Below are 72,089 nucleotides of genomic sequence, written 5' to 3'. Positions count from 1 at the left end.
ACCATTGTTAAAGTGGCCCTGCATGGTCAGGTCAAGGGCCTCTGGGATGTCAGCAAAAGTTGCCAGTCCTTGGATTGGAGGGTACTGAAGGCAGTTTATCCAGCTCTCCTGCAATTTTCTCACCTGACTTTGGGCATGGATGTTGTCATTCGGACAGAAAATACCACTGCCCTGTCACTTTCTAGTATCTTTCTAAGGGCATTGGGAATGTTCACTATCCCAGAAGAAAGGCCAGTCTTCAAATTCTTCAGTCTGACTTGCCACCATAAAGGGTTCCCTGGAGTCCTACTCCTTTCCAAACCATTCCTATAATTGCTTGGTTGTCAACCTCCACGTTCCCCATGGTAGGCCGACATTGCTGTTGGTTCTGCAGGCTTAGGAAGTGTTGATGATGTGCTCTGTTGTGGTTTGCTGGTGTAGGATTAGGAGCTTTGTGTGTTTTCAGGGTGATCCATGGTAAGGGTGATCCATGGTGAGTAGAAGACACAGGTAAGTGATCTAAACATATGGATTGGTAATTGAGGGCATATCCTAGCCCATTATTTTCTTTCAGCATTGAGGTGTATGGTTTTCACACAAAGTGAATAGTTATTACACATTCTAAAGAGCGTATTCTGTATGTATGTATGTTATCAACTGCAGCTATTAAATCAGCACATTTCACAAAGTTCCACCAGATGTTTAGTCAGACAATTTTTTGGTCCACTTCTTTTTTAATTGTGATCTAAAATCTAAACCTAAGAAAAGGTAAGTTGTCACAATCATGAACTGCTCCAAATCACACATTGGTTAATAAATGTGGACATCACCCATTGCGGAATTAGCATCTCAGCTCGACAATCTTAATTGTGAAGAAGCATTTATGAAATACAAATCAATTTTTCATGAATTCCAACTCAAAACCAAAGCTTGCCAACCTAAACTGCAGTGGCGGCTGCCATGGCTTGCAGGTGGCGAGGCGGGCAAGCGGTGGGGTGTGCGGGGGGTGCTAAATGTAAAAAAAACACTTACCTTGCAGTTGGGCCCGCGTCTCTGCTCCTGCTCTCCTCATCAGACTCAAGGAACAGGAAGCACAGCCAGGCTCCCCTGACCAATCAAAACGCTGCAATGCAGCATTGTGATTGGTCTGAGCGTCCTGGTTTGATGTTCAGCCAGGGAATGGGGGACTGGTCATGTTCTTCACGCAGGCTGTAATGCAGCCTGCATGGAGAACAGGGAAAGTGTGCATGACTGTTTTGGCCGGCCAAACAGTCATATGGATTTAGGAGTGGGCAAACGACTTCTCCCCTGCCCTGCTCCGAGAGCCGAGCAGCCTCGCCCCCCCCCTACGGAAACCAGGACTGACGGAAACATAAAATGATAATAACTCAAAGTTATTAATGTTTTATGTTTCCTTTACTTTGCACTGCTGAGCCGCCACTGCTAAACTCTCTGTTCCAGAATGACCTCTACCTCAGTCCGTGTGCCGCACTCCTTTTAACCAGTTCTAAGATAAAATTACCAAAATATGGGATGGATAGCTATGACTCTCATTCCGATAGCCCTGTCAAATGAGTTTTCAAATGTGTTGCCAGCAGATACTGTCTAGTTGGAGCCAAGATTATGCATTCAAGCTATTCAGCAGACCCAGCATTAGGTGGGCTTCTCTCCCAGAAACAAATGTGAGCCCTGTACTTATTTGTTAAAGTTTTAGCACTCGGCCCTCAACTCAAGTTGCCCCTAGAAATATTTGTCGAGCCATCAGTGTCCATGCTGACATGGCTTTAACTGGCCAGATGACAACTGTAGTCAAAATTGTATTTTTCTAGCTACAGAGATGTCTCTGAATCCTCTCTCTGCTGTCTAAAAACACAGAGAACTGGTCGTGGGTGCAGTCATAAAGTGAAGCTTTGATTATTGGAGTGCCTCTGTGCTGGCCTGTCTGCATACTCAAATCATGGACTGCTTTCTTTGTCGCATTGGCTGCCTGTTCAGCCAAGAGCTATCTTTTAAGTTATAATGGTCAATCTTGAAATGTCTGGACCGAATAGACCCAGCATATTTCACTGACGAAATACTACTCTAATTATAAGCGAGACGACAAGTTTAGGAGTTCTGGTGAAATTCTATTGTCCCGGCCTTCCCACCTGATAAGCCGACCCTCCAAGGGGGAAGCGTTTCTCTGTTGCGCCATCGAAGCACGGAGAAGCACTCCTCGAGTCGAAACCCGAGTTCAAAAAACTCTCCAATATAGTTCCAAAACACGGGAAAACGACAGATTTATACTGTTTTCTGATTAGAACCGGCCTTGCATTGAGCTTCAGGTACAACGACCACCAACTTGCGCACTTACAACATTAGGTACTATAGAAATGAACACAGTAGTAATAGTAATAGCAGTAGTCATAGCGCCTACTCTATCCTCTACTGCGGGTTTGGAAAGTCACGTCCAACACTCTCCGGGCACGAGGGCAGGCACCTGGCGACAGCTTGCGCACTTTCTTCTCCCGAGTATCGCCTCTGACGTGGTCTGGAATACGTACGTTGTTTATTTGTAATATTTCCGGAATGCGTATCGCACCGGAGCACGACCACAGTGGACAGCGTCTCGCGCGCGTGTTCCCTCATCACTGTAGGATGCACTTAAAGACACAGAGCAACGCGCTGTTCTTTCTTCTTCCTGAACAAAACATTGGCTGCAATATCAGAGCGGAGAGGTTTGTCTCTCTTCCGAAGTGTTTCCTCAGACTCCTTGTCTGGCGTGGACCAGCGCATGACACAGCGATGAAGTACTCTGCCAGATGTGCACACCGAGCCCAAAGTGTACGCACTATTCGCATCATCTGTCAGTGGAGGAAAGCCACAGGGGACTGAAATGGCTAACTGGTTTCTGAAGAACGGGGACTCCTTGCACCGGGTAGAAAAGCTACAATTCGTATATGAGCATCATCAGTGACGGACGATGAAGAGTAAACATTAAATAAATCATTAATGTTCCCTCGTCATCGTCCGTCAGGATTTTAGTTTACATGTTTAAGCCTTAGATGCACTGGATCCACAGCAAATAATTTGCACTAATAGAGAAATAGCGGTAGTTCGATACACCAGAAACTATGGGTCATATTAGCAAGAAACTGGGAAAACTATCGCAGAGCGCGCATAGCGCGAACATTTTCATCGCCAGCTATCGCGGGAATATATCGCCATGCTAACGCTGTATTAGCAACAATTAGTGCTATGGTGATATATATTCCAGCGATAGCGGGAGGGAAGGGCCAACATCGCGACAAAACCAGCGATGTTGCATGGGGAAGGAGGAAAACCTTGCTGATATGACCCTGTGGTCGTATCAGCATAATCCACCCCCCCCCCCCCATGTTAGGTATTGCTAAATCATGAAATTAGCAGGTGTTAAAAAACCGGCGATTACCCCGGTTAGCGTGACTCTTTACGCCGCTAACCGGGGACAGGGCCTCCTTGCTAATAGGCGATAGGCCTGTTAGCGGCTGTTTATCAGGTCTGTTGGCCGGGAACGCCTACTTTGCATGTCATTAGCGATAAATATCGCTGACATGCAAAGCGGCACCCAAACCGGTCGCTCTCATCAGAAAGCTGTCGCTAACTGCTGTTAGCGACAGCTTGCTGATAGGGCGATAAAAAAATTGCCGCTTTGGCGGAAAAAAAAGCCGCTAAAGTGGCGATAGGGCCCTTGGTAATATGCCCCTATGTGTTGTAATTTTTTCTATTAGGGAGCACGAGAGAAAGAATGTGACAGTGAAACAATGGTATATCAGTTCAGCATAGTACATAAGGTTGGTTGAAACATGGTGGATACATCTGTATGCTGACGGGAGGGAGGTGTTGGAGGGGGGAAACGGGGAAACGGGGTGGGAGGTAGAGGGAGGTAGAGGAGAGGGTGGGAGGTCGTATGACTTATACAGCTAGGAACATCTTCAATATCAACAGTGTAATAACTCAGAGCATGTGATAAGTGGTGGTGTTCGTCTGGGATCAAACAACAAAAGAGGAGAGAGCCGGTCAAAATGCAAAGAAACTGGGAGCCAAAGAGAAGAAGACAGATTCAGCCCACTAAATTGAGAAAAATCCCATCAGCCCACCGTTTTGGCAGAACATAATCATCTGGCAGTAAGGTGGATCAACTCATTGCAGTGCACCCTATTTCAGGGCAACCATCACTGTGTATATGCAATGAGTTTGCAGTCTTCCAGAGAAAAAGTCTCAAAACATAGTGGTACTGAGAAAGATGTGAGATGCAGTGCAAAACAGAAGAGAAGTGTATTAAAAATCGCTACCTGATAACACCACCCAACTTTATTCGGTGTCAAAAAAAGTGCCAAGATTAAAAAAGCAAGTGAAAAAATGTTAGTTTTGAAAAAATAACTATCTTATAGCAATAGAGGTCGACATGTTTCAGCCAAAAGGTTACAGTTACCTGGCTTTCGTCAGGACCATGTATGGTAAAATGCTACTGCAGAAATATGTGTTTACAAAGATACTTTGATAAGAACGTCACCGTGAAAATACCCTACCAAAATCAAACAATCATTGATTTGTCCAGTAGTTTAAGGGATGTCAGAGTGTTCCTGAAAAGAAGAAAAATATGTGTTTACAATTTATGAAACACAAATAATTGACTCTCAGTTTCAGTACAGCACTTTGCCTACAAAGTACAAAGGCTAATAAGTCCATGAATTTTGGATCCTTAAATATTAATTAGGAAAATGAATGTACTCACCCAGCATTATATGGGAGTACGCCTCACCTCACCCGGCAACTGCTCAGTGTACTGAGGCCCGCTCTGTATTAAGTGTAAGAAAACACATCCTTAAAAATGTATATGTGATCCTTCTTGCGAAAATTAGAATAAAACTTCCTTGTTGGCCTTGAAGACAGACCACTGGCCTAAAAAAACAGATACTCCATTCAATGCAGATTACTTGACCTCAAGGTTTCAAACAAATAGTATTTGAAAATCAGAATTGAATATATCAGTCTATAGAAATATTTTTGAAAAAACCACTCACAAGCAAGCTTGTGAAATAGTATACCTGCCATGCATCAAACAAAAGGGAGAACATGGTAAAATAAGTCTCTTACTGAGCATTTTGAGGTACAAAGTTCTAAACATAAAGAATGGAAGCTCACCTATCCGTCGGTACCCCTCTCCTTGTCCAAGCCGAAGGGGAGGTACCGATGCATCTGTCAGTGTCCCTTAAATAGTGTAGCTAATTGGTTGAATTGTAGCACATGACAGGGGACTAACTGCAAATAGACATGCTCAAGAGAGTAGTGTCACGAAAGACTACTATTCTATTGGTACCGGTTAGTCACATGTCTTGCATGGAGAAGAGACTCACGTATTGGTTGAATTGTGGCACCTGACAGGGGACTAACTACAAATAGACATGCTCAAGAGAGTAGTGTCATGGAAGACTACTGTTCTATTGGTACCAGCTAGTCACATGTCTAGGGTGGTAGAAGGACTAGCATATTGGTTAGATGGTAGCACCTGACAGGGGACTGTCTACAAATAGACATGCTTAGAAGAGTAGTGTCTAGGGAGACTGCTGTTCTAATAATACCAGCTAGTCACATGTCTATGATGGTAAAGAGACTAACGTGTTGGTTAAATAGTAGCACAGGACAAAGGACCAACTACAAATAGACATGCTCAAGAGAGTAGAAGACTACTGTTCTATTGGTACCAGCTAGTCACAAGTCTAAAATGGTAGAGAGACTAGTGTCTTAGAAGAAGAGAGTAGTGTCATAGAGAACTACCATTCTATTGGTACCAGCTAGTCACGTGTTTAGGGTGTTGGTTGATTTGTGACACCTGATAGGGGACTGACTCCAAAGAGACATGCTCAAGAGAGTAGTGTCATAGAAAACTACTGTTCTATTGGTACCAGCTAGTCACATGTCTAGGGTGGTAGAAAGACTAGCGTATTAGTTGAATTGTAGCACTTGATAAGGGACTAACTGCAAATAGACATGCTCAAAAGAGTAGTGTCCAGAAGAACTACTGTTCTATTGGTACCAGTAAGTCACATGTCTAGGGTGGTAGAGAGACTAGCGTATTGGTTAAATTATAACACATTGACAGGGGACTAACTGCAAATAAACATGCTCAGAAGAGTAGTGTCATAGAGGACTACTATTCTATTGGTCCCAGTCAGTCATATGTCTTGGATGGTAGAAAGACTAGAGTCATAGAAGAAGGGATTAGTGTCACAGGAGACTACTGTTCTATCACTACCACTTTAAATCAATGCCTAAAAGATAGTGCATCCTTACAGATTTATCTAAAAATTACACTCCGCTTACAGATATGTTTGGTGGCCAAACAGGATTGAAACATTGATAATCAGATGTAGCAGCTGGTAGTTATGTTTGATACTATTTTCTTAAAAAACACTACTCATAGTGATGCATGCATAAAGATGTTATGAGTTCGCAAATATGATGAATCATAGATGAAAAGGATGAAAAATGTATCAAGTACCTTTATAGCGAGATCCATGGTATCTCATCATTGAGGCCATTCACATCGCATTTCAAGCGAAAAACCCATTTCTGTTCCTTGATGAAAAGGAATTTGGCTACATCAGTGATGTGTGAAGGTATGAATGGTCGTTCAAGAACTACCCACCGCATTTCTTCTGCTTTGTGTCTCAGATTTAAAAAATGGTTAGTGAGACCAGTTGACTGTTACAACGTATAGTGCTCTTATGCTCACTTATCCTCAGTTTTATTTTACGTGTGGTGTAGCCAATGTACCTTAGTGAGCATGGACAAGTAATCATATAGATCACCTTGTCTGTATTGCAATTAGTGTGTGTCTTGAGAATCCACGGGCGAGTTGTGCCTATATCTACTGCAGTCGTTTTTTTGGTTTGGGGACAGGCATTGCAACAACCACAGGGATGATGTCCTTGAACCTGAGGAAGGTCCCATAACGTATTGGTGTTCTCAGCAATCATGTTGCCACTCTTAGGTCTAGTGTGAACTAAACTATCACGCAGACTTGGACCCCTCTTGAAGGAAAAAAGCGGTAGTGGTAGTTTATCAGTGGCTACGTTAAGTATCTTCCAATGCCTCCTTACAGTTTTTTGTACTTGATTGGACAGTGTACTGAAAGTGGTCACAAAGGTAAGTCTGTCACTTTGGTCTTTTTCACAACGAGGGCTCAATAGTGCATCTTAATTGTTGTTTGCAGCTCGTTTCCAAGCTTGCTTTACCAGACGTCTCGGGTAGTCTCGTTCTTTGAGTTGTTCTGACAAAATTGTTGCATGTTTGTCAAACAGGGATTTTTCAGAACAGTTCCTACGCAATCTTAGGAACTGTCCTACTGGTAAGTTCTCACGAAGGGCTTTGGGATGATGGCCATGAAACGCCAACAGAGAGTTTTTTGCCATTGGTTTCTTATACAGCTCACAACCCAGTTTGCCATCCTTAGGAAATATACTAATATCCAAAAACGATAGTTGAAGGTGACTGTGCTCTACTGTAAATTTCAAGAAACGATTTTGTCCGTTAAGCCATTCATGAAATGCCTTAAGTTCATCCGGGGTACCACGCCATACTACCAAAATGTCATCTATATATCTCTTCCACAGCACCACATGATGTAAAAAGGGGTTGCTGTGGTCGAGAACATGTTGTTCCTCAAATAGATGTACATACAAATTGGCCAGGCTCGGAGCAAAAATACTCCCCATGGAAGTCCCGGAGATCTGGAGGAAAATTTGATCCTCAAACTTGAAAAAGTTTTCCCTCATAGCCAACCGGGCACATTCCATAATGAAATTGACTGGAGTGATGCTGTCCAGATCTCGTATATCCAGAAGACCTCTGATAGATTGTAAAGTTTCTTCCTGGGGTATACAGGTGTATAGTGACTCAACATCAAAACTGACCAGAAGGTCAGTGGTGATGTTAAAGTCTCTTGAGCATGTCTATTTGTAGTTGGTGCTTTGTCCTGTGCTACTATTTAACCAACACGCTAGTCTCTTTACCATCATAGACATGTGACTAGCTGGTATTAATAGAACAGCAGTCTCCCTAGACACTACTCTTCTAAGCATGTCTATTTGTAGACAGTTCCCTGTCAGGTGCTACCATCTAACCAATATGCTAGTCCTTCTACCACCCTAGACATGTGACTAGCTAGTACCAATAGAACAGTAGTCTTCCATAACACTACTTAGTCCCCTGTCAGGTGCCACAATTCAACCAATACGTGAGTCTCTTCACCATGCGAGACATGTGACTAACCGGTACCAATAGAACAGTAGTCTTTCGTGACACTACTCTCTTAAGCATGTCTATTTGCAGTTAGTCCCCTGTCATGTGCTACAATTCAACCAATTAGCTACACTATTTAAGGGACACTGACAGATGCATCGGTACCTCCCCTTCGGCTTGGACAAGGAGAGGGGCACCGACGGATAGGTGAGCTTCCTTTCTTTATGCTTAGAACTTTGTACCTCGAAATGCTCAGTAGAAGACTTATTTCACCATGTTCTCCCTTTTATTTGATGCATGGCAGGTATACTATTTCACAAGCTTGCTTGTGAGTGGTTTTTTCAAAAATATTTCTACAGACTGATATATTCAATTCTGATTTTCAAATACTATTTGTTTGAAACCTTGAGGTCAAGTAATCTGCATTGAATGGAGTCTCTGTTTTTTAAGGATGTGTTTTCTAACACTTAATACAGAGCGGGGCCTCAGTACACTGAGCAGTTGCCGGGTGAGGCGAGGCGTACTCCCACATAATGCTGGGTGAGTACATTCATTTTCCTAATTAATGTTTAAGGATCCAAAATTCATGGACTTATTAGCCTTTGTACTTTGTAGGCAAAGTGCTGTACTGAAACTGAGAGTCAATTATTTGTGTTTCATAAATTGTAAACACATATTTTTCTTCTTTTCAGGAACACTCTGACATCCCTTAAACTACTGGACAAATCAATGACTGTTTGATTTTGGTAGGGTATTGTCACGGTGATGTTCTTATCAAAGTATCTTTGCAAACACATATTTCTGCAGTAGCATTTTACCATACATGGTCCTGACGAAAGCCAGGTAACTGTAACCTTTTGGCTGACACATGTCGACCTCTATTGCTAACAGATAGTTATTTTTTCAAAACTATCAGTTTTTCACTTGCTTTTTTAATCTTGGCACTTTTTTTGACACCGAATAAAGTTGGGTGGTGTTATCAGGTAGCCATTTTTAATACACTTCTCTTCTGTTTTGCACTGCATCTCACATCTTTCTCAGTACCACTATGTTTTGAGACTTTTTCTCTGGAAGACTGCAAACTCATTGTATATACACAGTGATGGTTCCCCTGAAATAGTGTGCAATGCAATGAGTTGATCCACCTTACTCCCAGATGATTATGTTCTGCCAAAACGGTGGGCTGATGGGATGAAAGTGCAAGCACAACATACAAAGGTACCCAACCATGTTACAACTGCAACAATTGTAACAGCATTATTCAAGGATCCTTCACCACACATCCACGGAAAGGACACAAAATTAAACTACATGTTACAGCCACCTGTGACACAACCAACGTGATCTACCTATTAAAATGTCCATGTGGCCTAGTCTATATTGGAAAAACTGAACGAAAAATCAAAACAAGATTTAACGAACATAAATCCAACATCCGCACCCGCAACATCAAATCCAGCATGGCTACTCACTTCAACGAAAATCACCACAACATCAGTCAACTAAAATTCTTAATTTTGGAAACTGTGACAAGAAAAGAAGGCAGAGACAACAATAAACACTTATTACAACGCGAGAACTTCTGGATCAAGAAAATGGATTCACAAAAACCATACGATCTTAATGACCGTATGGAATACCAATGCTATTTAGACCGTATGGAATACCAATGCTATTTATAGAGACAAACAACGTATCTGTATATTGAATTCATTATGATTTCTTACTTCTAAAAGTGCTTACATGTCAACATATCAAAGCTATTCACAGAGACAAACAATGTATCTAGATGTTGAATCCTCCATGACTGTTCAAACCCCATTGTTTATACGTTATTTTGATATTGATACATCATCTTGTGTTTAATTGTTGACTTTTGTCATACTTGTCTATCTTATCTCACATGGTTGATATATAATTTCCTTAATAGCACTTGACTAACAGTAGCAGGTATTCATAAATGTATTTATATACATCACAAACATCATAAACATAGCCGTAACCCAATGAGCCAATAATGCCATATAACGCAACATTGTTCGGAATCAAAACATGAACGTAGATTAATTCCCTTCACTCATGTTCTTAACACAACATGGCCACCAACAGATTTTGTTATACAGGAGTTACGCTACATACATTGGCTTTTTCCAAGCGCATTAACTTAGTTTAACCACCAACAGATTAAATTACCATATGACAATAACACTCTATATTTTTTTTAAGTGTATTCTCAATTTAGTTCATTATACAAACACTATCCACGTTTAAATCCAACATGGCCGCCAAAACACCCCTTTACATATTCAAGTAACGCTCCATCTTTTGTTTCGATTATACGCACCAACAGATTAGTCGGTTATTTATGGCTAGCTCCAAACAAACGCCATTCAACCACATCAAGACAAGAAGAAACACACACCAGTTCATCACGAACTTGAAGTAAGTGATCCTCTTATAGCTTGTTTAGCTTCGCTTAGTTATCAAACAAACGCGCGAACATCCTTAGACATCTTAGAAGTTTGTCACGAAATTTGACATACATTGTGAATCTCGTGTTTAAACAAACGCGCAAACACTTGTCGACATCTTAGAAGTTCTCATGTAATTTGGCACACATCGTGAATATCGAGCTCACAAACACAACGCATACTATTTTCTTAACCTTAACACTTCTCTAAAAATCACACATATGATAACCCATGTCCTTCCTTCTATACGTAATGATTGAAACATCGACACATCGAAAATACTAAGTTTTTCCCCCATACCCAAATGTATAACAACTAAAGCCTTGTTCATATCGATAAAACATTTGTTAGTACCTTGATAACCATTCATCATGTATTAGAGATTTACTAGCCTCCTCATTATGATTGCTTTGTAGATGTGTCCCTGACGAAGGGTTCAAGGAACCCGAAATGCATTGGACAAGAAATAAACATCTGAGTCACGAGATGTCTCACACAATTTGAAGTAGTGATTGAACTAAAGTACAAATGAACAAATAATTATTGAGAAACGCAATGAATACAATTGCTAAAACTATACACAACGTGTAATTGAATCTGTTTTCAAAATTTGACGTCTCTAAAAGGAGATCTACCAGTGTGCCCAAGGGGACACATTCAAGCATGATTGTGCTGTCATCCTTCTGATGGGATTTGTCTCAATTTAGTGGGCTGAATCTGTCTTCTTCTCTTTGGCTCCCAGTTTCTTTACATTTTGACCGGCTCTCTCCTCTTTTGTTGTTTGTGTAGTTGTTGGGGGTTTGGAGTTTGCCTGGTTGTTAAAGATTATTCCCCTTAGACCCTCCATGAGTGTTTTTTGTTGTTAGTTCGTCTGGGATCTTCATAAATGGTGTCTTGGGCGTTGTGACGGTCAGCGCACCAGCGTTTACCACTGGTGCGCGCTAACCCAGGTCCGCCCTTGCGCTCACGCTGGCGGGTGTGAGCCCGCATATAAAATAAAAATGGGCAGAGCTGCGAGGCAGTCCGCGCCACACAGTGATACCGAGTGTGTGCCAGTTATTTCACGCGGTGCGCTAATTAGGCGCAGTGCGAACCTTGGTATCTGGAGGGAGGCCCCCCCGATCATAACATTGACGACGAGAGCGGGGAGCAACACACGCTGCTCCTGCCCGGCCCCAGAGGGCTGCACAAGCTGTCTTCAGAAGGCAACAGGCCCACACCCTGTTTCGCCTCAGCCCCTCACAGGCAGCCCTCCCTGGCCACAGATTCAAACACGGCTGCTCCCCTGCCAAGCGACACCTGCCACAGAGGCCCAGAAGTCCTCGGAAATCTCCGGCCCCACACCATGAGAGGGCGAATTGCAGACATACGGGGTGAGCTAAAGGACAGTACTGGCCCACGCCAGACCGGTGAGTGGCATACCACTGGAAGCGCGCAAGCCATCACGACTCCCATGTCGTGCGCCAACGCCTACGTGCCAAGGCCCACCACAAGGCATCAGCATCCTCGGCAAGACACTTCCCTGCACCTACATCTGGTACAATGGGAGATCAGGATAACGCCACCCCGGCCCCTGCGCTGTCAGTTCCCCACCACCTGCCCTCAGGAGTCCAGCCTCCATTCAGCGAGTCGGCAGACCTCTCCACGGCTGCGCCACGGTGGCAAACCTGGCTAGATCGCCTGGAGAATTACTTTATCGCCACAAGGGAAAAGGATGGCGTAGTGAAACGCTCATTGCTACTTCACTACGCAGGGGAAGAAATCTACCTTTTGTTCAAGCACCTACCGAACACAGGACCCCCTGACGACTACGCAGCAGCTGTCACCGCCCTAATGCCCACTTCGACCCGCAAATGAACCCGGACTTTAAACACTTTAAGCTCAGGCAAGCCAAGCAGAGAGAGGGCGAGTCAGTAGACTCTTTTCAAGCACAACTCCGGGAACTAGCCGCCACCCACATTGCGGGAGACAGGGCCGCAGAGGAGATCAGAGCCCAGCTGATCCTTGGAATTCGCAGCAAAGTGCTATGTCGCCTCATACTCAGGCAAACAAACATCCTGATGAATGACACCCTAGTACTGGCGCGATCTCACGATCTGTCGGCGGCGCAAGCAGAAGAAATGGACATGGTGCTAGTGCGAGTGGCGGAGAAAGGCGTCACAGTCAAAACAGAGAAAGCCGACGCGGTCAAGACACGAGACAGGACCTGCAGACCTCGTGATCGCCAACCACAACCCCCAAAGAATCAATGTGGGTACTGTGGATACGAAGACCACCCCGCACATGCATGCCCGGCACAAGGAAAGACCTGCACCAACTGCGGCATCGCAAACCACTTCGCGCCAGTATGCAGAAAGAAAACGCAGCGCAGAGAGGGGAAAAGACCAAAGCACATGAGGAAGATGGTCAGGCATCTATCACAGGTTTCGCTTGCATCACACCCCAGAGGGAGGAAGAAAGAACCACCAACCTACCAACAAGATGAGTCCACATGAGAGGATAATGGAGAAACCTACCTGATCTCGTTCACCCGAGCCCTAAAGAGCCGGAGGCGACCCCAACCTCGCTGCACAGTACAGGTTGCTGGGACAGACGTCAACGCGGTAATCGACATCGGTGCCTCAGTAACGGTAATGGGAATCCAGCAATACAACAAGTTAAGACCCAAGCCAGAGCTGAGACCGAAGGCGCAGATCTTTGCATATGGAAGCGACTCACCACTACCCCTAGGAGGTAAAATGACCGTGCCAGTGCGGTCAGAAGACGTCGAGATCACCATTGACATTCACGTCATTAACCAGGAGGTGGACACGCTCCTCAGCAGACATGCAGCTGAAGACCTAGGTCTGGTAACGTTTGCTAAAAGGATACAAACAGACCAAACGGAAGAACTACTGAGCCAGTTCAAAGACCTGTTCAAAGGACATGGGAAGATAAAGAGAGCCCCCATATGCCTGCACATAGAACCTACTGTCCCGCCAACAGCCCTACGACACCGAAGGATCCCGTTCCACCTACGACAGCTGGTAGAGTAAGAATTGCAGAAACTTCAACACCAAGGGGTCATAGAGAAATTATCCGGGCCCACACCGTGAGTATCACCCATGGTGATTGCCGAAAAGCCTCGCCAACCAGGGAAGATCAGACTCTGCATTGACATGCGCCTTCCCAACAAGGCCATTCGGTGGGAACGCCATATCACGCCGACCATGGACGACATCGTAGCCGACCTGAATGGATCCCGGTGGTTTTCGAAGCTGGACCTGAACGCGGGCTATCACCAACTAGCCCTTGCCAAAGACAGCCGGTACATCACCACGTTCAGCACGCACCTCTGTCTCCGGAGGTACAAACAACTGAATTTCGAAATATCCTCTGCTGTGTAAATATTCCAGAATGCTGTCAAAGAGATCCTGGTAGGGCTACCTGGTGTCTTCAACGTAAGTGATGACATACTCATCCACTCCAAGATAGCGGAAGAACACTACCGGCACGTGAGAGCTACCCTCAAGAGACTCCTGGATCACGGCGTCACCCTCAACAGAGAGAAGTGTCTGCTGTTCCAACAAAAGATCGAATGGGGTGGTATCCCCATATAGGGGGTCTGGGCCTTCACCACAGTTGAGGAGTAATCTTTCTGTTGTCATCCACTGAGGGAGTACTGCATCTCCGGGAGCAAATAGGCAAGCTAGAAGAGGTGCAGGGCTAAGGTATAGTGTTCTACAGATGGAAAGCCCAAGCCAAAACAGGAGCGGCGGGCCATGAGCTTTGACGCGGCTAATATGGGGCTGGGGGAGCCCCAGACAAAGGCCCATATTCGTGCATCGATGAGGCATAGAGTAGTTAAGGGTACCATTATGGGCAGCATTCCCAATGTGTAGGTGAAGCGCAGCAGCGTGACCATTCTTACTGCCTGAACTCTACCCCACATGGAGAATCCCAGTAGGGATCAATTATTGAAATCTGATTTAATGTGCGCTATGAGGGGCGATAGGTTATCCATCGCCATTCCTTCCGGGTCTTTGTTGACCAGTACCCCAAGGTATTTAAGCAGTGAGGATTTTCACTGTTGAAGGCAACCTTGAATTGCAGCTCTTGTGGTGCCTAAGGAAAGGGGAAGAGCTTCACTTTTATCCCAATTTACCTTGTAACCTGATAGGGTCGCAAATTCTTCTTTTATTTCTAGTAGCGCCGGTAGGGAATATGGTAGGTCTCTAAGGGTGAGTAGGATATCGTCGGCATATAAGTATATTTTAGAGAGGCCGCTCGCAATCGATATGCCTGTTGCCACGTGGTATCTGTCAAATTACAGTGGCCAAGGGTTCTATGGCTAGTAGAAATAATAGTGGGAGAGTGGGCAGCCCTGTGGATTTTGAAGGTATCGACAGAAACCCTCCACATTTGACCTGAGCCACTGGGCAGACATACAGTAAGCGAAACTTGGAGATGAACTGGTTGCCCAGCTCGAAGCGTTTCATAGTGGGGAAAAGGTATCCCCAGACTATGCGGTCAATCGCCTTTTCTGCATTGAGAGAGAGGGCTACCGCATCCTCTGGCATGTCCATTGTGATCCATAAGGTTGGGCTAGGGTGCGGTGATGGTTTCTAGAGGAACGACCCAGAACAAAGCCAACCTGTGTGTGGTAGATGAGAGAAGGTATGATATTTCTCAGGTGTGCAGCCAGGATGCTGGCCAATATTTTAATATCCCCATTCTGGAGAGAGATGGGATGATAACTGCCACATAGTAGCGGGTCCCTCTCTGGTTTGGGTAATACTACAATCACTGCCCTATTAGAGAGAGGGCCCAAGGAGGCTGTCCTTTCGGCCTCCTGCAGCAAGTAGGGTGTCAATTGCTTCTTCTCCGGACCATTTTTATTATTCTGCAGGGAATCCGTCCTCGCCCGGCGCCTTGTGGTAGGGCAGTTTAGCAATGGCTGCCGTTATATCTTCCTTACTAATATCCCCCGCCAGCAGTTCTCTGCCATTATCTGTCAGGCGAGGGATATAAATGCCCTCAAGATACGTGGATATCTGTTCCACGTTGGCCAGTGCTTCCTGTGTGTAAAGACGTGCGTAGATAGAGGCAAACTCTTGACTATGTCTTGGGGTCTAGTAAGGATCTCCCCAGTCTCAGATTGGATGGCGGGGATGGTCATTGCAGCTTCTCGTTGTTGTAGATGCGCCACCAGCAATCGGCCTGCCTTTTCCTCCAAGTCGTAGTGTCTTCCTTTTAGGCATTTGAGGGAGTGTTCGGCTTTGGAGGTGAAAAGGTTGTTGAGGGCCATCCTTGCCAACTTAAAGTGGAGACGATTAGGCACCTAAGTTTGGTTGGAGTAAAGATGAGTGAGAGAGGCAATCTGGGCTTCCAGCTTGGTGGACGAGGGGCTGTTTACTGTGGGCATAGGCTTATGGGCTGTGGCAAGCCGGGGGGGGGGGGGGGGGGCGTTTTGGCGGCAACAACAGGTGTGAAGCATTCCATCCGGTCGGTACATTCGTGGTTGGAGATGAGATCGCGACCACGTGTACAGGGAGAACGGAGGGCTCTTAAGGTCCGCATGGTGGTAGAGGTGTAGTTGTGGTGTACAGCTGGTCGCACAGTAAAAAGTTGGAGAAAGGAAGATGCGTTCAGTAGGGTGGACAGTAATCTGAGGGGGCGATCTTGAGGTTGTGAGCTTTGAACTCTCTTATGTGGGTGTCCGATGTCCATGCCGGTGCAACACGGTTGGGGAGGAAGAGCTACAGTGGGAGGGGGGTGGGAGCGGGATCCCCTCCTTAGTGTGAGGGACATAGTAATTGGTAGGTATAGTCGGGTCTTGTTGGGCCCGATTGTGAGGTGCTGGGTGGGTAAGGGTTTGGGTGACGGAGAAGTCCAAGATGTAGCCAGGGTTCACGCAAGACTGGGAGTAGATGTTATGGCTACACCTTTAGGATCATAAGTGGAGTCAGGTAATTAGGGAAGGGAGGCACTCCTCCCGCGGCACCTAAACCTGGGGAACATAGCAGTGATGATGTGCGGATTATGCTTGCTGGCAGTATCTAGGAAGAAGGGGAAGATATTCGCTGAATTGCAGAGGATGTTGTTGTGGGGAGGGATAAAGTAACAAGATTACGGAGCAGGTCTGGTCGCTAGGGTCTTAGTGCTGCACACTCATCCCTATTGTGTACGAGAGGTAACATCCAGTGTGGGTAGAGGAGGTCGGGGAGCCCCCGAGGTCAGGTAGGCTGTAGCGTATGGGGTACAAAACTAACAACAACTAAGATGCATGCACATGGCAACTAAGCATTAAAAGGAGAAAGCATTAAAGCATGTAATGAAAAGTCTATGAGTAAATAAGCTGGTAATCAGCCATCTGGTCCTCCGGCCGGTTCCCAGCATAACAGTCCTTGTGCAGCAGGCCTTCAGCAAGAGGCAGGGTATGACATGTTCAGGACGCCTTCCCCTTGGCAGATGTGGGCTTCAGAGAGGAGTGTGGTTTGCCCCTGAGTTAGTTCGGCCACCGCCTGAAGAACTTGTCTCCCAAAGAGCGGGCAGTTCTTTCAGGGTCACTTCCCCTGTTCTGGAGCGTCCTGAGGTCTGTCGGGGTCCCCTGGAAGGTGTGGGAAGGGTTGGCGATGGCAGTGTGGAATTGTCTCTAGGAGCAGAAGTGTGAGTGGCCATGTCCATGGGGATGAGGCCGTCTGGGAAGTGGCAAAGGTTTTCTGGGTTGAAGAATTCCTTTGAGACGCCATCCCTGGTGATGCGAAGGTGTACCGGTTCAAACAAGCCATATTTAATGCCCATTTGTTGGGGAATGGGTCTCAGGGAGAGGGAGGCTTTACGTCATTCATTGGTTTCTTCGTAGAAATCCGCTGCTATTCAGATCTCATGTCCCTCGAACATGGCTGCAGATATAAGTTGTCGTGCTTGTTCATGGCATAGTAAACAGGCAATAAATGGGCATGGATGGGTGGATGCTCCTGGCCGAGGTGGTCCAATACGATCGGCCCTCTGCATCTTCAAAGGGGGGTCGAAGGTCGGACCTGCGAGTTTCAGAAGCATGGCCCCCAGGAAGGATTTGTTGTCAGAGCCTTCCACATTTTCCAGGAACCTGCAAAAGCGGATGTTGTCTCGCCGGCTTCTGTCTTCCAAGTCTATGACTTTACTGCGAAGAAACAGGAGTTCATGGTCTCCCTCTGGTACATAGTTGAGGCGATCTTCCATTGCAGAAACAGGTTGGGTCAAAACCTGCACTCAGGTTTGGAATCCTGCTCTGTCCGTCTTAATGGATTTGGTCTCAGTGGCAAATGCAGAGATAGTCGTCCCCATGCCCTCTAGTCTGCGGCCGATGACTGAGATTTCTTGTAGTATTCGCTCCATGGTGGCGTCATGGCGGGGAAGGAGGGGCCGGGTTCCGAGGGGGTAGTATTCTGGGTGCTGTTCAATAAGAGGCCCTGGTTAGGTGCTTCCATGAAGAGGAGCTTACGTCCTGGCTTTCCAGTTGCTTTGCCGGGAGTCATCCCCAGATTACCTCCGAGGTCTGTGGATCAGATAGGTGCATCCCAGGTACTGCATCCACTCTTCTGGTGCCGGTGAGGGTACAGAGCATGGTCTGAGATGTATAAGTAGGTGAGTCTACCTGATGCACATGTAATTTGTGGTCCAGGAATGACCCCCACAGTCCAGTCTGTGAGATGGGTAGGGGCAGAACCTGTAGCAGGGGGCGCGTATGGTATGGAAAGATTTTTTCTTGCTGGGTAGGCCTCATCTGCATGCAGGTCACAGGTGTTCTGTATCCTGTGCTGTGTTAGGCCCCAGGAGTAAGCACAGGCCTTCAGCATATAGTGTGCCCAATAGCGGTTCTTAGAGCTCCTGTCGGGGGCCCCACAATCTCTTGCAGGTAGGAGCGGTGGGGACCAGAGTGGTGAGAGTCCTGTGACCCTACAGGGTAAGAGGGAGCGATTGAGGGAGAGGTGCCTCTTCGGCCCCTCTGGTATTGTATCTAGGTAGTAGCACCGTCAGATGGTGTGGCGATGGGGCCGGGTACTCAACCCATGGTACGGCTGCACTGGCAGCGTATGCGAGGGTTAGTGTCAGTCACAAGGCTACTGTAGGACTCCGGCAGAGAAATACTGTGGCTACGGCTCGTAGGCGCACCATCCATCCAGGGGCGTGATTAGCTGTATGGTGCGCCTTCCATTTAGAATGCGGCCCGCAACACGCTTATCGGCTGCCCCCCTTTAAAGAGCTGACACTTGGAGGGTAGACACATAGACCACCACGGCGCGGGGGATGTCATGCTAGCGGAGGAAGGAGAGGAGGAGGGCGGTGACCTTGTTGCCCCCCCGGGTAGCTGAGACGGTAGTGGTAGGAGGAAGCACTCATTGCCAGGTGGCCTGGGCCTAGCACCGGCTCTCGCTGCGGGCTGCCGCTTCCTGCATTGTCATGGGCCTTCCTCACTGCCCTACATGCAGGGATCGCAGTAGGGTTCCACCTTGGCTCCTGGGTGTGGTCCGTCCAAGGATGGAATGAGCCAGACAGCATGCCTCGTGGCCGCACCCGTGTGCCTCCTGCACTGCAGTCCGGTCATCTTGTAGTTTGGCCGGTAGCTAGTGCCGCTCCAGGCCACGCCAGGTGGCGGTTCCATGCGGTGGAGGGCCGGTTTGCAGAGGATGCAGTTTTTAGCTCCTGCAAAGCAGACTAGCAGAAAAGGGGGGGGGGGAGCAGAGGTCGTTTGACCCCGCATGGCTCGCTAATAACAAGGTGGTGGTAGGAGCCGCCGAGTGTTCCAGGTGAGCGCTGTCCCTTGCTGTAGGCCCTGCTCACGGTCTGCTGCATGGGGATCTCATCAATGGTGCTCCTTGTCTCACGGGTACCGGTGTTCTGGCCTGCGGGAGTGCTGTTACTCTAGGGGTCCATTCATGAAATCCTCGCAGCAGTGAGGATGTCGCTGCCACCGTCGGGGCCCATCCTGTGTCAGAGCTCTGGGATTAAGCGGCCATCACTGTTCGTTGCCAGACCACCCCCCAATACACCATAAACTAGTTGTTTTCTACAATGTCCACTCCTGCGATTCCCCTGAAACGATAGACATAAAAAATGAAGTCCATGGAGTTGATTCACAATTTAAGATGACAAAAAGTAGTATTACAGGAATACTCTATTATGTCCTCTGACATACCTTTTTGAAGTGACACCAAAATGTCCAACTCCCAGTAAAAGTGCAAAGAGGCACAGCCTTTTCTATTTATGCTAATTGTATACGAATATTCCATGAATATTCACATTTTTTTGAGGGGCGGGGGGGCTAATTCACAAAGTCATGTAAAAATACTGCTGTGCATTCTCCATAATGTCTCGCTGAATAAGCCCATATATGACTTCTGTTCCAGTGTAGTCCAATGTCCTTGTTTACCAGTATCCAAGGCTGCTTGCGTCTTTGTCTTCCAGTCTCATTGTCTTCTAGTGAATGATTTACTCCTTGATTGCTTGGGGGTGTTGAGCCTTTTTTAAATATTTGATGCAAAAAACATATTGTATCAAATCTGTACCCAGGGTGGACAAAAAGACTGTCTAGATGGTTCAGGGGTTGGCTGCCCCCCCCCCTCCCCCTTCTTTTTTACGCCTTTTTTTGCTGGTGGCTTGTGGGCTTTCTGCCCCTCACAGGAGGACAGATTGGGAGTAAACTACCTTGATATGCCCCTGGAGGGGCAGAAAGAGTGTTAGGCCCATCCTGGGGTCGGGGCACGGACTGATGCCACAGTCTTCTTCTTAAACTTTATTCAGTTAATTTAAAATATTCATAAAAGTACAATTAAATAAAATAGTAATCCCAATAAAATTACATCATTCTAAAATCGATCATTTAAATCCATACAAAAGACAATTTAAAATCAAAGGCAATTTAATACGAAAGGTATTTTCCTTACATAGCTGGCATTCAGAATAAAAAGGGCCACATTGAATCCACTGTCGTTTTTCTTGTACTTATTCTCTGGTGTCTAGTGAGCTTTTTGCCTTTTGCCATGGAGGACAGACTGGATAAATCGAACAATCAACTCATCAGGGGGACAGAAAGACTATAGAGGGAATTTTGGGACTGGGAAATGGCTCAATTGCGCGGTGGGCTAAACTCTTCCAATTTTATTAACATGTTTTGCTTCTCTGGTGGCTGGTGGACTTTCTATTCCCCTGCAGTATTGGGTGAATGGGGTGAAACCTCTTGTCACCCACTTAGAGGGGCAGAAAGGCAGCATTCATATTTTAATTTGGGAAGAAGTTGTCCATGCCCAAGGGACTGCTCCCGCTTCCTGGCGTTTAGTGGATTGATTCCTGCTCAGGGCTGCAGTGACACCCAAGCAGAGATGCACTAGAGAGAGTGAGAGAGATCATTGGAAAGTTTCCAAGGATACTTCTGGGAAAACTGTTGCTTGGGAGGCTGAGATATGCCCTAGAGGACGGACTGAAGTGAAAGTAAAATGAGCACATTGTCTCATTTTACTTTCACTTTTCTTTAATGATGTCAAAACACTGTATCATGCTGCTGGGGAAACTCTTCCATTAGCAACCCCTTCTGGATAAAAGAAAAGGAAATCCCTCTCGTGCCAGCATCAGAGGGATTTTCTGCCTGAGGTGTTTGAACGTGGCCTTCACGTCGATAGCACCCGAAGTGTTATGCTGTGGACTTCACCTCAATATCACCGAATTGTTAATTAGTCCCAGTTTTTGCTGGTGAGCACTACCGCCACATATTTTAACCCCTTGCATACCCTTGACGGAACCACTCCGTCATGAGCCACGGGCGCCGTGTGCTCATGACGGAGTGGTTCCGTCATGCTGCGGCCGTTGGCGGCCGCTCCGCCCACGCGGCGCTAATTCCCCGCCTGTGCGGGCAATTAGCGCAAGTGGGTGGAGTTATGAAGGAACCACGCCGTCATGAGCACAGCTCACCCGTGACTCATGACGGCGTGGTTCCGTCATGAGCATAGCGGCGCCGCAAACCCCCCAAACCCCCCCAGCGCTGCGGTGGAATTCGTGCCGCAGCGAAGGGGTTAAGGGACCCAGGCTGTTTGCTACCTCTTGCACTGTCCTGATCCCCATCTGAGCAGGAGTAAACAGCTGATTAGTTATTCAGTTCTAATGAACTTAGAAATAGAAGAAAGTTAGCTAACTCAGGGATCTATCCCCAGTGGTATTCCTAGATTTGTTTTGCTTTGAGTGGAACCTTCATGGCAGTACTTTCTGCAATGCAAATGTACTACTTTTCCACCATTTCTTAACATACTCAGGTAATTTGGAACCTTCCCCAAAATAATAGTAAAATAGTAACTAAGCCTCCTGAAATATTTTGAGGAAAGTTGTACTTTTCCCAAATGAACTAGAGTTCGACTAGTAAAGAACCACTTTTCTATTTCTGTAAACCACAATCAAAATGAAAGTAGGGTTATTGTTAACTCGCCACGCTAGTGTGCATTCGGCTTACCCACAAGGCTCACAGTACAGGTGAGAGGCGGGATGCTGACAGAGGTGGAGACGTCTCTTGATGGCAGTGGCATTCCAGATAAGGTCTGTCTTACAGTTTTGGGGACCGGCATTTTTTTAAACAAACTATGCACTGCCTCTAGTGTCCTTGTCTCCCAGTGCCCATATCTACCTCTGTCTCGTTTCTCTGTGGAAGCAAAGCGAGTGATTGTTCCAAGGGCTAAGAAAGCCAATTGGGGTGGCAGGAGTTTCATTGTAGGTGCCACGAATGCCCGGAACAAGCTTCCAATGCATCTTAGGAACTCCATGGATCTCCTTTTGTTCAGGAGGGGACTGAAAACGTGGTTGTTCATAGAATAAACTCAGGTGCAGAGGGACTCCAGTGAGACAGTGCTCAGCGCCAGGACACCCTTGGGTAATAGAGCGCTTTAAAAGCCTAAATAACATAACATAACTCTGTAGTCCAAGTCTCCCAGAGTCCAAGTGTCCCTGTGTCACTGACTTGCAGTGTGAACTTCTTCTGCTGTCTATGTGTTCCTATGTCAATGCTTCCAAGTGTTCTTGACTGCTGGTATTTCTCATTTTTGAAATGTCTCTGTGATAGTGTTACCTAGTGACTCCTAAGGTTTTGTCTTGATAGGCCTACTTTGCCTCCCAGACTCAGTTGTTGCCTGTGTCTCACAGGTGCTTTTGTGTCTAAGTGTCCCTGTCTATAAGTGTCATTATTACAAACTGTCCGTGTCTTTCAGCATCACTGTCTTCCAGCGCCCCTCTTTCCCCAATCCCAGACTCCATATTCCTGTGTCAGTGTCTCAAAGTGTCATGGCTTCTAATGTCCATTATTGTTGGTATAGCTCAGTACTAATATCTCATGGTGAACTTTAGTATAGATTTAGGTGGAGAAGTGTGGCTCAATGATTAGAGCGGCAGACCCTGATGCAGAGGTCTAGCCCGGGACCAGTGTTCAATTCCCCACCTCAGTGGGTCTTGGGCTCAAAAATTCCACGGACCTGATAATTCTCGCCTCGGTGCCATTCCAATCATGGAGTCCCACTCTGCAACTCTGGGCAATAGCTTGCTTAATCTCCACAACGGCCCCCACAACACCAAGGATGCCTGGCCTCCACCTTGGGGGTGCCCAGGAGTGGACGCCTCACAGGGAAAGCCAGGATGGGTTCCACAGCGGTATTCGTACAAGCGCCTTGAGACCCTTGCGGGTGAGTAGTGCGCTATACAAGTATCAATTTACATTTTTTCACGCGTTCCTTTTTTTCAGTGTCTGAGTTTACCTGAGCCAGAGAAACGGCAAAGACAAAGGGATAAAGGTAGAGACAGAGTAGGGAGAAAACGAGGGAGTGAAGAGAAGGTGGAGCCGGAAAGAAACATGTTAAAGGGGGAGACAAAGAGACAGACATTGGAAGAAAATTAGATAGAGGGAGAGAGAAAAATGGAGGGAGGGAGCATGAGAAAGACAAGGCAGATAGCAAGACGAAGATAAAACGAGAAAGTGTTTAGCTGACAATACCAAGCAAAGCAATACCCCTACTCAGCTCTACCTTAGCTCTTCCCTTGATTTCTGTGGTTTGTACATATGTACTAAATGTCAGCATTTTTCGGGGGGGGGGGTAGGGACTGTGTAGTATTAGTGGTGGGCTTAACTGCAATCCAATGAAACTACTGCCCACAGTGTGAACCAAAGGAGTCCTGGTTCTCCAACACTAGTGCAGGTGGGGCTCACCGCCACTCACCGGCACATTTTAACCGATATTTCTCTCTCTCTTTTAGTGTTTGTGTCTTCTGGTATCTGTTTCTCTTCTCATGTCTGTGCACCTCCCTGTGTTCTTTTCTTTTCCATAGTCTATGATATTGCGTCTTTCAGTGTGTCCCAGAGTCTATACACCACCTTACCAGTCTCCAAATATATGTCGCCATGTGGCAGTATGCCTCCATGCCGCATTCAGCATCCTTTGCACTGGCAAAATGGTGCCAGTGCAGTGCTTAATTTGAGCCGGAGCTTTCCGGTGCTGAGCACCGGCACTTAATTGGTTTCCGGTGCTCGGCACCCGCACCTAATTGTCAGCACCACACTTAGGGCAGTCTGCCACAAGGTGGCGCTGCTCATGTAATTTAGAAAGGAGCAGTATATCAGCTGTTTAGAGAAACAATATACATTAAAAAATGACTAATACCTGCCTCCCCCAGCCATTCCTTTACCTTTGGGGACCTGGAATAATCTTTACTGTCGCATTTACATGCGAGAAAGAGGGTTAGTAGTTATTTTGGCAGTGATGACAGGGGCGATGGATGTTACAAGCTGCATTGGCCTTCTGGTCAGAGCCCTGGCACTTAATATTTTACAAATTAAGCACTGTGCCAGTGGGGGAAGGTGCAAGGCAATACAGCTACCAGGGGTGGCTGTCTCAGAGCTGTTGATAGTATGTTATGTTATATAGATTTATACAGTGCGCAACTACTCCAGAGTATCCCAGCGCTAAACAGACATAGTAGGTGAAAATGCCATGTGCCAGTGGCTGCAGAGGGATGCAGGGTGAATCCAGAGGTCAGAAGGTTACAGGGCAGGTGACAGTAGGCGCAGAGCAATGTAGGTGTCAGAGGGTGCTGGTGTCAGCAAGTGAAAACCCCAAATGCCAGCATGTGCAAGTACAGTGAGTACCGGTGCAATGCATGCCTCAGAGAACCTACCACTAAGTTCCAGTGCATCTACTGGTGGGAGCAGGTGCATAGTTTGATGCGAAACAGAGAGGTGCAAGTACTGCACAGATAGACAACGGGGCTGCAGTGTTGCAATAGAAGCCAGGGGCATATAGCAGAGCATCCTGTATTGCCTTGTAGACCAAATGAGTGCTATGTAGCCAATCTGGTTATCTAAACCAACTTGCGAATGTTCCCAAACTAGAACAAGCTCTGACAGGGGCAATAAGTCTCTGCTCTAACAGGCCAATGCAAGATGGCTGTTGGTGTGCATGCATGCGTTATGAAGTATGTGCACGCATGCAGGTCTGTCTTTAGTGCTGTTGGTGCCCTATGCAACAATCCGACAATCCCCCATGACCTCCTCCTCTCATTCCCTCACTACCACCTTCTAGGTTTTCTAATCATTGGTAGCTATAGTGCAGAGAACGAATGAGACACTAATGCTAGTCGGATCGAAGTTCTGGGCTCTGAGGTAGGTTTTTGGTACACCACAATACACCGAGGTCCTGGTTTCCTACGCATAGTTCTGTGCATGAGCAGAATCCTTGCAACAAGTTATCTTGACATGTACGCATGTGTCATGATGCATGCGTAAATGCACCTGTGTTGTGACATATGGAGCCCATTTTTGATTTACTCTTCTAACTTGGTAGCATTCCATGTTAGAATAATAAATTTAAGTTCACAAAAAAGGGAAAGTCAAGTGAGTTGAATGCCCAAAAAAAGATAATAGTGAGAAGCCAATAAGCATGTTGCCACTGCTGAGCCCTTGTAATATAAATTAATTAGTAAGTAAAACTATTTAAAATGTGCAATGGGACTGGGAAGATTTGGGGAGAGTGGAAAGAGAAGAAAAAGAGCAAGGGAGGACAAAGGAACTAGTGGGAGAGAGATAAAACATATGCATTCTCATGGAGCGCTCACTACAAAAAGGAAAAAGCATTGGCGAAGCCAATAGGTCTCTCCTAAGCAAGAGCTATTGGCTTTGCCAATGTGTTTTAGCCATGTTGTACACCATCGTGGCTGCTGGTTACTATGGCTAAAAGTTAGTGGCATAGAGGAGATTTGCGTGGAGTGTCATAGAGTGAAACGGCGAAGAGTGGCATAGAGTGTTGCAGAGTGGAGTAGCAGAGAGTGTTGTGTATTGGAGTGGCATAGCGTGGTGTCGTGTAGAGTGGCATACACTGATGTGGCATAGAGTAAAATGGACTGGTGTAAAGTGCATCGGCATAGAGTGTTGCAGAGTATAGTGGCATAGGGTGCAGTGGCATTGAGTGCAGTGGTACTGAATTCAGTGGCATACAATGCAGCGTCGTAGAATGCAGTCGAGTATATCAGAGTAGTGCATAGTAGAGTGCAGTGGTACAGAGTGGAGTGGCGTAGAGTGGAGTGGTACAGACTAGAGTGGCCCAGAGTAGAGTGGCACAGAGTGGTGCAGAGCAGAATGGTGTAGCACTGAGTAATGCAGAGGGCAGTGGCGCAGCGTAGAGTTGAGTGGCATGGAGTGCAGTAGGGTAGAGTACAGAGAAGAGATGAGTAGTACAGAGTGCAGTGCCATAGAGTGGTGCAGGGTAGAGTAGCACAGAGTGGTGCAGAGTAGAGTGCAGTGTAGAGTGCAGTGGAATAGAGTGCAGTAGCATAGAGTGGAGTGGCGTTAAGTATAGTAGTGCAGAGTAGAGTGGCATAGAGTTCAGTGTCTGAGAGTGCAATGTTGCAGAGTAGAGTGTCAGAGTGCAGTGGTGTAGAGTGTAGTAGAGTGTCGTAGAGTGTTGTGGCATAGAGTGCAGTGACATATAGTGCAGTTGTGTAGAATTCATTGGCATAGAGTGCAGTGGGTAAGAGTAGAGTTGGCATAGAGTACAAAAGCTTAAAGTGGAGTGGCGCAATGTGAAGTACAGTGGGAAGAGTGCAGCAGCATAGAGTAGATTGTTACAGAGTAAAGTGAACTGGGCTAGAGTGGAGCAGTGCAGGGCAGAGTGCAGTTGCGTTGAGTGGCATACTGTGTAATGGCGTACAGTAAAGTGGTGAACAGTGCAGTGGCATAAAGTGGAGTGGCATAGAGAGGAGTGGTGCAGTGTAGATTAAAGTGGTGTACAGTGGATTGATGTAGAGTGCATGGTCATAGAGTCGAGTGTTACAGAGTAAAATGCATTGGCGTAGATTGTATTGGCATTGAGTGTAGTGGCGTAGAGTGCAGTTTTGTAGAGTGGTGTAGAGTACAGTGTCGTAGAGTGGAGTTGTGCAGAGTAGATTGGTGTGGCCTAGACTGGAGTGGTGTAGAGTAGTGGCAAAGAGTGCAGCGGTGAAAAGTAGAGTGGCGAAGAGTGCATTGGCATAGAGTAGAGTGGTACATGGTATAGTAGAGAGGCGTAGTGTGAAGCAGCATAGAGTGCAGTGGCATAGAGTGGAGTGGTGCTGACTGCAGTGGCATGGAGGGGTGTAAAGTGGAGTGGTGCGGAGTAGAATGCAGTGGTGTGGAGTGGTGCAGAGTAGAATGGAGTGGTGTACAGCAGAGTATGCATGGCATGATAAGACACTGCCATCACAGACAACACATTTTCAATTAAAATGACCAATATTTTTTAACAGACACAGGGCCCGATTCACAGAACTAACTTAAGACAAAATCCTAAACTTACTACCATTTTGGTATTCACAGAAGGCACTTACTCATTTTGGTATTCACAGAAGGCACTTACTCATTTCGGTATTCACAGAAGTTAGGAGTCCTAAGTTTAGGACTCCTAAATGCCTTCTGTGAATACCGAAAGTCTTAAAATTAGGATTTTTCTCAGTTTAGTAGTAGTATAGTTAGGACTCCTAACTTTAGGACTCCTAAATGCCTTCTGTGAATACCGAAAGTCTTAAAATTAGGATTTTTCTAAATTTAGTAGTCCTAAATTTAGGACTCCTAACTTTAGGACTCCTAAATGCCTTCTGTGAATACCGAAAGTCTTAAAATTAGGATTTTTCTCAATTTAGTAGTCCTAAATCTAAACTTAGGACTACTAAATTGAGAAAAATCCTAATTTTAAGACTTTCGGTATTCACAGAAGGCATTTAGGAGTCCTAAAGTTAGGAGTCCTAACTATACTACTACTAAACTGAGAAAATTCCTAATTTTAAGACTTTCGGTATTCACAGAAGGCATTTAGGAGTCCTAAAGTTAGGACTCCTAACTTCTGTGAATACCGAAATGAGTAAGTGCCTTCTGTGAATACCAAAATGAGTAAGTGCCTTCTGTGAATACCAAAATGGTAGTAAGTTTAGGATTTTGTCTTAAGTTAGTTCTGTGAATCGGGCCCATACAGTTTTACTTATAAACCTATACAGTGTACACATTAAAATGTGTGGTAATTACATCACCTAGTGTAATGATTTGCTTTGATCATATTAAAGTATTTATTTTCAAAACACTTCAGAAATAACAAACAATTTGGTTAATTTATGTTCCTAATTCTGATATTGCAGGAAACTGAGCTCTTTTGCTGTATACCCCCAGTTTTTACCTGATATCTGGCGCAACTTTGACTGAAAGTGTACTGGGTTCCTGCTAACCAGGTCCCCTGTAGCAGTGTTCCTTCCCTAAACTGTACCATTGTTCCACAATTGGCACCCCTTTAGGATCCCTGTAAGTCCCTAGTAAGTGGTACGTCTGGTACCTAGGACCTTGGAACTAAAGAGAGTCCTTAAGGGCTCCAGCACAATTAGAACCACCCTAAGTGGACCCTCACCAAGATCATGCAAACTGCCTTGCAGCCCTGTGTTTCTTGGTGCAGAGAAAAATGAAGAGTCGACATGGCACACACCCCTGAGGGCCATGTCAGCAAAACACTGCATGTGGTATAGTTAAGTCAATACTACAGCAGGCCTTACAGCCCTAAGGCATGGTGCACTAAACCCCATGTGTGGACATATTTGCATGAGTGGATGTGTCCCTTTGAGATCTTAGCAGAACCTTAGATATAACAAGTGCACAGGGAAGCCATGAAAAAAACATGGGCTGGAAACTCGTGATTACGAGTTCCCCGGCTACATTATGGGTTCGCTGTACCCGAAGATGTTTGGTACAGAACACCTCGTCTTGATAAACTCACACTGATGCCATTGGTGATCTATTAAGAAATGCACCTAGAGGGCACCTTAAAGATACCTCCTGAAACCCTATCGACTACTAGTGTGTTGAATGACTGGTTTCAATCAGCCAACCACCACAGACAGGTTTCTGACCTCCTAAGGTGAGAGCTTCCGCTCTCAGAGTCCAGGGGCAAAGCCTGTTCTGTGCTGAGGTGTTCACACCTCCACCTCCTCCACGCAGGATATGCATTCCAGTGAGGGAAGCTTCGAGGGTCCTGCCACCTTTGTTATGCGACCCAGGCCTCTCCAGATCGTGGAGATGCCCCACCCCCTGTCCTGCTCCCACTTTTGGTGGCAAGACAGGCGGGAAAATTCGTAAGACTAGGAGGTGTGCCCATATTCCACCAGCACCACCCCTAGGGTAGGCCAGCTGAGTTAGACCTCACTTTTCAGATTCTTCCATCTTTTTTTGGAAGGAATTAGCATTCTAGGGTCAGGGCTATGCCCACATCCCACAGAAGGTGGTCCTATAGAGGGTGTTGACACCCTAAAGGTAGATAGCCTATTGGATACTACCTATCACTTCCCTTAAATGACCCTATATTGAATATTTAGGTGGTACCCTTGAACCCAAGAACTAAGAATCGATGGATCAAGAGAACTGCAGCAGAACTGTTGACTTTTACCACAAAAACATGCCTGTCCTGAGCCCTCTCTCGACAATTGCGACAGAGTGACTTATCCTGCAAGCTGGGTAACTACCAAAGCCTTAGGTAGCCTGCCAACACTTTGAAAATTGCCTACAGTCTGGTCCATTACCTTGCAGCTTCCCGGCCCGATCAATGCTGCAGATGACCAGGAAAAGGTACTCTTTCTCTGGAAGGTCAGATCTGTCTCCCCACCGAGTGTGAAGACATCAGGACCAACCAGAGCCATGCAGCACCAACCCCCGGGGTACTGGATGCCATGCACCAAACACTAACAGTTAGAGTCCAGTCCAGATTACCACTGCACCAGGAGCAAGCAGCCATCAAGGGACGTAGGCATCACTGAGGCCCACTTCGCGAGTGGCCCAGCTGCCTGAATTTTGACAGTGACAGCTGTTAATCCATGATTGTGAGGAGCATCTTTGTGCACCCAGCCCAGCCTAACTAAGCCCTCTGTACCCGAGCCCCCTGCCTGGGTGCCGATGAACTAGCTGTGCCCCCTTGCTCCAAGGCCCCTTACAACCCAAGCCCCCATTTGGGAGCTCTCGGACATGTCTCCAAGTCCACCTGTGCAGTCTGTTTTTAGCTACCAACTTCCCCAGCACCCTGCTTGCTCCCAGCTGAACCCGGGCAGTTCCTGAAGAACGGCTGGTAGTACTTTGGACCTTGACCCACTACAATTACAAACTCTGAATGTGAACCCCTGAAACCAACTGTAAATACCTTTATGCATCTCTGACTTTTTCTTGCATCGGAGTACATTGTACAACTTAAAAAACTTAACTTACCTGTACGTATTGGTACTGAAAACAGTACTTACCTTTGAATGAAGTTCTTGGTTTTAAAACATAGATAAAAAGGGTGTTATTTTTCTAAATTGATCTTGGATTTATTCCTTGAGTGTGTGTCATTTATTGCCTCTGTGAGTACAACAAATGCTTAGCACTACTCTCTGATAAGCCCAACTGTTTGTCCACACTGCAACAAAAGAGAGCATTAGTATTATCTACATAGCCTCTATAAACCAATTGAGGGCCCATTGGACTCTCTGCACAGAGTACATATTTTTAGTGCACTATATAGAGAGCCAGCTTCCTACAAATATATTCTGAAATACTTACACAGTTCACTTAAATGCTGTTGTGTGCTAGAAAATAAACATCCTACCTACCCTGAGTATCCAGGAAGATTTCCCATAAATACTCTCACTTTGAAGCCAGAGAAAGAAAAGTAAACAAGTGCCATCGGAAGACAGCACCTGATATTTGATCTCAGTCTTTGAATGCACAGAAAATGTGGCAAGATAAAAACAAGATTTTAAGGCCTGTTTACGGAATGGGAGTTTGTGGAAGAATACAGTAAACACACTTCAGGCAACAGGAGGGGCAAACTGAATCTGGAGAGCCTACAGAAAATAAAACCAGAAAATAGAAAGTCAGAAAATGTGTGTTAGAAACCACCAAGCCAATTGTGATCAACGGGCAGAATGCATTCCTAGGTCAACTTTTCTGAAAGTCCCCAACATATCTTTAGAAAACTAGATAGCTGTGCTGTCTGGTAGACTGTGACCTAAAAAGGAACCCACTCACATCAAAAGTGGAAGGACACAACATATTCAGTCAGAACACTGTGAGACTGAAATGCTCCAGGATGGCACAGACACATGAATAGGGAGGAAAGCTATCAAATCCAGAGTGAACAACTCAGACAGGGGAAAAGGTCATCCAATCATGAGCAAGGTGCTGAACCAAAGCTCACACTAGCACACTAGGTACGTGTTATGTATTGGAAACAGGCAGCTAATGTTATGTATGTTTTTGAGACCTAACAACAGAAAAGACAGCATTGTCTTCTCTGGTCCCAAGCTTGATTAGAAAAGCGGCGTGAGAACATGAGCAAAAGCAGATACACTTCTATTTGATTTTTTAGGGTAATCATAAACAGCTGTTGAGCAGGCCTGAGAGGAGCTGCTGATGTCCATCCAGTGCAATAACCAGTAGGATTTTTTCACATTCCTTATCAGCAAAGATGTTTTGTGCAGCACAAAATGTGAAGATATAGAAAGCTATCCCATATGAACTGAGCCTAATTTGTAAAAAAAGAAAAAAAAAATGAAGTGCCAGTGCCCAAAATATTCATTGGGAGTCCACTGCAGCTGGCATCGCCCCAACTTCTGCCACTGCTGCCAAATGCCAATAACAGCAGTTTTTAGAATCTGCTAGTTTTTAGAAAATATATTAAAATGCCAATGAGGAATTGTGCTAAAAAAAGAAGCACACAGTGCCACCATGTACTAAACTACTCACTGGTCTTAGATGTTACACAAATGTACTTTACATGTGAGAGAGATATTTAGTATGTCACACAGAAGAAGATGAATTTAAGTGCAAGGAATGACGTAGGGGCATATCATCAAGGACTGCCGATAATTATCGCTAAGAGCACTTAGCGCTGGGATAATTATCGCCGGGCAACGTGGAATTTTATCGCTGAGATAGCATGCTATCAGCAACGCTTATCTCAGAAGCGATAAAATTCCAAGCGCTAACTGCCAAATGTGTGATTATCGCTGGAAATTCAGCGATAATCTCACAAAGTATGGCGATAGCTTGATGATAAGGCAAGGCATACCTAGCCATGATATCCACCTTACATATTTTATCATGGCTAAGCCAGTCTTGACGCAGGTGAAAGGAAAATAGCGATAACAGAGGTTATCGCTACTTTGCTTGTCGCTCTGCAGGTTAGCGTGCCAATTGATAATTGGAGAAATGTCGCTTAGCGACATTTCTCCAGTTATGTCAGGGCAGGAACGCCCACTTTGCATCTCATTAGAGATGCAAAGCTGAGCATTGAGTAAACAGGCGATAATGCAATTTTATATCGCCTCTTTGATGATATGCCCCAACATTTTTTAGTCAAATGTTAAAGTGAGAGTTAGAATCCAGGTCACTGGGTTCCAAAGGCAGAAAATTAGACGCTAGAGTGCATCATATCCCCTGTCCTCTTGACGTAAGAGTGCATAGCGATCTTAGTTGTAACACTTGAGAAAGGAAGCTATGCGGTGCTGTAGTAACTCCTACCTTCTTTTAGCTATGGGTAGGAGCTGCCCACCTTTCCAAGTACATCTCCAACTCCACTCCACTTCAAGCGCAATCCTTCAAATAGAGCATAAAAGAAGAGCGCAGAATGCAGAACTCACGAACATAATGTCACTATAGCTGAGGACGAATCATCTTCATTCAAGGGAAGACATCCTCTTCCTTCAAATGGATTTTACAACCCAGTCTTACCAGAATCACTGTGAAAACTTTATACACTTACAAAGCTAACTACAAAATGAGTATGCAGTAACTAATATTAGTATATGCATAATAAACCACATATGCCTCATGTACCTACGTTTAAGTGAATACAGCAAGAAGAAAGATGTAATAAAAAGAATACAAATAAAATAAGGGAAGATATTTGCTCGTCACATTTTAAGTCCTCAACCGCCTTAGCAGGAGCAATAACCCACTCATTTTCCCTGAATGGGATTTCGTAACAGACGAACAGACGAAAATTCTGAAGCACTAGTGACTTTTGCATGAGTCTGCATAACTGGATTACCATGCTTGTGCACGCCACCACCATCACAATGGTGTTCATCGTGGACACCTCTAATACCACTATTTTCACTCTTCACTCATTCAGCAGTTTCATCACTCTAAACGCTCCCTACAACCTCGCTATCCAAACTAGGCTCTGCTAACACCACAGATTGCTTCCACTGATAAGTCAATACTAAGATTCAATCCCTTTACTGTTATTGGATATGGCTAACTGATTTTGTTGACCTGAGTCCGTCCGATATCAATCCGGAACTGAGACTGACTGACCTCCTGTGGGCGGTCCCAAACCAGCAATTAGGATGCGACCGAACACTGTTTGGTCGTAATCCTATTCTTTACAATGGGAGCATGCATTCCAACCGGAATGTATGCTCTCATTGTAAAGAGCTGAGGTGCAGTTCATCCCTGCCACCAAGTGCAGGGATCAACAGGGGGGACCATAGGTGCCCCCTCGATCACCATCCGGAGGTCTTGCACCCATGGGACCCTTCTGGGGCCCTCCAAAGCCGACTTCCCACAGCCTTTCTGTGTCATAATGGCTGACACAGAAAGGCTGTGGGAATCCGCCATCGTAATCCCTCAGTTGGAAAGAGCTGACCTTGGGATTACTGGCCCCTTTCCGAATGGCAGGCAAGCTCTCCGAGCCTGTTGTAAGTCATTTTGGACATTCTGTTTGGATTAATTTCCGACCGACTCCATCAAAATGGGTTGTTCAGAAATTAATGCAAACAGGAGATTACGATGCCGTAGGGAATGGCTCCGACCAAGGGTCGGAGCCGTTTCCTACGGCATCGTAATGGGCCCCTAAGCCTTCATTGACACTCATATTTTCTACTGGAAATCGGTCCTAGAACATGCTTTAGCCTTTTTCTATTATGGTGTCCTTCATGATCCGCTTCCACTGTCTTTCCTTCAGGACTACAATTTTGACACCCTGACGTTCATCATTATACCTCTCATTCATGGATTGTGCCTTTCTTATATTTCCTCTCATTACTTCTGGGGACCATTCCAATTGTCTGGTTTTTGTTATACAACCTAGGCTATGCATATGAAAGCAAATTCTTCCACACATGTTGTCAAAATGACTGAACCCTGTAATCTAGCTGTAAACAATATGGTATACCCAAAGCATTTTTTAAACTAGTCCCATTTTATTTTACTACTGTTGTTCAACAGCATAATTCCTTTCAGAAGTCTATTACGTTTCTCTAATGTCCTATTCCTGCTTGGGTGAAACAAACAAGTTATGGAATAGATTACTCAATTGTAATGTAGGCAATTTTTCATATAACTGGTTTTAAACTGTGCCCAGTTATTGATTATACAATTCTTTTAAGCATTCCTTCCCTAATAAAAAACAACTTGTTTAAAAGTTAATCCCAGCTTGTACATCAGCTCTTCTTACAATTCCTTCTTCTGGCTACTTGAAAACAAATTAATACACTAATATACTTGATCTCTCCATCCGTTCCTTGTAAAGATCCCAAAATATAAATTTCCTAGAGCCTTTGATTAAATGCTAAGACACTCAATTAGGTGTAAATGGGGTTTCAATAAAGCCTGAGATTTGTATGTCCCTTTACATTCAAAATAAATCCTTAGATACCCCTTATGACACAGTTCTAGGACTTTCTGCTTCATCTCATCTCACTTGGTATAACCTTATCCATCACCATTAAAAATATATTCTCCTGTTGCAACTCATTTCTGATCTCTCAGTACATTGGCAATTCTATGCTGACATTATTGTTTTCTGGCCAGCCATCTCTAAGATGTCTTTTGACCACATTCAGGCACACACTCTTCTTATAGCTTGTTTCCCATATCCCTTCTTTTTTACACCAGGGCCATTTTATACGCTATAATTGTACGCCTGCAGCCTCATCGATATCGTAGTAATACGTGCAGAAGCATTTGCTAACCCACTTATAGTAAGTTTTTTTAGCAATGGTTTATGATCACTTCTTAATATAAATTCAGTTCACCAGACAAACAGGCAGAAATATTGCAAGCTCCTCATGAATGCCGAGGTTTCTCTTTCTGTCACCAAATACCATTCTTCCAACTGCAACATGGAACGGGAGGCAAAATATGCTACATTTTTCCTGCATTGCCATCAACTGCACCTCGCCCACTCACATCTGTCATGATTAGACTTCTAGCAAAAGGACTGAACCTTTACAAAGGTGGGGTGTTACAAATGCCCTTCTTTCTGTTCAGTGACAGCCGGCAATATTAAAATATGGCGAGCGCGATGCCCAAAAAACTCACCATATATGGTGCACGTGCTGACATGCAGGCTCTGGTTATGGGCTCTTTCTTCGTCCTGGCGCTCTCCTCGACGGTGACTGGGGCGGAAAGGGAAGGACTTCCTCCCTTGTGCAACACGAAACCAACCAATCCTTCAGGATTGGTTGGAGCAGGCTAAGCCAGCTCTCATTTTGAGGCTAGAGGCCTGTGGCTGCAATCCCTCAGCTATTTCTCAGCCCTTGGATTGCTAGCTCTGAATTGCGCATGTCAGGTTGGGTGATTCTAGACAGCCGGCCAATCTGACATGCGCACTCGCTGAAGAAGATATGGCCTAACGGCTAGAGTGGTCAACCTCGACGCCAAGGAACTGGGTTCGAGTCTCGGCAGGGACGCTCAACATCTTGTTTTTCTGGGCAAATCACTTAATCTCCCCGTGCCTATCCAAAGTAAAATGAACATGTCCGTTTGTAAGCAACTGGTGTTCATGTGAAGCACTCTGACACCTTCGGGCCAAGTTTGCGCTATATAAAACTCTAGGGGAAAAAAGTAACTGTGAGCTCCGCCCCCTGCCCTCATGCTGTAACAGCACGAGCCTGCGACACATTATAATAAAATGGTATGTATTACCATTTTATCAATGTGTGTGCCTGCTACGCTTGCAGCAGGCGAGGCGAAGCTCCTCCGCTATAACAGAGGAGCCGCCACTCTTTCTGTTGGTAAGCACATTCTAAGACTCCTCTGTCCACACAAATTTCATTTTGTTTTCAAACAGAGTATATGTATTCTCAGCAAACCCTCCAACATACATAAAATGTTGCCAAACCTAAAAAGGATCTTAACTTTTCTCAAGATAGCCTTACTCTTTGGGGCAGGTGTCTTCAATAGTGCTTCGACTAATTCTTTCTTTTGTCTTAAACTTTCATTAACCATTTAAAGTCCTAGGTACGTTTTGCCCTATGCAGCGAACGAAAACTTGCTTATTGCGATGTTAATCCCCTTTTCTCTAAGATTGGCAGTACTTTCTCTAAATGCGAGTCATGTTCTTTTTTTTGTCGCTACCCATTACTAAGATATCATCTTGGAAGAAGTACACTCCTGTAATCCCTTTAAAGATCTCATACATCAAGATTTGGAAAACTTGCTGTAGCCAACACCAATATAAGAGGCATACATTAAAAATGGAAAGAGCCTAATACAGTAATGATTGCGGTCCAGTCAAACAGTTACTCTTGGGAGGCTGGAGTACCTGATGATAGCCTGCAGATAGACCTATGGGAGCGAACCAATGTACCCTTTTAGTCCTGGCAAGCAATGTATTGATTTTAGGAATGAGCAATCTGTCAATAAGTATGTTGTTCATGTGTTCAATACCATATTATCAAAGCCACATCCAATAAATCTCTTTAACCCCAAGAGAAAATACACCATTTGAAGGGACGTTCCTTGGGTGTTGCTGTGGGTGTTCCCAAGAGCCATCACTGGTAAGCTCTTGTTGTTGTTCTTCTTTCGTTGGCACTGTTGAGCACCGGCGGTGGAGCTAAGGTCCAGCTCAAATCTGATTTCTCACGTGGCAGGGTGTGACCACTCGCTGTTCTCTGATCACAGTCCTGTTCCTTAACACAGTTCACCATAGGTACTTTGGGACAGGGTACCTGCCTTTTGTTCTTCGGTAGTGGGTCAAAGTCATAATCCATATGAAAGAGGAAGAGAGAAGGGGGTGGCGTGCTTCGGGATGCCGAGGGAAGAGGGGTGGCGTGGGATCGGATCAAAAATGCAGACCAAGGAGAGCAGAATCTTTCAGCACTGGGCCCATCAATCGGGCCCGACGGGTTGAGACTTCATGCACGCTGGTCAGTGAGCAGGGGCCTCGATGTAGCCCCTCGCGCTTATCATTCTGATAATGGTGTCTCGTCTCACGCCTTTTTTTTTGTTTTTTTTTTGCTTCGTAGCTTCCCCCTTGGTCGATGTCATAGATGCTTTATGGTCCGCAGCCAGGCTGTGCGTCACGTCCGACCCCTTTTCTTCCGATGGTTGCAGGTTGTCTTTGAATGGGTTATAAGAAATGAAAGTCTTAGAGATTTTGGCAGGGAAGACATTTACATACTTCATCCTCTTTCCCAACCACCGAGTTGTTGCGGACATGCTCTTATCTGTTACTGTATGATTGGTGTCTATTAACTCTGATGTTAATGTGCGTGTTACTAATCTGTTAATTATTGCTGTGGTGCAGGTTTCTGTGGGTGTCCCTGTCCATCGTCTGGCCTTCTAGGTGTCGATTTCTGCGCCCTATAATCGTTGCAGGAAGCCTGACATCTGTCAACTTTCTGGTTTATATAAAAAAAATTCGAACCGGCTTCTCCGGTAGAGACTCACTCATCTCAACATAAGGTTTGGTAATACACATCTTCCTCCGAGGACTACTAAGTTTATGGAAAAGTAATTGTGAGGTGCTACTGTCATGCGTTCACGAGTATCCTCTTCGGGGAGGAACATAAGCTAAGCATTATTTTTGCTGGGGACAATAGGTAACCCTGTATCAGTTTAGGCGATGGATTATTAGAAAATAGGGCCATCAGCCGTTTCGTTCGAAATACTCTGAGACGGCTAGTGTAGGGCTGGGGTTATTTTTGGGAGAACAGGGTGCTTTAGACATTCTATTTCGGGCTAATTGGTCAGGGGTAATTCTGGGTGGTGGAGATGGTGTCCTTTAAAAACAAAAACCACTGACATATAGTCCCCGTGTTGAGGGTCAGATTGGGAGACATCAGTCGTCTTACCTGTCCTTTCTTTCTCAGCCGATTAGGCTCAACATTTGCAAAAAGGAGAGGTAGTAACGTGGTAAAGTATGGTCGTTTTGTTTCTGTCAATTTGTTCGAACACCACCGTGTTCAGGCCAATTATACACTTACCGAAGAGGTATGTGTCGTTAATTTTATTCAAGAAGAAAAGAGGGCAAGAAAGAGCCTTTTGTGAGGGAGGGGGAGAGAGAGAGAGAGAGAGAGAGAGACGTGTGCATCAAGTAGGCTATTTGGCATACATACGACACAAAACGAGAGAGAGAGAGACATGGGTAAGATAATAGGCCACTTGGTGCACACACAACATGGAGTAGCATGGGTTTGTTTCATGTAAGAAACCACAAGCGGGGAAAAGACATAAATTCGGTGATCACGTATACACAAATGCCGGATAGGGTGTGACAGTACATGCATCAAGACGGAGACTTAAGACGGAGACTCAGGGCTGCGTTGTGCATGGGGACCTCTCCTTTCCTGTCCTCTATTCCTATGCATGCTGCGTACTTTTAGTATTTTGTAGTTTATCTTAGGGGGTGTCTGACCCTTTATTCTCCTCCCTTTGATCGGTGGACGAGCACTTCAATCATACAGTGACGCTCTCTTCAAGTGACCCAAACATGAAATGCATACACATTCATCCCGTATAATCGTAGTACACACGCACAATCATATCATACAGCTTTTCATGTTCCCAATGGTGGTCTGTAATTTTACGCACTATCTCACAACGCTTGTCTATGTTTTCCCTGATATTGAACTCCGTGCGGTCCATGTCCACTCCACTCTTCAGTCGGAACTTCGTCGTGACCTATAGAGGGGAAAAAGAGGGGAGGGGAGGTGCAGTATTCAAAATACCCTAGCGCGTTGCAGACACGAAAAGGTTCTACCTACCATGTACCAGGCTAGCCGCAGGAGTGGGTAATACCACAGACCTATTATTCTTTTTGTTCGAGGCAAAGATGCTCTAGTTCATTCATCTCCTAAATTCGGGTTCCCTGGTTGTACATGCATTTCTCAATCGGTCGTGTATTATGGTGCAAGATACCAGACCTTGCGTGCGGCATATACCTTAAGTTATAGTTGATTATTGATTTGACAATTCTTGGAAAAAGGGCAGGCGTGATGGGTACAAATTCCGTTAAACAAAAAGATCTTAGGCAAATTGAGTCTGTAATATCTGTATTCTTTCGCTTGGGAGCAACAATCATTTATTCGAAAAGAAAAACCTTCAACAACCTAGATGATTAGTCATGACACTGATTCCGTAATTCCTTTTTAAGAAGCCCTTTATTTAAAACAATGTCAGTGTAGAAATACGGGCCTACAGCCGCTATAGGCCGGCCACGGTGTGAGAGGCGTCGAGCAACATGAGCAACATTATATTAACATAAAAAAATCGGTCCCCCCCCCCCCATCATGTGTGCAAGCATCGCATATATATATATATGTATATTTCTTTTTAACACAAATGTCACGTGACTGGAACGCCACAAAGAGTGGTAGGCCTTTCCTACATCGGCGCCATTTTGGGGCAGGGTCGGGCCAGTGTACAGTCTAAGTCTTTCCATGAATTAGCTGTTGAACCAGAATTCCTTTCGGTAGTTCGAGAACTTTCGTTAGCGTCAACTTTGCGTCAGCATGGCGTCACTGCAACTTTGTAGCAATGCCATGGTTCGTTCTTGGGGCGGGGCGGCAGGCGGGTTCTTCCGCCGACGCTTTACTTTCTCACTGCACCAAGCGGAGGCAAGGTGGCTGCCGCCCGGGGCAAAGAGCAATGGCGGCGGTTTTGTCCTTACCGGAAGTCCGCGGGAGTCGAGTGTCAAATGACTCCAGCCGATTCTGCAAGGCTGAGGGGAGCGTTCTGTCAAGGGTGGGGCCCATGCCCAAGCAAACAAGCTTTCGAGTCCAGAATTGTCTCACGGTGGGCCAGGCCTGGAACCGGAGGGGTCGACCGCCGGAGTCCAAGGGCAGCAGTAGCAGCAGCTCTTCGGTACGGCTATCGGAGAGGGGCCAACAGCAGCTACAGCGGCAGTTCAGATGGTATTGCCACCGGAGTGGTTCCAGTAGCAGCGACGACAGCAGTTTGGATGGTATCACCACCGGGGTGGGTCCCCGATTACTTGGCTGCGGGGGCCCACTCCTCGCGTCGGGTGCTAGTGGCGATCCTGGTGAACCCGTGCTTGGACGGTTGCCTGGCGGTCGCGTGCAGCGGCAGGGTACAGCTCAGCTGGCCGGTGAATTAAAGACGTTTTGGGGTGCCCTCATCTGCTGGTGAGCCTCCACCTGGGGAGGTGGGGGAGGCCCGTCCGCGTCGCCTCCCCCCGCCAGGGCACCCTCCGTTATCAAGGAAAGAAGAGGAGAATGGGAAGGTCCGCACAGCGTGCCAGGGTGCAATTCAGCAGACCGATGAAAAAGATGGCTGGGGTGCCCCCATCTGCTGGCAAGCCTCCACCTGGGGAGGTGGGGGAGGCTCGTCCGCGTCGCCTCCCCCCGCCAGGGCATCAGCCCTTATTGAAGAAAGAAGAAAGAAGGCGGGAAGGTCCGCACAGCGTGGCGGACTCCGCCTTGGCGTTGCCAGAACTTCGGCGCTTCGTATAGCCTCCGGCCTATTCGCACAGTCGTCTGCCACTGATGTCAAGGGATTTTTGCATTGCTTTTATAGCCCAAAGTCAACTAAAAGGGACCGCCCAAAACAGGCCAATGTTGCAACTTCGAGGAAGGAGAGGCGAGGACGGTGTCACGTGGACGTAAATGCTTTGGGATGCAGGTCGCAGCAGACTGTCATGTAAATAGTTGTTTAAAACATGTTTTAACCTGTTCATCTTTGTCGGAATGTTGTTATACCTATAAGTTATTAAAAATGTTTAACCATACTATTTTGTTGGGGCGTTGTACGTATCAGCGATCTAGTTAGTGTATTCGGAAAATGGCGTTGTTCGATTGCACGTGATCCTAATCAAGTTTGGTGACGTTGATGGTGGGTATCAACAAACTTCCGGTTGTGTCTATTGGGGTCCCTATTTTTGTTCAGTTCCAAAAGGACCGGGCACTGGGATTTCCAGTGTCCGAACCCTCTACAGAACGCACATTGATTCCCATCTAAGTCTCTCCGTCCGTTGTAGGGTGTAGGTGTCTGGTCTCTAGGGGGTAGCTTTCTAGGGGCGGTTGGTTGGTAATTCTCTTTCGGGGGTTCCCTTCCCATGGTCACCCCTTGCAATTGTGCTATCATTATTACCCTCTCCTTTAATTCCTTTTTCTTCTTCTCTGACGCCCTATCGTTCTCGTTCTTCTGGTTTTCGTAGTATTGGGCCATCTGGAGAATTGCTGCGGGTTTGGAGGCTGCCCAACTACTCTCGCTGGTCTGTAGTTTCTGGGAAACTTCTGGTGACAGACCCTTTACATAATTCTGGACAAAGAGGTGATGTCCGGTTGCGGTGGTCATGTCTTGGCCACTGTAATCGGAAAACACAGTCTCGAATCGGGAGAAGTATTCAGACACATCCTCCTGGGGTTTCTGGCGGCAAGCCGTCACTATTGACCAGTCTACCTTTCTTTCTGGGATTAGAGTCTTCAGCTTTTGTACAATCTTGTCTGGGAGCTCTAAGATGGCTTTCGGGGGTTTCTGTCCTGGTTCTCGCTGTTTATCTATGGTATCGAGTTGTACCCAGGTATATCCGAACGGCTCAGCGTGGTCAACTTTCCGGATTTGTTTCCACACATCAGCCGGCAGGCATAGCCCAAAGAACAAGTCGATATCTGCTAACGTCATTATCGTTGAGCCTAAGGCTGTACCCAATTCAGTGTAGAAGGCAGTCGGGTTCTTTCTCAAGTCGGGTAGAGTCTTTCTAAAGGTCAAAATATCTTGCCGGTCCCACGGCTGGTAGACCCAGTTATATACAACCCTTCCCTTCGCATCTTGGTGGTTGATGTCGTCGTGTGTTCCCTGACCCCGTGGGGGGACCCAGTAGGGGGCAGCTTCTTTAATGGGCATTATGGCATCAGCCCTTCCTCCCTGGGGCTTAGTTGCTATGGGGGTTTCTGTTTTGGTGGTCTGTTCATGTTCTTTAAGGTGTCGGTAGACCTCGAGTGTACGAGTGAAGAGGTTCGTTACATCGCCCTCTCTTTCTTCCCCAATGTCTACCTTCCTATATAGGGCCGCTAAGCCTTCGGGACCTTTATCGTGGTATCTGTCCTCATATGCATTCAGGGCGTGATAACAGAGCCGTACGACGAAGTGTCGTGTGCGGCTGTCGGCATACGAGTTATACACGTCTGTGATATACTCCTCACTTTCTTTTCGCTCCACCAGCGTCCCTACTATCTTATCAATTCCTGCTCGTTCTTCCTTTGTTAATCGATTCATTCTGGTGGACTCTTTCTTTCCCATCTCATGGTCATCTAGCGTTGTAGTCGACATTGGGTTCAGTACAAGAGGCTCAGCCGGCGCGGAGGCCGTGAGGGCCGAGGCCCCTGTACTGCTTTCAATCGTGTTCGGGGGTTGTGGGTGGTGCACTACTGACTGGGAGGGTGCATATGGAGGGGGCATGTAAATGATCGGGGGACCTAACAGTAATTCATCATTCGTTCGTTGCTTGGAGGACAACTCAGGGTAGAGCAAAGAAGGGGTCCTAACAGCGTACTGGCCTGAGGTTTCAGGCTCCTGTCTTAGTTTAGTTTCCCTTCTCTCCTTTATGTCTTCTTCTAACCTTCTAGCGGCAAGGTGAGCTGCCTTTCGTAATTCCTTTTCTGCTTTTACTTCTTCCCTCTTTTTCCGTAGCGTTGCTTCTTTGCGCCACATGCCGATACTGTCAAGCATAGTAGGCGTCGTCTTATTGCTACGCAGAGCTATTTCTAGCGCTTCTATCTTATGGCCGTCGAAGGATCCCATCAGTGGCCACTGACTCTCGGGGTCCTTCTTGGTATATTTATGCCACAGCTTGCTATAAGCTACGGCGACTAGTCCATATTTAGTGAACATGTCCTTATTAGGGGTGCCTTCCAGTGGAGCCGGATGGTTCACCTCTAATAAGCGGTCCGGGCAGAACCAACTACCAATCAGTGGGGAGAAGATAGGCATGACGGGTTTCAACGGGGACAAAAGTCAGCACTACCTATCTTTTCACTGCTTGCAAAGACTAGACAGAATATCTCTATTCTTCGTTATTTGTAAGCAGAGAATACCTCCAAAGAACCAATATCGAACAACTAGTGTTCGGACAATCAATTAATCAATCAATGGGGAGATAAAGATAGGCACGACGGGTTTCAACGGGGACAAAAGTCTGCGTTACCTACCCTTCACTATTTGCAAAGACTAGACAGAATATTCCTATTCTACGTTATTTGCAAACAGAGAATATCTCAAAAAGCACTATTCTTCAAAACAATCAATGTTCGGACAATCAATCAATGGGGAGATAAAGATAGGCACGACGGGTTTCAACGGGGACAAAAGTCTGCGTTACCTACCCTTCACTATCTGCAAAGGGAGAGAGAGAGAGTATTTCTACTCCTCCCCGTTTGTAGACAGCGAATATCTCAAAGAGAACAATCAATGAGCAATACTAGTATTTCCAAAGCTTCAAACAATCAATCAATTATTTCGCAATTTGTCGTGTATCACGACCTTACCCGGACCGCGTGGACAGTTTCTCGTCTTCCGCCTCCAGCGCCCGATCGTCCTCTACTCTCCGTATTTGCCGCGGCACTCCTGATGGTTCCCAGTCAGGACCGTAGATCACTCGAGAGAGGTCTGCTCGGAATCAGTGAAGTTCGGATGATCGGCTGCCAGACGAGGGTCTATTGGGCAGGAGCTCTCCCGATCGTTGCAGTCGTTCACTCTGTCGTCGGGACCTCTCCCACTGGATCCACGTGTCGCTGATGGGCCCCACGTTTGGGACGCCAATTGTTAAATGGTAGCGGCAGTTTCAGTCGATAACCTTTCAAGTATTTGCCCGGCGGTAATCGCCTCTCATACCACTCGATAATTTACCAATGAAAGAGGCAGGCGCCGGAGATGGAAGGCAGGAAACAAAGTTTTATTCCGTCGGAGCAGAACACATCAGATCAGACAGCAAGGTATCGTCACGAGGTGCTCTAACTGCATCTCTGAGACCTGGTCTCTTATACACTGGTTTATTGCTTTATTACACATAGTACATTCTTGAGATTCCCTTGATGTATGGGAGAATATCCCCTGAAGCCCCGGTTCAGATCCGATCCCACACATAGATACAGTAGAAGTTCCCACCCCACCCACAGTAGGAGATGGCTATTGCGCAGCGGGGTATTCCGCCAATTCCCGGGGGTGTGTGTGTGTGACCGGTCGGGTCTCAGGGGGGGGTAGGGGCTTTGATCTACTGTAATCCCTTTGATGTGGGGTGTTTCCCTTACAGTAGGGGCAATAAACTGCATCCGCAGGGCTAGGTGATGGCCTGGGACCAGTTCGGACAATGGGGCGCAGAGGAAGGGGGTTATCAAAGGAGAGGCATGACCATGTATGGGTTGTCGGTCGGAAGTGGTTCCGTAGCAGGGTCGCGCAGAAGGAGAGGGTTTATGGCCTGTATGAGAGAGCGGGGGTGGTCGGCGCGCGGGGGATGCTCGCAGCGCCAGGGGGAAGCGCTGGCGATCGAGAGTGAGCGGGGAGAGAGTGGGGTGCCTAAAATGGCGGCCGTGCATTCGCTGTGCGTGGTGCTGGGGAGAGGCAAGATGGCGCAGATAATGTTCAGTTTGCAAGCTAAATTTCCACATAGTGTGCCCCCGACTGATATTTAGCTGTTTCTGTCATTGCATCCAGGTATATAATGCAACAAGTAATATTATATCAACTACAAGCCAGGACTGTTGGCTTTGTCAATGATTGCTAATTGCATACGATGAATAAGCAGCAACTATGGCTTCGTTGTATAACATATTGGAAATGCTGCAGTTCTTACATGATGAGACTGTGAAAGAACTATAAAGGGTCTCTTTGAAGTTACATCAAAGGCAGTGAAGGGTGGCACTGCTGCAGAGGTAAGATTGTTTTTACACCCTGAGGGTGAGGGCAAAAATGGAGACCCTGACAGCGACACGTCTCAGCAGCTGCGTTTTAGAACTTTTAGCGCTGAGCCCTGGCAGGATCCGGCCCACTTAAAGCCCCGCCTGGACGGTTGTCCTCCAACGCGCTGCAGGGGCTGCCGGGGCCTGTGTTACGCCCCTGATATGGACCTATGAAGGACAGGTCCCTGCATTTAGTTTCCTTTTTCTCTTTCTTTCATGAGTGGAATCGTGTGACCTTGCGCAAAATTACAGCCCTCGTTTGCAAGGACATCAAGAACAACATCGAGGAATCACACAGAGGCCCCCCTGAGTCCGGGAACACGGACACATTCCTGCAAGTATAGTAAGTAGGAAAAAAAAGTCGAGGCGAGGGAGACTGGAAGTGTGACCTTTTTTGTTTAGTCTCGTTTCATGTGTAGAAGGAAAGCAGCCTTTCCATCCTGTTTTCGAGGCGAGAACATGTAAAGAATGGGAGAGAAATGCAGCAGGACTCTGATACGCTGCGATTCATTTGTCACTGACCCCAGCCTAGAACAAAGAGAACAAAGACCCGGGGCAACACTGGAAGAAAACACGGCGCGGGGACAAATGGCATCAGAATGTGTTTTCCATAGTTAAGCAACTTAGCTAGACTTCTTTCTTGCTAACTTATGGTTATTATTTTTCCCTGTTTAGTTCTGCGACATATATTTAATTGAAAATATTTAATTGTAATCACTGTATGATTGTAAAGGTTGGTTTTTTTTAGAAACTATGTAATACAAATGTAAAACCCAATAAATATTTTTATGCATGAAGAAAAATCTTTGGAGCCTGTAGATTTAATTTCTGAAAATGTTTACATATATGTGATTGTTTGCTAGTTAGCAGGGCACCTGAGAGCGCTTCTTTAGGTATTGGCTAGACAGCGCATGTGCTGTTTCTATGAGACATTTTTACACACAGCGGCTTAGAACCCGCCCACAGCTTGCCATTGATAAGCATCAGCATCACTCTCATTTGCTTCGTTCCCATTTGTCAAGGCATGCATGTGTCATGTACTCTCCTTGGGTTTGGCCCTCCCGTGTGGGACATGGGCCAAGTACTCACGCCCTTCCACTGCTCCTGTTTTTGGAGCAATTTTTTTTGTGATCAAGCACTCCATATGAGCGCTTGTGTTTGCTGGCCATCTCCCATAAACCCGGTCATGTTCCTTCTTTTCCATCCCACCTCCTTGCCCCATCCATTTCTTCTTCACCTCCATCCACTTACCACCAGTTTCATCTCTATTGTTTGTGTTCAGCTCTTCCCATGTCCGTCTGCTCCCTCCCTCCTGTTGTCACATTGGCGTCTCTCCTCCACACACATTTTCTGTGTTTTGCCCCTCACTCACGTTGTCCAAACCACCATAACAAAACAAAACACAATGGCACGGACACTTCTTGCCATGTCATAGAACCTTTTTACCTTTTCCCCACCCGCCCTCCATCCCCTCCCGTGTTGCGTTGCTTATCCCGCCACCACTGCTAGACAATAAAGCGCTATGACACAGCCAGCGCTGGCCATGTCATAGCACTTTTTCCATGACTTTCAGCCATACTGAACAGCAGCCGTGCTGCTAAAGAACATAGGTAGAAGACATTGACATTGACAAATGCAAGTAACTCTTCCATTGCTAAGATTTATTGGCTTTGACAATGATTGCTTGGAAAGAGTAATAAAATATAAACTTGCATTAGCAAAAGGTTTGTGCATGATCAGGTGTAGTGATGTCACTGTTCTATATATTTGAGAATGATCATAAATTTCTCGTAGTAGACGACTCTAGCTCGGATGAAGGTTCAAGATGATTGAGAGAGTCAGGACTCAGAGGGGATGAGCACCTCCATCTCCTTGGTATAAACAACAAATGAGGCAGTAAGTATGTTTTGAAATCTTAGGCCATCAACCTCAACCCTAGAAGTGATGGCAAGGTCTCCCTGGCACATGCCAGACTGTTACACTGGATCTACTGTATCATTATCCAGTGATGCCTGTAGCAAATAGTTTCTGGGTTCCCCATCTCTAGAACCTGGATATGGTGTGTTGCATGGGCCAGGGGTTTGCACAGTGTAGATCATTGGTGTAAACTCAAGTACAAGCTGCACTTGAGCAGATCGACCTTTAGTCCCAGTCTGAGGCTCAACATAAACATTTCAACAATACATCAATGACCGTGATGCACGTAAGATCCCATAAGGAAGACAGAGAGTGGAAGATGTGCAAATAATTATGGTTTATTAGCAGATTAGCAGAGCTACAAACTCAAATCATTTAAGTTTCCAGACGAATGGTCAGTTACATGAATATCTAAGTTATATAGATCAAATCAATTCAAAATTAGCAAATGCAAAGCAAAATTGTAAGAGTTGTCATAGAGCAACACCCAGTAAATTCAGATGCCCATGAAGAGAAGACTACCTAATATGCTAGAGTAAGAGGAAATCAGGAAAATTGTGAAGAGGAGTCAGCAGGAGGTGTCATCAGAAAAAGCCACTAAAGGCAGAATCAAGTAAAGATTCAGGGGCACATCATCAAGCCCCGGAGATAAAATTATCGTCGCTTTAGCATCTGTTTTCAGAGAGAAAGCGGCGATAATTTTATCGCCTAATCAGCAAGGTCACGCTATCACGTGAATCCTTGCATTATCGATCTTTCCCCCAACGCCCATCTTTACATCTCTAATGAGATGCAAAGTGGGCGTTCCTGCCCTGACATAACTGGAGAAATGTCGCTAAACGACATTTCTCCAATTATCAATGGGCACGCTCACCTGCAGAGCGACAAGCAAAGTAGCGATAACCTCTGTTATCGCTACTTTCCATACACCTGCTTCAAAACTGACTTAGCCATGATATCCTATGTAAGGTGGATATCATGGCTAAGTATGCCTTGCCCTATCAGCAAGCTTTCGCCATACCTTGTGCGATTATCGATGTATTTCCAGCGATAATCGCACAATTGGCAGCTTGCGCTCTGAATTTTATCGCTTTGGAGATAAGCGTTGCTGATAGCAGGCTATCTCCGCGATAAAATTCAGAGTTGGCCAGCGATAATTATCCTCGCACTAAGAGCGCTGAGCGATAATTATCGCATGGCTTTGATATGCCCCTCAATTATGTAAATAAAAATGGGTTTTCTCAGGAGTCTAACTCTTTGAGCAGGAGCACAGAAGACTCTAGTATAAAGAGAGTGGGAAGTGGCATCTGAATCTAACGAGCTCAGTAATGCACAAATACATCATACAATTCTTTATAGTGAAGGATGTTCCCCTCTGGTTCTCACGAAGAGAACCAATCAGAATCTAACATTACGCAATGTGACATTTTCAATCTTATTCCCACACATCGCTCGATGAAAGTTTTCAGCTGCCCACTAATCAAGAAATATTTCATAGTGGGATGATACATCACGGTCGGCCTGTCCACAGCACAGGTGCAGGGATTCATCTTTCCCCTCTCTGTGAAACAGAAACAGATAAACAATTCTCATAGACACCAAGACATTTTGTCACATTCTAATTCACATAAACTACTGAATCTTGGCTCCTAAAATGAGAGAAAGAAAAAAACACATTTAACACAGAACATTTAGTTTAACATGAGCTGATCAAACAGAGGCCTACATTAACAATGGCTAACTTAACGTGAACTTCACACTATATGTATATGAGTATATGCAAAGCCAATTAATGTACATATGTAAAGCAAAATGAAAACTTATGACAGATTGTCACCAGGTGATAGTGCTGGAAAGCTTTGGGAATAAAGACTTTGCAACCAAGTGGTGCCTTAGAGAGGATTATGCAAGTTGTCTTGAACTGAGCTTTTTCTTTGATCGGCAGCCAGTGTGCGCCTTTTGACTTGATATTGACAGATGTGATCTTGTCACATTATGCTGAAGATAAAACAAGTATTGCAATTCAGAGCTTTTAGATATTGGAGAGTTCTACATTCAGCTGCCCGGGATAGACATTGTACAGTAAGGTCAGATTTAGAGCAAAGAAATCTAAGAACTTGGCCTACATGGACATTGGTTTAAGTAGAAAATGCCTCTTGACTCAGTGACACGTTTTCTGCGTGAAGATGTCTCTGGTGGCTAAAAGAGGCTCAAAGCATGTACCAGCAAGCCTTTTGCAAATTTTGGTAAAGTAATTAAAACATTTTGCCAAGACTTAGGGCCCGATTCACAGAACTAACTTAAGAGAAAATCCTAAACTTACTACCATTTTCGTATTCACAGAAGGCACTTACTCATTTTGGTATTCACAGAAGACACTTACTCACTTTGGTATTCACAGAAGTTAGGAGTCCTAAGTTTAGGACTCCTAAGTGCCATCTGTGAATACCGGAAGTCTTAAAATTAGGATTTGTCTCAGTTTAGGAGTCCTAAAGTTAGGACTCCTAACTTTACTACTACTAAACTGAGAAAAATCCTAATTTTAAGGCTTTCGGTATTCACAGAAGGCATTTAGGAGTCCTAAAGTTAGGAGTCCTAACTTTACTACTACTAAATTGAGAAAAATCCTAATTTTAAGACTTTCGCTATTCACAGAAGGCATTTAGGAGTCCTAAAGTTAAGAGTCCTAACTATACTACTACTAAACTGAGAAAAATCCTAATTTTAAGACTTTCGGTATTCACAGAAGGCATTTAGGAGTCCTAAAGTTAGGACTCCTAACTTCTGTGAATACCGAAATGAGTAAGTGCCTTCTGTGAATACCAAAATGAGGAAGTGCCTTCTGTGAATACCAAAATGGTAGTAAGTTTAGGATTTTCTCTTAAGTTAGTTCTGTGAATCGGGCCCTTAGTTTTCTTGTGGACACCACCTGTTTCTCCTAGACCATCATGCTTATATAGTGCATGAGGTGTGATAGTCCAATGGAGTAGTTTGAACTGAACAGAGACTACAACTGACAACATTCTTTATTTTCTTTATTTTTAAATGAAAGAAAATGACTGTAGGTAAAATTTTCTGATGCCATAGAATCACCTGGAGATCATAGAGAAGTGTCTGTGCAAAAATATTTGTATTCACCCCATTTATCTAGCAGTTCCCATGACAATACCTTTGGCATCCTTTTTAAGTAAACACTTATTATAACCTAAAGATACTCTGCCATTTGGAGCCTTCTCATGGCTGAACTGGAAACCAAAATCGACCCTCATAAAAATGTTCCAGCCAGTCCCGCATCAAACGAAAAAGACAATAAAAATGGGCCTTAGAATGATATGGTTGCTTGGGTTCAAATTCCTTAGAAAATAACAGAAGACAAGAGGTGTTTGGCAAAACAGGAACAGTTTGTTTAATTAAACGTGAGACCGGGAGAACGCTGCAGCCACAATGTGTGAGGACTGTCTCCATTTACATTGGGTTCACGTGCATCTTATATAAAATTCTACAACAAGACAAAAACGTTTCCGGTGTACCATATATGGTGAGGAATGTTGGTTGCTGCGTTAGAGTCATAAATTCATGGTCAAATGGTTACTACAGGTGCATCTTGACCTTGCGTGGACACAGTGTGGTCAGTTATGAAGATGTCCTTCATGTGGAGCGCGTGATCACTACCCATGCTAGCTCCTGATTGGCTATGTGTTCCTAACTCATGTGCCATCTGACTTTATGGTGTTTTCAGAAGCGCAGGTACCCCCTTCGGGCCATGGGTGCTTAATTGGAGACAGTCTCTTCTGACCATTGTAATGTCACTGCGCCTATCTGTGGAATGGATCTAGAGTTTCCTGCCCATGTGCCTGCCTGCCAGCTATGCACCCTCCCACCTGTGACTTATCAATCAGAGTTCCTGGGCCTAGGTTGCATGGCCTGCCTGACTACGTACTTGCATGTCAAGGTAGATGTAGAGTTTGGGAGGGATTGTTTTATTAATAGGGATGATAGTTCATTTTTATTGACAGACGCCTCGAAACCCATATTAGCAATATAGTTGGCATCTCTTCCTAATACAATACCAGCCGGTTGGTCTGCAGCCCACTGGAATAATTACAACATAGAACAATGGCATATCTATCCTTATATCTTGCACATCTTATTTATTATCTTGCACCGTTTATGAGAAATTCTCTGTCTAGATGTTTGTTTTTTGTTTGTTTACCTCATGCAATGCAACTTATTTGCTTCTAAGAACATTTTATGGATGTAACAGTATCACTTAGGAAATAAAGACCAATGGGGTTCTTCTGTGATTTAATAACTGCATTCCTTCTGATCTGGAATACATTGACCATCAATTGTCGTGATGTGCTAGTAGAAGGGCACTCTCATTGGACCTTTAGAGTGTACTTCGTTTCAACAGTTTTGTTAAGACTCAAGATCTGCACACTATTTCTGAAATAACCACCTAAAATGAGGTCAAATAGGGAAGTTTTACAATTTCCTTACAACACCTTTTGTTTGATATACCACCCTAAGTCCCAAGGGTGTGCCGAGATGTGGGTCCCATGCTCACAGTGCGACTGGAACCAAGCTACATCATGCTGAATTACCAAAATTAGGGTAAAACAAATCTTGGGTTGCATGTATTTCATTTCAGGGAGGACCTGGCCTGGCATTTCGGGCTGGACTGTTCCTATTGGAGAATGCTCAAGACTGAGTTGCATATGGTTGGGTCAAAATTGAGGTGACTTAGAGGGCAAAAAATGATGGTATGGAATGCTACCCCAAATGATTACCTGTGGGTAGACAAATTGCAAGCAATCCTCTCATCACCGTTTGCGTGTTTGATGCAGTAACCTAAGTGGCAAGAGCATGCCCAGAAGGCATTCTCCGTATCACTCTGCCACTGGAGCCAAGCTACAACAGATTGAAGAATCTCAATCAGGATGAAACCAGTATTGAGTCAACCGTGTTCTGGTTCAGAGAGGACCTGGACTGGCAGTTTGGACTGGACTCTTCTTGTTAGAGCGGGGTCAAGGCTGTTTTCCATATGGCTGGTTCCAAACTGAGGTGGGTTCGTGGGCAATAAGGTGGAATGATACCATGAGTAATTGCCAGTGGTTAGACAAATTACAAGCATTCCTGCCAATCACCTTTTGTGTGTTTTAGTTTTAAGTTCTGCCATAAAGTTTAGAAGCTTAGAGTGTTGCACATGTTCAGGGTGAGGTCATTCTAGAGGCATGGGGTAGCGCCTACACATTTGCATTTGACCCTTGATGCTAATGCAATGTTGGCTTAGTCATAGCGGAGTGGGCAAAATAATTATTGACCTTTTCATTTTCTATTCCAGGTGCAAGGGTGTAAAGGCTTCTAGTATATTTTTTTATTTTTTTTTATTGAGGAACACAGTTCTGCAGACACTTCTGGACTCTTTATGGAGCCAGCGGAGGCTTCTGCATTCTAGAGTAACAAGCAGGGACTTTATTTCTTGGATTCTTCTTCTTTATGGGACATACTAATTCCAATGGACATGCTTAGTCATGAGTGCTGCTCTGTCTGACACAACCCTAATCTCACAGTTTAAGCACAATAAGGCAAATTAGATTCTCGCATGGCAAAGAGAGGGCACGTAGAGATGTGCAGTTGCACTATTCCCATAGTAGCAGTACTGTGGCTGATTGGTATGTGTTTGCTTTCTCTCTGAAGTGGCACAGTGCATACAAATTTGATGGAATGAACAATTGTCCTAGAGTAATTATCACTGGTTGAGAATAATTTACATTTTCCACAGATTTGTTTTGTTTGCTTAGTAAGACATAATAAAAGTACTGGGCATGCCCAGATGTGGTTCCTCTGCTTGTTGTGCGATAGGAAGCACGCTACACCACATCCCAAGAAGGTGGCTCAAGAAAGCCAAAACATTTTGGGGGTTCCGTGTGTTCCCATTCATTAGGGATATGGCCTGGCAGTTAGATGGCTTGTTCATATAGGCAGGCAAAAGGATATTATACATACGGTTGGTCCAAGCCCAATGTGGCACAGTCAGCAAACAATATGGGTTGGAAAGTGGTCCGGTATAACTCTGAGTTGGCCACCTGAAGTTTGGCCAACTTAGTATCACTGTTGTTTGATAAACAGGCTGGCTTTTACCTCATCTCTACTTCCTTTTCTGTATCTCATCTTTCACTTAATCCTTTTCTATTAAACCTGCTATCATTCAAGAATCTTCTTGTTACCTTTTCCTTACAGTCCCTCACCTGCGCTTTCATTTTTTTCTAAAATATCTTTAAACATGCTTTATCATTACGTGCGTTAGACATATCTGCGAGCAATGCAATTATAAAAAGTCTGCGTATGTGGATTGATGAATCCTTGACAATGGTAACTCAGGCCACTAGATTATCCGCTAGTTATTTTGGTCTGCTGCAGATGCTGCACAAGATTCTGCCACTCCTTACTCAGGTCTCAAGGTGAGTTGTAGTCCAGGCATAGATTCTTTCTCACCTGGACTACGACAACTCTCTATTCGTAGACACCCCCAAGGTTACAATCCAGAAACTTCAGGTGCTACAAAACATGGCCGCACACATGCTCTTGGGCAGTCCCAGATCTTAATCAGCCCGGCAGGGACAGAGGAAGCTGCTTTGGCTGCCCATTTCTAAAAGAATTGAACTTAAAACTTTGTGCATTGCCCATAAAGTTCTCCATGCGAATGGCCCTCCTATACTTCACCAACTTGTCATCCATTATGTGCCTAATAGAGAACTCCGATATTTGAACCTGCACTTGTTCTCTGTCGCCTCAGTTAGAATAGTCACAAGAGGAGGACTGCCCTTTAGCTGTAATGCTGCAAAGCTTTGGAATTCTCTCCCTTTGGCCACTAGATGTTTGGACTCTGAAATACGTTCTCGCAAAGCCATTAAAACCTGGCTCTTTTACTCTGACCTTCTAGGTGTTCTCATCCTATCAGATCACTGTTTTTGCTGTAACCAGGTTGGACCGCCCAAATAAAAGAGGGGTGGGTAGCTATTGTATATAAACAAGAAATGAACGTTACTATCATCGAGGAACTTTGTACACCTCAGATAGAATTAATGATTTTTAAAATCAATTTAGCATCTAAGGAACACAGGAAGGGAGCTGCGGTGTACCGCCCCCCTGGCCCATGTGAGAACTTTTCTGTTCTTCTGATTGAGGCTTTAGCCCCTCATGCACAGGAGAAATCTGATTTTCTTCTTGTAGGGGACTTTAATGTCCACAGTGAGCTGGGTAACTGTCCGGAGGCAAGTACTTTACTTGCGGACTTAGACTTACTGGGACTAAAAAAAGTACAATCATGGCCCCACTCATTAAGCTGGCCATACTCTGGATTTAGTCATGTCCAATTCGCCCTTGATTAAATGTATGCCTCCTATTAAAGTGGACTGGACGGACCACTTCATTCTTAAATTTTACATCAAAGCCAATTATAAGCCTCGGGCTGGACAGATTGTGCTAGCCAGCACAAGGAGACCCTGGCATAAACTCACTTCAGAGAGTTTTAGGGAAAATATAAGGAATCCATAACTAATAGCCCTACGGATATCACAATCGAATTAAATATGTTTGAGGAAGCGGCCACCAAGGCTATAAACGCTACCATTCCTTTAAGAGTGTTTAAAACTCGTGCAGCACATAAGCAAGAGGTCTGGTTTTCTGATGCATTGAGATCCCTTAAGTTAAATATTGGAAACTAGAAAAGATATGGAGATCATCGCGGAGGACTGAAGATAAGGAACATCATAGGATCGCACTTAAGACATACCACAAGGCCATACGTGATGCACGGAAAAACCATATTGCAACACAATTATCTGCAGCTGGTAACAACTCCAAAATGTTATACCAAATTTTACAAACGTTCACTAAGCCAGCAACCTGTGAAACGGCAGAAATAGCATCCCAAGAACTTTGCGACGAGATCTCACTATTCTTTACAAGGAAGATAGATGGGATCTATGACAAAATAATGCATTCGAACAGAACTGCCTTAATAGAAAACATCCCTCCACTGACTGCTGGAGCCCATTCCCACTCCACCCTGTGCCTCACTGAATTCCCTCCCATATGTATAGAGGAGGTAATTTCATTAATTAGGCAAATAAAGAGTGGTTGTCCCTTAGATACCATCCCTGCATGTATTATGCCTATACTGGCTAACGATCTAGGCCCGAGAATTCTGCAATTAGTGAATCTGTCTCTGAGTACAGGGGAGGTTCCCCTAGAACAATGCCATCCCTTGGACAGAACTGTCTAATCTGAGACCTATCTCTCTTCTTCCCTTTTTGGGCAAATTATTCGAGAAGTTTGTAAACCGTCACCTGTCGACTTACATCGAAAAAGCAGGGGGGCTGGTCTCTTCCCAGTCAGGGTTTAGGCCTAGACACAGCACTGAGACCACCTTGCTGTCCGTCGCAGACGATCTACATATGCTTCAGGATAGGGGTTATTCCGTTATACTGGTGCTGTTGGATCTGTCTGCGGCGTTTGACACCGTGTCGCATAATATCCTGACCTCCAGGCTAGTCAACATTGGCCTGGGAGACAAGGCGCTGGCCTGGCTGAGGAGTTTCCTAACAGATCGTACCCAACGTGTCATCTTGGGTACATTTCGGTCAGAGGAGCTGAGGATCTCTAAAGGGGTGCCACAGAGCTCTTGTTTGAGCCCTACGCTTTTTAACATCTATGTGGCGCCCTTGGCTAACATCATGAGATCCCATGGGTTCATCCCGGTGTCTTACGCGGATGATACCCAACTCCTCTTTCCATTTAAAACACTCACTACAGAGATTAGGAACTCTTTTGCCCAGGGAATGAAAGCCGTGGCACATTGGATGGCAATGTAATGTTGCTAAAACAGAGGTGATGCTATTTGGCGAGGCTAAACTCCTGTGGACCCCGGACTGGTGGCCCCAAGATCTTGGGCCAGTCCCTGAGCCTAAACTGGTAGTGAAGGACTTGGGTGTTAGGCTGGACCAGGAGCTTTCCTTAAAACAACATGGTAATCAAGTGGTGGGTTCATGCTTTCACATCATTGGGCTGCTTCGTAAAGTGTTTCCTTTACTTCCAGACACCACAAGAAAGACCTTGGTGCAAGCGTTAGTGTTGAGCAGACTAGATTATTGTAACGGCCTGTTACTATCGGCAAATGAAGGAGTCATTTCAAGACTGCAGGTGGTACAGAACACTGCTGCCCGCCTTGTACTAAATGCACCCCTCGAACACCCTCCAAACCTCTGCTGGTTAAACTGCACTGGTTACCAGTGAAACAGAGGGTGAAGTTTAAAATATGTTGTATCATACACAAATGCATGACTGGGAGAGGCCCGGCCTACCTGGCCGACAAGTTCATTCCATATGTTCCCACACGCTCCCTTAGATCTGGTGATCAGGCTTTGCTATGTGTCCCCAGAGCTAGGAAAGCAAGACAGGGGTCCAGAGCTTTAGCTGTGGCAGGTCCCATGTTGTGGAACAGCCTCCCCATAGCTATCAGATTGTATAGAGAACATCTTCCTTTTAGGAAACAATTAAAAACCTTTCTTTTTCAAGATTAAGATACCATCTTAATGTTATAAATGTACACGGCTAGTATTTGTTTGATCATTGATGGTGCTAAAGGGCGCGGAGATACTCCTTTGGGAGTCGATTCCAGCACGGTATAAACACGCAAATAAAATAAATAAATAAAAAAATAAATATACCTCTCCTTTTAGTGCTGAGATGGCTTCAGGTCGCCATGCGCTCTATGACTCCGATAGCATAGCATAGCATATCCACTTCCTTCCCTGTTTGCATCTTTCCTCTCTCGGCAGATTTCACTTCATATTTTCCATATTTCAAAGCATTCATCTTAATCAACCTTCTGTAGTGATTTATTCCATCTTCAAAATATTGACCTTTCGGCTCTTACAATTTCTGCTGCCCAAGTTAAATATCAGAGTTATATGTTTTCCTCTTGCTTGTATTTGCTCACCAAATATGAATGATTAAAGTCCACACAGTGGGTCTATCAAATATTTGATCAAATATCCCCTCGTTTCTACTCACAGCCTCCAAGGAACGATGCTAGGATTATCAGTGATATTACAAAAAAAGTATTCAGGCCTCTGTTCCCCCTCCCCCACCACTCCCAAAAGGGCCATGATTGCATCTCACAGCTAGAGTAAGGTTCTCTTTGCTGCTCCCTGTCCTGTGCTGAAGAGTGCTCTACGCTCATGACATCTATTCAGATGATCACGTATTTTTATAAATTTTTTCTCCCTCAGTCCAAGGCATCCAAAATAACCCGTACCAAGTCTAATAATGTTTTAAAACATGGTTCTGGTTTCACTAAATCATTAGCGCCTCCCTCTGTTCCCTAGTGAGTGCAACATAGAAGTGGTGTAGCGCTAAGACGAGCCTTCGGTCCAATGCACCTAAATGACACGACAGGCGCCGTCTCAATGAGTTGGAAAGTAGCACGTGGTCTGCTATGGTCACATGCATAAAATCATAACTTCCACCAGTTCACATTAATTATTAGACTTCATGGAGAAATTTGTCCAGAAAGCTCTATATGAAGCTCCTGAACACCCATTTGGATAACGGCCTTTTCAAATTACATATTTTTGGTACTAAAAAGGCTTCCGTGGTTAATATTTCCATGTCCAGTCTAATGCACCGGACCAACAAATTGTTGATTTTGAGAATTTACTTTATTCCAAGGGGCAGATTTACAAGCCCCTTGAGTCACTTTTGCGCTGTCGTTGCGTCACTTTTGTGACGCATCGGCGGCGTAAAGGTTGCGGCCCATTTACAACGTGACGCATCTAGGGAGATGCGTCATGTTGTAAAGCCCTGCGCCACATGAAACCAGCGTCAGGTTTCATGTGGGCGTTCCGTTGCCGGGACGCCACGTAAAAGTGACGCAGTGAAATCTACAAGATTTCACTGAGTCACTTTTACGGCCATGTTGCGTCAAAACCCTGCGCCTGCTTGAAGCAGGCGTAAGGCTTGACGCACCATGTTGGACATAGGCAGGGTTGGAACAGTGCTGGAGTTGCGTCGCGCGCGCGACTCAACTCCAGCACTGCGCCAACATTACACCGGCAGATGCGACACGCATCTGTTTATCCTTGCGCCATGATGTGCCACATTGTAAATGCGGCACATCTGTGGTGGCGCAAGGGTAAACTTGCATGACGCATCTTTCCTGGCGCATCCCTGCTGATTTGCAGGGATGCGCCAGGAAACGTAAATCTGCCCCATGGGATGTAACTATATAAAAAATAAATGTAAAATGTGTTTGCAATATTGTGCCGCTTACTTGTTCATACTTTCTTTCTGACCGCAATCTGGTTTGTGTGAACTGATCTTGCCTCAGCCAGGCATCCACACAATAGTGTTCTACCCTTAGCAACTATTGATCCAGGCTTCCTCTAGGAAAAGAAATGTCTTCTGTAAAGGGATGGCTGCTTCTTTCATCGTAGTCTGCTGTGTATTAACTACATAAAAAGATTCCCTCCTTAACTTGATGCAGAAAGGTTAGTTATCCGAATAGATACAGCACTCTTCTGCCGTAGTCTGCAATTAGAAACCATACAAATGCAACAAACTTTTAGGTCGGGCTTGACGTCGTTAGCTGTCACATAGCCTCTGGTAATAAAAAAAATCATAAAAAAATACATACACATACATGGAAGTGCTTTGGGTCAGTCCACTTCATCACTTGGCTCTGTTGTCCAGCAAGTTCTGTCAGTTGTCCTGATCACATGTGCACAACCAGAATGTGTAAAAATCACAGCCAGGGCTCTTGAGGACTCTTTTAGGTTTCCATTCGCTCTATTGATAGCTACTCTTTCATTTATTATTTGTTCTTTCTCTCGTTTTATTATTCATGTTTTAGATTTCTATTATTCCCAGCAACTTTCCAGACAGTGCCACTGGGTGTGATGTTTAACCTGTTCCTTAATTTATAAATGTAAGCATAAGGCTGCCATAATTAGATTGCAACGTTATTAATTTTCAATTACTTTCATTCTTTTAATTTTTCTTACGTAGGCTTGTAAACATATAAATGATGAAAATAATTCACCACAAATATCATAACTTGTCTGACAGCTTTATTTGCTTTGTTGATGCTTCTCTATAAAAATGTTTGTCTGCGTTTTATATTGTGGTCACATGCCATTGTTTGCCCACTTCCGATCAAGAACAGTGACACTAGGCCTCATGGCTTTGATGGCCCATAGAGCCCAAATTATGTATGGTTGTACTGTCTAGAGATGGCTAGAGGCCTGGGGGCAGATTTACGAGTTCTGGCGCATCCCTGCAAATCAGCAGGGATGCGCCAGAAAATATGCGACACGCAATTCCCTCCCTGCTCCACCATGAATGCACACCATGGCGCAAGAATAGGGCGATGTGTGTCGCACCCTGTGGCGTAAGGGCGGCGCATTGCTGGAGTCGTGTCGCATGCGCGACACGGCTCCAGCAATGCTCGGGGGCGCCCTATGCCTAACATGCTGCGTCACTACATACGCCTGCTTCAAGCAGGCGCAGGGTTTTGACGTAGCATGGACGTAAAAGTGACGCAGTGAAATCTTTTAGATTTCACTGCGTCACTGTTACGAGGAGCTCCTTCGATGGAACGCCCACCCTGCGCCGGAACGCCCACATGAAACCTAACGCAGTTTTCATGTGGCACAGGGCTTTACAACGTGAAGCATCTCCCTAGATGCGTCTAAATAAGGCGCAACGTGGCGCACCGTTTACGCCGCCGCTGCAGTAGGGCATGGGGCTTGTAAATCTGCCCCCTAGTCTCCTCTCTTGCATTTGCTGCCTTGCCACCTTGCTATACCTTCACGTTTGCTGGCATTTGTAGCCTGTAACACTAGGAGAGGCTGCTAACCCCTGGTGTGGCATCTACATGTCAATTTATATTATGCTTCAACCTGTTACTAATGGCTTTTTTTAACAGCGATAATATTAATAATACTATTCTGTGCAGTTACATGGAGGTTTACTTCAATACAGCTGGGCTGCAGAAAAGGCACGTGCAACAAAGTGTTGTATAGGTAGTGAGATCTCCCGGAGCCGGGCCTAATCATTTGGTGCTGAAAACATGAAACACCAAAGGTCACCACTTTCTGCAACTTCTAGAATTTCTGGCATGACATATGACAGACTCTGCCCCAGCCCTATTTACTGCCCAGAGCCACGACCTGTGAGGTTTTTCAACGGAGAATCACACCCCAAGCTTCCCACGACACATCCTCCTCTTCAAGACGTAATCAGCATGTGTTGCAATATTAGGATGAGAGTATTTAATGATTGACAACATCTTCACTCGATGATTGTTTTTCCCATCGCTAGGTTTTAGATATGTGCATAGCTAACAATTAACTATTTCCCTCCTCCGGGTAACTGTAACCCAATTGTTCTGCGATGCAGCGCTTTCGGAAAACCCCAAGTACAATAAAAACACATTTTTTGCAACAGTTAGGTCAATTCAGCACTATGGAAGGGCCACTCGATAAATGCTAGTCTAAGCACTTTCTGACTATCTGAAGAAAACACGTCCCGGCCACTGGCTTCTGTTATCACCTTCCGTAGGCCTACAGCGAGTGTCAGGAAATGCTGACATTCCTGGCATAGCCCTGCGGTGGCGTCGCCGTCTGCAGCAGCCTCAGTTCGAGCCTGCACTTCTGCTAGGTGCTGGGGGTTATTATTGAGCGAAGCATCCATTGCTCCAAACTCGCACATGATCCAAACAAAACAAGCCCCTCCTTATCTGGTAGCACATGCCCCGGTCACTGTAGTCCTGCCAGCCACAATATGCAAAGTCTAGACATGTCCTTTGAGGGGAAAATCTCACCTCAACAGTTTCAACGGAGTGTGTACATGAAAGTACTACCTGAGCTGGTTTAAAAGAGCAGGCTGGTCAGTTTTACACAGGCTGCGCATATCCGTGCTAGAGATTCCTGCCTATCTTTCTCTAGTTACATATTTTCCTTTCAATTAGCTGCTTTTTTTTCTAGAATAATAGGTGCACATATTTTATTCTTCGTGCTCAATGTTTCCCTCTAGGCCATGTTGGTTTCTGGTACGTGCGTGAGGATGTCTCCATGTGATGCTCAGGCAGTTTTTTTTTTATTTCTATGGAAATACCCAAGCGTGCTGCTGATTGATGTTTACAGGAAGCCAAGAGTGAGTGGCATATGATTTAGGATTCTTTGGCTCTCTTCAAGAGGTTGGCAGGTGGCCTGCCGGCTTAACAGGTCAACAGAGGCTGTTGCCCGTTCTTCCCTTGTGTGAGGCCTTTTTCCTGATTTGGAGATCCACACCTTCCCAGCAGGAATCACCAAGCCTTCGGAGCGAATTACGATGTTGCAGTTGCTATAAGGCTCAAACGTTTGCCGAGCGGGTGCCATATTTGTTGCACCAGCTTAGCACACCTTTTCTTCTGTTTTTGAATTAGCTCCCAAGTTAGGAGATTGTCCTTAAAGAACATAAACGAATCAATGGTGCGGTGGGGAGTCAGTGTGGGAGATATATAGGGGCATATTATCAAGACAGGCGATAAAATTATCGCCGCCAAAGCGGCAGAAAACTGCCGTTAAAACGGCGATAATGGGCTTGATAATATGCTCTATGGAATTCCAATTGAAGCCCATGTTAGATGTCCTTCACATCTAACATGGGCTTCAATTGGAATTCCATAGATCATATTATCAAGCCCATTATCGCCGTTTTAGCGGCATTTTTTATCGCCTGTCTTGATAATATGCCCCTAAGCGATTTCCCTGTCCGGGACTGCCGTCTGATGCACGGCAGCCTTCAGCATGCATCTCATAGAGGTCCCAGGCAAGGGAAATCCAGTGGTGGTCGTAACACCCTAAATAGGATGGCTAAAAGTCACTATGACTTGACAGCCATTTAGCAGATGGGCCATCCAGTGAAGTATTTCTGATGGTGGAGGTCACTGAGGCTCTGGCGGTGCAGGTGACCATCATCTCTGCCATTCTCAAAATGAGGGCTTCTGTCCTTTACTCCACCAGAGTTCAAAAACTTTAAAATAAGTCAAGATTTGTCTCAATTAAATATATATTTTTTAACTTGGCTGCTTTTATTGGCATCATAAATCACATATTGGCAGCATGGATTTGTAGTGCAAAGACGATGCCTACAGAGCCAGTGTCTACACCTGTCTTCTCCTGGATGTATGTCAGCCCTGCTTTTCCCTCTTTCACACTGTGTCTGGTCAGGCGCTCAATACTAATAGTGGTGATCAGAATAAATTCTTAAAATAATGCAATAGAATACAAAGATTGGTTAAATGTTAAGAACATTTTTAATATCGAACAATGTGTTATTTTAAAAAAAAAATGAATTTTTAACATCTATATTCACACTTCGACGTGGACAGCAGATAGGATGCTGCTTTCATCATTTGTTTTTCCAGTCTCAGTGGAAGGCACAAGAGGCCACCTGAGTGGTCTAACAGCGATCCTTCAGGATGCCATGATTACTCCCTCTGACCGAAGTTAAAAATACAAAACTATGCTCTGGCCTTCTCCATCATCTCAGAAAAAAGCATATAAATTCCTCCCAAAAATCCTGCAAAGTCCATAGGCCATATCATCAAGAACGGCGATAACATTATCGCCGCTTTAGCGGCAGGAAACTGCCGCTAAAGTGGCGATAAGGGGCTTGATAATATGCCCTTGAGAATTCCAATAGAAGCCCAGGTTTGTGGTCCTTCACACCAGAACCTGGGCTTCTATTGGAATTCTCGAGGACATATTATCAAGCCCTTTATCGACGCCTTAGCGGCAGTTTCCTGCCACTAAAGTGGTGATAATGTTATCGCCGTTCTTGATAATGTGGCGTATGGGCTTTAACCCCTTCGGTGCTCATGACGGAATGGTTCCGTCATGACCCACGGTTGAGCTGTGCTCATGACGGAACCATTCCGTCATGACCACGCCCGCGCAAGATTCCGCCAGCACAGCGGCGGAATCTGCGCAGCATCGAAGGGGTTAAACCTCATGCAGTCTGGCAGTGCCCGAGCTTTTTATCTGAAAGGTATTAAATGCTGAAATGTGAGCCTAGGCACCAAAGAAAAGGGGTTAGGCTAATAGAACCTTTTTCCTTTTTTGTTTTGTCTTTTTTGAATCTAGCATTAGATTCCATTTGGTTTCTTACTTGCCATTTTAATTTCGTTTTTTAGTATATTCTGAATTCTATTTTAATTGTGACACCTACACAATGAAAGGAAGAACAAATTCAGAATCCTCAACATCTGGGCAAATCACTTAATCTCCCCGTGCCTAACAAAAATGAATGTGTCCATCTGTAACGAAACTGGTGCTCATGTAAGCCGCTCGGGTCTAGTTCGTGCTATATAAAACTCTACAAAAAAAAGCTATTTTTTTGTAAATATCTTGAATATTTTGCTATTGTATCATTTTCTCTTCCTAGTGTAGGTGAGTGATTCCATTTCTCAGCTTGCAACACTTGAGGAAGCCGTTCACCAGGTAAATATGGGACCAACTCAACTGCACATACTGAGCATTTTCTTGAGAGTCGCAGAATTCTAAGGGAAACGTGAAATACTAGACTAGCTAGGAAAACAAGGAACACATTTAATGGGTTAACCTAAATGATGGAGGTGGGAACCTCAACATTCTTCTCCATAATTGTGGGTGATTAGTAGGGGGTTTACGTGGTTGGATGGGGCCGTCTCATATGTGTCCTTTCCATTCACGTCTCAGTGCATATCATCCCAGGAATCCTGGATATTGATTTATAAGGAATAACCGCACCAGTCCCAAAAGCCCAGTCCGTTTTGTGAATGGAAACTTTTTCTCAACTTGTGCCCCTGGAACTTGAGCTATCTAGACAACAGCATTGGGGCAGGGAGGGGCATGCAGTGACTGTCCACTGGAAACACGGGCCAGGGTATGTTTCAGGTCCCTTTTCCTTATTTTATCACTGCTTTCTTGTGACGTGGTTTGACCAAAACCAGTTACAAAGTCTTAAAAAATGAATATAGCCCAGATAAGCTCACTAGAAAAATGTATACTGCACAATTGCTCACGTAGAAATAAAAATTATTGTTAGTCATCGACTCAACATGGTTACAAAAATATGTATACATGCTCAGTAAAATATATCACTGTACAATTTATATTTAAATTGTTTGCTCACCAAGTAATGTCTCTAATTAAATGATAAAAAAAAAACGTACTGCAAAATCACTGCAAGTCTAATTTAACCCTTCCCTGTCCGGTAACTGAAAATGTACAAAAAGCACAGTGAATAGTTACGTTGCCAACCTATCTTTCCCATTTGCACTTTCTGTGACATTCATTGACCCCTTTCTAGTGGTTTCCAAGAACAACTCCATAAAGCGTTGGCCACCATTACAATTACACAACCAATTTAATGAAACCCTTATTTAACTTTTTAATATTCAGGGGCCGATTCCGATCCGGGTCGGAAGCGCACCGAACGCGATCCGGCCGGAAAAACTACGTGCCGAACGCGTATTTTCTACCTGACTCATACAGCTGTACGAGCGAGCAAGTACGATGCGAGCTACATGAAATTCACCGACCGACTCGTTTCCAGGTCCAAACCGCTCTGTACGTCTCGGTCGGAAGCTAACCGTGGCGTGCAATGGATGTGATTCACGACCGAGCCAGTACGATGCACGCGTCGGACAGCCTGTGCGAGCCGGAGTGTCCGGCTCGCAAATCGTCTGGGTAGTTGCTTTTGGGGGTCCGCGTCGGACCCCCTGTCACCCGCAGCCCTATGACTCGGACACAGGGCCCATGGGTCTCCCCAACACAGGCATGTACGGAGCTGATGCCACCGACGCGTACTCACTGTAGGGGGTGCACTTGTCCGCGACGTACCCATTCAGTCAATAGGAGCCCATGTACGCATCGTACGACCGGCTCCCATTGACTTCTATGGGAGTCCGACCAAACCGAGTCCGACAGCATACGGCCGCATCGTACTCGGAGTGCTTTCCGACCCGGATCGGAATCGGCCCCAAAGTAGAATATCCATAAGGTTTTAACTATCTGTTACACTTCAGCAATTCTATCAGTTCTCTTCTCATGCCTTACTTTGCCATTTTTGTTAGCCTCTGCTCTGTTTAACAGTGTTTTTTGCCATGGACAAGCATCTTTAATATTTTTGATTCAGAAAATGCAATATGTAAGTTCCTAACATGCATGTCTTGCACCTTCAAAAACCCAAAATATGAATGTCTACCATTTCTTGGAGTTCTCATCTCCATACTACCAGAATGGCAGTGCAATGCAATCTGCCTCATTTTAATATATTAAAAACATTCCATCCTACTGAGTTCTGCGAGAAACTATTCCCAACTTCTCTGTTTTTTGTATAGTTCTGAGACTGCCCTCTAAACAAGTCCAGCAATAATATTTAACCATTTCATTATGCAAATGACAAATGTTCAATATTTGTTTTATAAACTAAGGAACTTTTATTCAAAGTCTAACCAAATCAGTATCATTATGATATTGCAGTTCATATGCATGAAATCATAAGAAAAAATATACCTTGATTATTATAATTAGTCTCTCAATCGCTTTGTGAAAAATCAATCCAACAATATATGTATATTTACTAGTTAACATGATGGTTTGTTCCCTGAAAATAAACACAAATGCCACACTTTTCCAAAGAGCGCTGGGTGAGCTTCATTCATTTCAATGCATTGCTGTAATATTCTTCAGCACGACCATCCCCAACACTTTGAATTGAAGCAGGACACATTCTGCTTCAGTCAACATTGGAGAACCAATTTAAGTACATAAAATTTCAAATGATTCAGACTGGTTTCTTTTTAAAATCAGATAATGTGTTATTAGAGGTGTTATATTCCCGGTTCCCATGTTAGGTGCGTGCTCTCCCACCGCATGTTTACTGCTCTTGTGATCTTAACATATACAACAGTCCACCGGAATATTTGATGCCCAAGATTCTATACATTGTAGTGAATTTTGAAACAATATCACCAAGGCTTAGAAGGAAGGCGGCTCCCCAGCGGCTCAGCCCTCGGCAGTCGCTTCACAGACCCGGAAACAATGTCATCGGCTTCACATCTGTAGAAGGCAGACTGATTTAATAAAATGATTGCAGCGCGCACAAGGGGTGCATGGGTGTGTTGCCCATTTCTGTGTTTTTGAAACAGGCTGACTGTCTCTTTTGCTCCATCACAATAATCTCAGCCACAATGACTTGAGATTTAAATGTCTCTTGAAAGCATAAAGTGACTAATCTGGTATAATCGATTTGAGATCTTTACCCTCTGAATAAGTAACGAAGGTATTATCCTCTTTATCGAATTACAGACTGGTATATATGTTGACACATCAAGATATGTGACAAAGGGATTCAGCGAACAGACATCAAGCACATATTACAGCAACACATGTTTTGGAATATACATTAAGATGAATGAATGCATGTGTGATTCAAGTTGAAGGATTGCACGTTCATTTTGGATGAAGAAGAAATTGACTTAGGAACTTTGCTCTTGCCCATGGCTGAACTGACCCACATCATAGTAAATGATATAGGTCATGATAGCGCTCTGGACCATATTGATCGATGGAAACAAGCACATTATGTGAAATGAACATAATGCCATTACCTTCCTTTACAACCGCTAAAGAGCAACGTTTTAAATATATGATGAACCACAATCAGTAATTCAGGACAACCACCCTAAAAAAAAACTCAGTGGAACCAGGACCAGAGGGGTTCCTGAATCCAATCGCTCCTCCGGGAAGGTCCACAACATCTTTTAGAATTCCAGAACCCTAAGAACATCCTTTTTGAAATCACCCATTTTTATCTACTAGACTCTCTTTCATTGCAATGTTTTACTAAGGCAGTGAATTTCCATACATGCCTTCATGCAGAGCAAGATGTTGACCGCCCCAGAGGCATCCTACTGCTGTGGCCATTTCAGAGGTCCATGGAAATTCTATCTCACCTTCACCAAACTCATATTAGATCACCAACTACTTGTCTTTCATGTGGCTAGTCTGGCTCCCCACTGGGTCACGTAAACCTTCAAAGACCTCCAGTTATTAGTTCTTTCAGCAGCCAGAGCCATCCTAAGCATATGTTAAACGCGTCTACAAAAGGTAAGGCCTAGCCTTGTCATACACTGGTCACTGCAGACCAACTTCCAGATGATGTTTCTGAGCAAGTTGATCGACGAAGCAGCTTCTCATTAATGTCCAGAATTCACTACCCATAATTAACTTGCTTACAAGATGCTCAGAGTCTCTTCTTCCCAAAGCACATAAATAAGGCTGATACTGGTCAGTGGTAGCTTATGTTCTTGTTCAGAAATGATTAGTCAGAACATGTCAACCTGGACCATCTCCTACTGGGCAGGGCCAAGACAGATTTCCTGGTCAACGGTCCTTGTCTGTAATAGCACAGATGAGCTAAAAGCAATCAACTGTAAGCAGCCCAGAGTGATGAGAAGAGGTTGAGTGTAATTCAATTTTTCAAGCCATTCACTGCCACAGCAGAGAATCAGCGCTTGTTTCCATCGTAAAACGTACATCAACAGTGGACTGGAAAGGGAGTGAGAACGGTTCTCCTTTGTGATTTCTTCGTATCCTTGGACGCGGTCCATTATCTCATCCTGCCAACCAGTTTAGGACATCCTTCAATACCAGCACTTACCTTGACATCGAACTATTCCTCCGAATCATCATGATTACAAATTTTACGCTCCCACCCTTTGAGTTCTCTCTTTTCAGCTGAACAGAACACGTACTTTACTGTACTACCAAGGGACATCTTAAGAACTTTGGGGGCACTGGCCCAAGCATATCATTTGGGGAGTTGTGCTGAACAGCTTTTGATTTATGGTCCAGTTTCTGCTCTCTTGTGCCCTCTTTGGCCAGGTCACTGACACTGCACATACACATTCTTTCAAATTCTAATTGTGTTTACAGATGGTGTTGTGTGTTTTCAATTTTGAAACATAGCAGAAGCTCACTAATATTACTGCAAACAATCTCTGTGACGCCCTCCCAATTCTCATATGTGAGATCCTGTTTTGATCTAAAATAACTTTTTTATGGATGTTTTATGAAACATAAACACAGCATTTCTCTGCAAAATGTCTGTAATGGACACGCGTCACCCACATAAAAAATAAATTAAAGGAAAATGGTATTTAAAACAATTTGTATACGAATTATTCAATGTCATTAGGGCAAGACTCACTGCAAAACACAGATACCTCTATCTGGGGGCCCCCTTGAAGGCTGGGGCCCTGGGCTAGAGCTCCATTAGCCCATGCCTTAAAACGTCTCTGGTGCTATCCAGTCTCAAGAAAACCTTCATCTTCACTAGTAACAAGAACAACTAGATCAAGTCAAATTACCCTAAAGCTTGATACACTATGGGCCAAATATCCCTGCCTGTTTGTCTCTTCTGCTGTGAGTCAAACATTGGATAAACTCCAATCACCTTCAACTCAATGTTATGAAAACCGAAATAACTGGTGTTTCGACTGGTTCACCATTAGACCTAATGTACAATGGCTCAAGAAACCTGAAATGCCTCCACATACTTCCAAAAAGAATGGCACCAGTGACTCACCAATTATGCAAAATTATATTTAGGGGAGTAATTAAATCTTCAATACTCTTACTATCTTCAGGTATATTTTGGTCGCTTGGACTTTCCTCAAATGGTAAAGGCCTCAACTGGTACCGCTCCTGGCATAACTATACTAAGAGCATCTATCTCAGGGATGCTGCATCCCTTCATCACAAGCACTGGAAGGTCCTGAAAACACCTGGCACACTGCTTATTCACCTGTGGCAAATTGAGCACATCATTCTCTGCTAGTGGTCCACTCATCCCCAGTAGCTTTCGTGGCAAGGGGGCTTTGCCATGTGGCATAGGCAAGAAGTGTTTTAGTGTTGTGCTGATTACCAAAGTGGTGCCCTTAACTTGTCATGTTCCATGCACTTGAGCTTGTAGTGGATTGCAGAGGAGATACTTATAAAATGCTTAGGCCCATATTAACTAAAATTTACATTATGGGTGACCCTTTTTTTGGTGCGGCCACAAGGCAAAATGGATTTGGGAATTTACAAAGCCAAACAAAGTCTGATTTGCGTGGCTTTGCATAGCTTTGTAAAAAAGGGATGCAACGCAGCACATAGCACTGCCTTGCGTTACTTTAAATCAGGAGTAGTTACATGGGTGGAGCATGGGCATTCCAGTGCATCCACAAATATCTTTTGACACAAATTCAGATTACTAAAGTCTGTAAACCTGGGTTAGCACCAAAATGTTGCCCTACCCAAGTCTGATGTAACAAATAGAAAAACTATTCAGACCAGAACACAGGCACCCTTGTGTCGTGGTGCAAGAATGTCTGCCTTGGCGCTAGGCTGCCGCAAATGCACCAGCGCAAGGAGAGGGCAGAAGTGATCCATATCCTAACCACTATGTCACATTTCTGCTTTCTACCTTTCGCACAATGCACCACAGCAAGTTCCCTTGTTGTTTTAAAGTTTAGTAAATCTGGACCTTAAATTTTATAATATTGTTTGGTTGAAACTGCGTGGTATTCAAGTGTGACTGTGTGCGATTGTTTTTTAACTGTGTGCATTATGAACAGAGGACTTTTTGTGCCACTTCAATTGTGTAGTCCTTGCTCTGATGATTGAAGCTACTACATTTAAGAGTGAGGCCACTCTCAGTTCCCGGGCCTCTTTCTGGACTGTTAGATCTTTTGGTTATGGTGGTAATTGAATTGTCTGCGGGGTTGATGGAAGTTTCAACTACTGTTGCGAATCACCAACTGTTGTCATTTTTAATTGTTCAGGGTCTTGTGCAGCACTGCCTGGTCATTTTTGTTAGTGGTGGCAGCAATGAGATAAACTTCTCAGAGCACATTCGATTTCTCAAACAAGGTTACTTCGTTTTACATTCCAGTCAGATGTAACCCACTCTATGTCTTGCCTCTCTCTTCTTTATCCGACATTGTGAAGCAGTGTAGGTGTGTTCGTGAAGTTCGAAAAACAAATTCTCGCAACCTCCATAAACTTCTATGGAAGACAGCGGAATTTCAATTAAGTTGCCAAGTTGTACAACGTTTTCCCACCTTTATGTAAAAACTGTGACTTTTGTGCCAATTTATGTTTCAAAAGCTCAACTTGCAGAGTAAAAGTCTGCAAACATTTTTCTCTTTGGATAGGTTTAATTCGGGTTAAAATGTTATAAAAATGTGGTGGAATTTATCTTTTAGTGTTCAGAAAACCTTCAAATGAGCTGGACTAAATCCGTAAACTTTATCAAATGGGGAAAATAGGCCACTCTGGAAACCTTAGGCAGGTTAAAATGCTCTTTCCACACTAAAATTTAAGAGGTGACCCTGGAAAGTTCAGTGCATGTGCCACTGATGTTGTAATACTTCCATGAACAGTGATTCACACACACTGGATTGTCAATGCACACACTATGCAGCAGATATGATTTTCAGATACATTCAGATGAACAGCAGGCCTTTTTCATCTACGCACCCAAGATCTGGACCAACATCCCTGTATCCACCAGGACCACCCTGACACTACTCCAATTTAGGAAAGAGTTGAAGACACACTTCTTTAAGGAACACTACATTACAAAGCATTAACTATCCACAACACATACTTCATTCTTCTGTTTCATAATGTAAAGCACTCCGCTACCTTTAGGCAAAGTTCACACAATAGAAATACTATATATATGCATATATATATATATATATATATATATATATATATATATATATATATATATATATATATATATATATATATGTGAACAAGGGCGCCTGAGCCCGAAACGCGTCATCTGTCGACTGCTGTTTGGTGAATTAAAACATCTTGCCTGAAATCAGAAGTGGTTCGTGTCTCTCTCTTCGCCGCCGGGGGTTCTCTGGTGGAAGTGGAAGGAGTACTGGTTCGAAATATATATATATATATATATACATATATATATATACATATATATACACATATATATATATATATATATACATGTATGTATGTTATGACAAAGCGCCTCCAATTTTGGAAAACAGAAACGCAATCGGCACTCCGTAGATTTACAATCTGGCTATTTTATTTTATGAGTTGTGATCTACGCGTTTCAGCCGTTACCTCAGGGCCTTGTTCACGATGTTGAGCCACATGTAAAGTTTTAAATAAAAAAAAAACTTCAATGCAAAGGCATAAACACTAAATAAAGGACAATCAGTTCCTATGGTAGCAAATGTTAAACATACATATAGAGAACATGGCGGCCATCATTAAACACACAGTATATTACAAACTATATGCATGTGACCTGATGAATTGATGGAAAGTTCCATATATATCATGACTCATTTGCATTTTTGTAAAATATCTAATACACAATTCCTTTTTGCATTACTTCTTCCTAAAGTGCATAAAATACATAATAATTTTAGCTGCCACATTCAATTATTTTGCAATTGCTCATTGTCAACCATGGAACTACAACCAGAGATTTTCTAATTTTCAATTATTTTTTAAGTGCTAATGTTCCATTTAATTTAAATTGCTAGTGCTTAATTCATTTCCTAAAGTGCAAAAATAAATGTTTGGATTTTAAAGTGCATGGTTTCTTTTTCTAGTAAATTCACATTTCTTCAGGGTATAATAACTCATAAAAGATAGAGCTGTATAT

The sequence above is a fragment of the Triturus cristatus genome, chromosome 3_1 (assembly GCF_964204655.1).
Source record: "Triturus cristatus chromosome 3_1, aTriCri1.1, whole genome shotgun sequence".
In the NCBI taxonomy this organism is placed as follows: Eukaryota; Metazoa; Chordata; class Amphibia; order Caudata; family Salamandridae; genus Triturus; species Triturus cristatus.
The sequence above is the reverse complement of the archived record's forward strand: the minus strand, read 5'-3'. Positions refer to the sequence as shown.